General features: G+C 44.1%; 2 protein-coding genes, 1 long non-coding RNA gene and 1 other non-coding gene across 7 annotated transcripts; 1 reads left to right on the top strand and 3 right to left on the bottom strand.

The window, feature by feature from the left end:
- Positions 1-14,536: 14,536 nt before the first annotated feature.
- On the bottom strand, positions 14,537-18,636 carry LOC125537897. 3 transcript variants are annotated; one of them, XR_007296136.1, is made up of 5 exons: positions 18,163-18,630; positions 16,693-16,794; positions 16,193-16,338; positions 15,717-15,809; positions 14,537-14,853 (listed from the first exon to the last, which is right to left on the bottom strand). It is a non-coding gene; the product is annotated as an uncharacterized LOC125537897 (long non-coding RNA). The 3 variants fall into 3 exon arrangements; XR_007296134.1 differs by having other exon boundaries at positions 16,193-16,275; positions 18,163-18,623; XR_007296135.1 differs by having other exon boundaries at positions 16,693-18,636.
- Positions 18,637-21,879: 3,243 nt separating this feature from the next.
- LOC125537896 (MADS-box transcription factor 51-like) lies at positions 21,880-47,945 on the top strand. 2 transcript variants are annotated; one of them, XR_007296133.1, is made up of 8 exons: positions 21,880-22,360; positions 43,170-43,248; positions 43,692-43,756; positions 43,841-43,940; positions 45,263-45,298; positions 46,078-46,134; positions 46,210-46,475; positions 47,033-47,945. XR_007296133.1 is itself a non-coding variant. In XM_048701223.1 (7 exons), the coding sequence occupies exons 1-7, from the start codon at positions 22,167-22,169 to the stop codon at positions 46,351-46,353; spliced, it is 675 nt and encodes a 224-aa protein (XP_048557180.1). In that variant the 5' UTR covers positions 21,880-22,166; the 3' UTR covers positions 46,354-46,696. The 2 variants fall into 2 exon arrangements, 1 of the variants encoding a protein (XP_048557180.1); XM_048701223.1 differs by lacking the exon at positions 47,033-47,945 and having other exon boundaries at positions 46,210-46,696.
- Positions 47,946-63,405: 15,460 nt separating this feature from the next.
- On the bottom strand, positions 63,406-63,479 carry TRNAV-CAC. Its single transcript has one exon. It is a non-coding gene; the product is annotated as a tRNA-Val (tRNA).
- A 97-nt stretch (positions 63,480-63,576) lies between these two features.
- LOC125537895 lies at positions 63,577-64,193 on the bottom strand. Its single transcript, XM_048701222.1, has one exon. The coding sequence runs from the start codon at positions 64,031-64,033 to the stop codon at positions 63,824-63,826; it is 210 nt and encodes a 69-aa protein (XP_048557179.1). The 5' UTR covers positions 64,034-64,193; the 3' UTR covers positions 63,577-63,823.
- Positions 64,194-72,089: the final 7,896 nt, after the last annotated feature.

The following is a 72,089-nucleotide window of genomic DNA, read 5'->3' as shown; positions in this document are numbered from 1 at the left end:
TCTGGGCCATGGCCTCTTATAATGCATTTCTTATTAGTTTTTGTCCTTCTAGAAAAATATTGTTTGGTCCATGGCCTTTTCACCCTAGACCATGTTTGTACCACGTTTATTTCTGGGTCACGGCCTATTCAGGCCCGGTACTATCATGGCAATTGAGTAATTTTCACAATCTGGCATTAAAGCAACATGTACACAGGGAATACAAAATTTCATTACACAGGAATTGTTCAACACGTAGGAGCACATCTGGTACTGTCCTAACAATGTCTACATAATTTGCCTTATCTCACTACTACATAACATTGTTCAACACGTAGGAGCACATCTGGTACTGTCCTAACAATGTCTTCATTGCTCCCTCTGATGGGCAAGTTCTCTAGGTGCGACAACTTGCCTTCCTACAAGAACAGAACATTACATGAATAGATCAATCGAGGAGGAAACAGTAAAATAGGCTGAAAGCATCACACATACAAATAATAACAGCATACATTAATGTATAAAATAATAAAAACATCTATAACCAGGGCTATTTCTAGCCAACCTGTGTGCATGAATCATAATAGATCAAGCAAAAGACGTATAACCATCAGCAAACAGCAAATATTAGTGAAAGGGGACAATTTCTAGTACTCGTCATTTTTGCAAAGTGAGCAAGAACAATGATATTTTCCTACACATACTTTTTGATTTTTCCTTAGTCCTATAGTGATCTGCTCACTCCAATTCTATCTACTCAACCCATTCACATGCAACATGGATAATCAGGAAGCATCTACTCAAATAAGGAATTAGAATGCAAGATGGATAACTATGCCCTATGAAACAGTTCACGTATCAAGAACCATCAAAGTAAATAAGGAACTGGTATAGAACACCAACTCAATCACCTTCACAGCAATGAAATCATGGATAATTCTTCTATTTAATTGAAGTTCTCTAAGCTTCTTCCCCCATTGAAAGCAGTCTACAAAATAATTGAGAATAAGGTCAGCGCCAAAATTCAAACCATATAATTTCTTGCTAATCTCATATACTGTTATTCAAAAGAAAGATGTATTTTGCTGTAAGATTTTAGCGCTAGTACACAAGACATAAAAAAGATACCAAAAATCCTTAGTGATCTGAAGCAGCAAACAAAATTTAAACACAGACAATGCATGCCATAGTAATAGCAGCACAAACAGAGAAATGCAAAAGGCACCTCATACTAGTATGGTGATCTTCGTCGCAAATTTTAAGCTCTATTTCATGTAGATAATTTATTTGGTTTCAGTAAACAACAACAACAACAACAACAACATGCAGTATATATGAAGGGATTACAACGGGTTCCTACAGCACACTAGATAGGCCAACATTTTAGACTACTAGTACCTAGAAATCATATGCAACTCTGTTTTTTCTCTAGCCCAGCCACAAGATCATAAGAGAAATCGTAAGTATCTGGTGCATTTGATATAATAAAGCAGCTCCCGAACAAACAGAAGTTCTGCTTCTTCACATCCCAATTGAGGAGATCTGTGGGATAACCTACCCTGAGGAGCTCACCGCGGGATCTTCTCCATGGATATCCCCCTTCTTTCACAACACCAGATTGGCCTCTTCACGAACCTGCACAAATAAATGCACACACAAATGAGATTGTGGGAGAAGAGAGGAGGAAGAGGAGGAGGAGGGATGTGTATGCAAGTGTATAAGCATCAAGCATGAGATACTTTTCAAATTACTATGAACATTCTTAGTTTCTTTGATTGAAGTAGGTGACTGGGGCTAGGTGTGCTCACTATTAGGCAGTAAAAACTCGGTATATACAAGCATTGCGTGCTTAGTTATCGGCGACGAATATCTAGACACCAAAATATCGGTGCCTCTGCCGCAAGTGACCATCATCGTGAACTAGACATACGAATACTAAATATCAGCCAATGCACATACTTTTATTACCAGGAAGAGAGATAGCTCAAAACAGAACATATATAATTTGCAAGAAGGAAATCACCCATAATTAACAGGGAGAGATATAACCAAAACAAGTTCATTTGTCTTCCAAGTATAAAACATCACGTGCACAAACTCACATCAGTTAACATCATTACAGAATTTCAGATAACATGTTTACTGCAGAAATCAAGCATAGGCAGTAGTGCTGCTAGTGTTTCTTTATGTGGTTGTGATGGACATGCAACTACATTTCTGGTAATTGATGAAATGCAGTAGCAGGCAGGTAGCGTTTTAGTAACCCAAGTAATATAATGTAACAGCAGAGCGAGGCAAATCAAGTTGGCTGTGTGTGTGCCTGAGCTAGCTTAGTACATACAGTCCATGGTTGGGCTCCAAATCAAACAGAGCATGCTAGTGTCAACAAAATCAAGCCAGGAGAATAGAAACAGACCATACCATGATGAAGTTTAAAATAGAATAAGCGATGCATATACATTTTCTAGTGGAAAATCACAGAAACAGTTGATGAAAATCTACATCCGAAGTTCTAACAATGCCATGTCTACAACAAAACAAGACTAGGACGATTGCTGTAATTCTAATGCAGCAATAAAACAAACCTAACTACATCGTTCAACAGCTTTGAATTATAAATGAGGATATTGTATCAAGATCAGTAGTGATGAGCATGTTGGTGTCCAACACAGCAACTTGTGATAACAACCAAAATGGTAGAAATAAATCACACATCATGCTTCAAACGGCAGCTCCAAAATGCAAATTAAGCATACAGTGTATTATGTTCCACATATCTCAATACAATCATGAAAAATATCATCTATGCCCTTTGAGGTAATTCTGTTCTTGCACCTTTTTTGTGACTGTCAATCCTCTTTGAGTGTGGTTGGCATTTCAAGTTGAGACAAGAAAAAAAATGAGGTGCAAAAAATTAGGAGATCAAGATCTTTTTCACTACTCTATGAATATGTACCATCGATGAAAAGACTGCCTTATCACACAGATAAAAACACTGATCCTAAAAAAACACTGGCCCTAGGCTGCAACATCTGACATTTTAGTTCAGGAATAACTTCCATTGTTGGTGATGAGAACAACTACGGTTCCAGTTCATATATAGCAAACATGCAGCAGAACGGCCCACTGGTAAATTCTATCGGACTTGAACACATTAATTACTTGCCACCTCTTCTGCCAATTTTGTTTGTACGAAAGCATAATGTTAATTCATAACTTAATTAAAGATGCAACACTACCAGCAGGATGCATGACCTTCATGTGTGGGTTAATGCCGCATAACAAACAATGATTTTACTTCAGGAACAATGATTCTAGCGAATGATGCAGGAGATAAAAGGGTTCCATCCGTCACAATTAACACAAACAACTACTACTTCACCATAAGCTAGCGAATTCCAGGACGGACTCGCGGAGAAAGCAGTACTAGGAACATGTGGAAGGCGAGAGGAGGTGAGGTGGGGTGGGGTACCGCGGCGGTGAAGAAGGTCTTGTCGCCGACCTTGGAGAGCACGGTCATGGCCAGCGACTTGGTGAGCCCCTGCAGCAGGAAGGAACCAAGCGAAAAAACAAGGTCAATTCAGCAACCTTCACCTGCGCCGCGCAACGAGAAAGAGAGGAGAGAGGGGGAGGGAGGGGAGCTGACCCCGAGCAAAGACAGCGACATGGCGGCCGGCGGCGGAGGGAGGTGCCGATTCTGATCTAGGGGGTGAGGAGAGGATGTGCGGGGGCCTTGCCGAAGAACTCGGAGACGGCGGGGACCTTGAAGACGAACCCCGCGGCGGGATCCCAGACCTGCTGGGCGGGGACGGCCTTGGCGCCGGCGCCGGGGCGGGAGCGGCGGGTGGAGCAGCGCCGGAGTTGGTGCGGGCGCGGGGTAGCAGGTCGCGGGTGCGGCCCGGCGGAGGGAGACCCTCCTGGCCGCAGCGGCGCGGCCCTCGGCGCCGCGGAGGCGGACGCCAAGAAGGGCAACCCCGCCGAGGAGGAAATGGCGAGGGCGGGTGAGGCGGAGGCCTTGAGCGCGAACGTCGACGGCGGAGGAAGGGGACGGTGGCCGAGGGGGGCTTGGATTGGATCTGGAGAGAATGGGTGCGGCGGCTGGCGGGGAGGAAGGGGAGGGGATCGAGAGGAGCTCCACCGGATCTGGAAGGGAAGAGGAGGAGCATAAAGCGAGGGAAAGAAAGGAGGCGGGGGGTGGATGGAAAATGACCAAAGGACAGAGCTAGGGTTTCGGGGACACATCCATGTTTGGTGCGGGCCGTTGGATCCAGGGGATCCGACGGTGATTTGTCCATGATCCGCGTGAGAGGCCCCTGGACCAATCAGAATGCAGTATACAAGTATGATATTTTGACCATTTAAATTGGTCATAATCGACTAAAAGTAATGTGCTAAATCATGTTAGCTATTTTATTATGACCTAAAAATTTGAAAAAAAACCTCTTATTTTGTCGGCAAATTTGACTATTGTTTTCAGGAATAATCATAAATTGAAATAAGATAAATATTTTTTAAAGAGTTATGAGAAATGAGTTCTTTTAAATCATTTTTTCATTTTTTTTTGAGTGTTTGAAATGAGCTTTTTTGTGAAGGACCTACCAAATATTTGTTGCAAAATTGTACCAAATCAATTTTCTAAAATACTAGGACATATTTAATGCACAATTGACCAAATGGTTGGGTGTGAGAAGCTTTGATCCACCTCTCGTGAAAAAGACAAATTTCCGTTGATTCAGTAGGAAGCGGGTCAAATTTGAACTGTAGCTACCTTGTAGTTTGCTCTTTATTTTTTCCAAAAATCATTTCTAGGTACATAAGTATCTATTTAATCAGAGAAACACCAATAAAATTCCAAGATTCAACCACTAGATAGGAACGGTCATTCCCGCCGTTTTGACCACATTTTGAAACGGGCATAGAAAATTCAAAAAAAACAAAAAATTGGGAAACCTTCGCATTGTGTCACCATATGTGGCCAAGTTCTCAGGAAAAATAACAAACTTGTAATACGGCAATTATTATAAAAAAAGTGTTCTCAGAAACGAGCTATCACGTGTGGAGATCAATGGCTTTCAAGCCAAATGATCAATCTTATGGCCACATTCATGGCATAGTTTGTTCAAATGATCTCATATTATACACAAGGGTGCATATTGGAATGGCAAACAATGTTGCCCAAGGAAGTTTTCATTTTCTTTGGACAAAAAAACCATTTTCCATTTTTCGAGTGCCCAAAAGGAGGTTTTTTGTGAAGGACCTTCCAAATAATTGTTGTAAAATTGGACCAAATCATTTTTCTAAAATACTAGGGAATATTTAATGCACAATTGACCAAATGTTTGGGTGTAAAAAGTTTTGATCCACCTCTCATGAAAAAGACAAATTTTCGTCGATTCAGTTGGAAGCGGGTCAAATTTAAACTGTAGTTGCCTCATAGCTTGCTCTTTATTTTTTCAAAAAATCATTTCTAGGTACATAAGTATCTATTTAATCAGAGAAACACCAATAAAATCCAAGATTCAACCAGTACCTACGAGCGGTCATTCCCGCCATTTTGACCGCATTTTGAAACGGGCATAAAAAATTCAAAAAAATCGAAAAATTGGGAAACCTTCGCATTGTGTCATCATATGTGGCTAAGTTCCTAGGAAAAATAACAAACTTGTAATACGGCAATTATTATAAAAAAGTGTTCTCAGAAACAAGCTATCACGTGTGGATATCAATGGCTTTCAAGCCAAATGATCAATATTATGGCCACATTCATGGCATAGTTTGTTCAAATGATCTCATATTGTGCACAAGGGTGCATATTGGAATGGAAAACAATCTTGCCTAAGGAAGTTTTCATTTTCTTTGGACAAAAAAACCATTTTCCATTTTTCGAGTGCCCGAAATGAGGTTTTATTGTGAAGGAACTACCAAATAATTGTTGCAAAATTGGACCAAATCAATTTTATAAAATACTAGGACATAACTTAATGCACAATTAACAAAATGGTTGGGTGTAAAAATTTTTGATCCACCTCTCATGAAAAAGACAAATTTCCGCCGATTCAGGTGGAAGCGGGTCAAATTTGAACAACAGCTGCCTCATAGTTTAATATTTATTTTTTCCAAAAATCATTTCTAGTTACATAAGGACCTATTTAATCATAAATACATGGTTTGGTGGCGATACGTCGAGGTTTGGGCGGTCGCCGAGGGCCCCAACTCTAGAGCGCGTAAACTCGCATGCCCACCGCGTGGCCATGGCGTTGCCATGTGTTATGGGAGGCCTAGGCATGTCTAGTGGGTTGGGCACTCCCCAGGTAGGTGCTAGGAAGAAAATTACAACATAATATTCTCATGAGGAGACCGATCGATGCTCAAACATGAATTAGTAGCCAAGTGTTTGATTAGCGGTATGGGAAATGTACATGGCTAATGGGCGTGAGTTTTGGCTGAGGATGATCAGTTACTAAGAAGACCGTCTTCACAAATTTTCAGCTCAAAAGGAGGAGCCTATGTGGTACTTGCTTTGCAAAGTACCACACTGGACATAAATACGAATGTTGAAGCTGGGCTCAAAATAATGAATGGATTGAGCTGGCATTTGGTGGCGGATGGTTATTTGGGCATAGGAAAGCACCGTAGAAAATGGATACTATTTGGACATGCCAAAGTTGTACTTCCTTCACAAAGTGTTGTTTTGAACAGAATAGGAAAATGAATATTGTTAAATTATTTTTGAACTAGGCAAGGAAGGTTTTTTACATATTTGACGAAGATATGACCCAAAGAATTTATGAGATGTTTTTGGGAATTTTGGGAATGACAGAAATATAGGTTGCTTCACAACCTAGGTCAAAAATTGCCACATGGACATGACACATGGGCAAAACTGATGAGATGGCACCTAGTCATCGCAACCCACCACAATTTACAAGGCTATGACCATCTATATTGGTCGTTAACAACTAGATATAAGGCAGCGGACTAGCGCTGTTTGCTTTATGACCATTTAGTGTAAGGAAATTACGACCTTTCTGACCAAAATGGTCGCAATGGTTTAGGGTTTGGAGCCCCCCGAACAGCTTTTGACCAATTGGTATCAAATGGTCATAGATCTATGACCAATTCTTCCAGGGTCACTGACAGAAGGTCACTTGTTGACATATTTCTTGTAGTGTAATGAGTCTTCAGGCTTGTGAGTCGTCAGACCAGTGAGTCGCCAATCCCCCGGCGGTTTACCAATGAAACACCAAGTCCGGTCGGGTCAAACATCCGGCCGGGTTACACTGCAGGGTATATCCCCGACACTTTTCCCCCAGATTGATGTCACGCTCGCTCCTCATCTCACTAAATTGAAGCACCTCGAGCTCATGGACGTTCTCATCTCGAAGGAGGATTTGGTCATAAGCTAGCGAATTCCATGACGGACTCGCGGAGAAAGTAGTACTCGGAACACGTGGAAGGCGAGAGGAGGTGAGGTGGGGTGGGGTACCGCGGCAGTGAAGAAGGTCTTGTCGTCGACCTTGGAGAGCACGGTCATGGCCAGCGACTTGGTGAGCCCCTGCAGCAGGAAGGAACCAAGCGAAAAAACAAGGTCATTCAGCAACCTCCACCTGCGCCGCGCAACGAGAAAGAGAGGAGAGAGGGGGAGGGAGGGGAGCTGACCCCGAGCAGAGACGGCGACATGGCGGCCGGCGGCGGAGGAAGGCGCCGATTCCGATCTAGGGGGTGAGGAGAGGATGTGCGGGGGCCTTGACGAAGAACTCGGAGACGGCGAGGACCTTGACGACGAACCCCGCGGTGGGATCCCAGACCTGGTGGGCGGGGACGGCCTTGACGCCGGCATCGGGGCGGGAGCGGCAGGTGGAGCAGCGCCAGAGTTGGTGCGGGCGCGGGGTAGCAGGTCGCGGGTGCGGCCCGGCGGAGGGAGACACTCCTGGCCGCGGCGGCGCGGCCCTCGGCGCCACGGAGGCGGACGCCAAGAAGGGCAACCCCGCCGAGGAGGAAATGGCGAGGGCGGGTGAGGCGGAGGCCTTGAGCGCGAACGTCGACGGCGGAGGAAGGGGACGGTGGACGAGGGGGCTTGGATTGGATTTGGAGAGAATGGGTGCAGCGGCTGGCGGGGAGGAAGGGGAGGGGATCGAGAGGAGCTCCGCCGGATCTGGAAGGGAGGAGGAGGAGCAGAGAGCGAGGGAAAGAAAGGAGGCGGGGGGGTGGATGGAAAATGACCAAAGGACAGAGCTAGGGTTTCGGGGACACATCCATGTTTGGTGCGGGCCGTTGGATCCAGGGGATCCGACGGTGATTTGTCCATGATCCGCGTGAGAGGCCCCTGGACCAATCAGAATGCAGTATACAAGTATGATATTTTGACCATTTAAATTGGTCATAATCGACTAAAAGTAATGTGCTAAATCATGTTAGCTATTTTATTATGACCTGAAAATTTGAAAAAAAAAACTTCTTATTGTTTCGGCAAATTTGACTATTGTTTTCAGGAATAATCATAAATTGAAATAAGATAAATATTTTTTTAAAGAGTTATGAGAAATGAGTTCTTTTAAATCATTTTTTCATTTTTTTTGAGTGTTCGAAATGAGCTTTTTTGTGAAGGACCTACCAAATATTTGTTGCAAAATTGTACCAAATCAATTTTCTAAAATACTAGGACATATTTAATGCACAATTGACCAAATGGTTGGGTGTGAGAAGCTTTGATCCACCTGTCGTGAAAAAGACAAATTTCCGTCGATTCAGTAGGAAGCGGGTCAAATTTGAACTGTAGCTGCCTTGTAGTTTGCTCTTTATTTTTTCCAAAAATCATTTCTAGGTACATAAGTAGCTATTTAATCAGAGAAACACCAATAAAATTCCAAGATTCAACCACTAGATAGGAACGGTCATTCCCGCCGTTTTGACCGCATTTTGAAACGGGCATAAAAAATTCAAAAAAAACAAAAAATTGGGAAACCTTCGCATTGTGTCATCATATGTGGCCAAGTTCTCAGGAAAAATAACAAACTTGTAATACGGCAATTATTATAAAAAAAAAGTGTTCTCAGAAACGAGCTATCACGTGTGGAGATCAATGGCTTTCAAGCCAAATGATCAATCTTATGGCCACATTCATGGCATAGTTTGTTCAAATGATCTCATATTATACACAAGGGTGCATATTGGAATGGCAAACAATGTTGCCCAAGGAAGTTTTCATTTTCTTTGGACAAAAAAACCATTTTCCATTTTTCGAGTGCCCAAAAGGAGGTTTTTTGTGAAGGACCTTCCAAATAATTGTTGTAAAATTGGACCAAATCATTTTTCTAAAATACTAGGGAATATTTAATGCACAATTGACCAAATGTTTGGGTGTAAAAAGTTTTGATCCACCTCTCATGAAAAAGACAAATTTTCGTCGATTCAGTTGGAAGCGGGTCAAATTTAAACTGTAGTTGCCTCATAGCTTGCTCTTTATTTTTTCAAAAAATCATTTCTAGGTACATAAGTATCTATTTAATCAGAGAAACACCAATAAAATCCAAGATTCAACCAGTACCTACGAGCGGTCATTCCCGCCATTTTGACCGCATTTTGAAACGGGCATAAAAAATTCAAAAAAATCGAAAAATTGGGAAACCTTCGCATTGTGTCATCATATGTGGCCAAGTTACCAGGAAAAATAACAAACTTGTAATACGGCAATTATTATAAAAAAGTGTTCTCAGAAACAAGCTATCACGTGTGGATATCAATGGCTTTCAAGCCAAATGATCAATCTTATGGCCACATTCATGGCATAGTTTGTTCAAATGATCTCATATTGTGCACAAGGGTGCATATTGGAATGTAAAACAATCTTGCCTAAGGAAGTTTTCATTTTCTTTGGACAAAAAAACCATTTTCCATTTTTCGAGTGCCCGAAATGAGGTTTTATTGTGAAGGAACTACCAAATAATTGTTGCAAAATTGGACCAAATCAATTTTATAAAATACTAGGACATATTTAATGCACAATTGACAAAATGTTTGGTTGTAAAATTTTTTGATCCACCTCTCATGAAAAAGACAAATTTCCGCTGATTCAGCTAGAAGCGGGTCAAATTTGAACAGCAGCTGCCTCATAGTTTGCTATTTATTTTTTCCAAAAATCATTTCTAGTTACATAAGGACCTATTTAATCATAAATACATGGTTTGGTGGCGATACATCGAGGTTTGGGCAGTGGCCGAGGGCCCCAACTCTAGAGCGCGTAAACTCGCATGCCCGCCGCGTGGTCACCGCGTGACCGTGACGTTGCCATGTGTTCTGGGAGGCCTAGGCATGTCTAGTGGGTTGGGCACTCCCCAGGTAGGTGCTAGGAAGAAAATTACAACATAATATTCTCATGAGGAGACCGATCGATGCTCAAACATGAATTAGCAGCCAAGTGTTTGATTAGTGGTACGGGAAATGTACATGGCTAACGGGCGTGAGTTCTGGCTGAGGATGATCAGTTACTAAGAAGACCGTCTTCATAAATTTTCAGCTCAAAAGGAGGAGCCTATGTGGTACTTGCTTTGCAAAGTACCACACTGGACATAAATACGAATGTTGAAGCTGGGCTCAAAATAATGAATGGATTGAGCTGGCATTTGGTGGCGGGTGGTTATTTGGGCATAGGAAAGCATCGTAGAAAATGGATACTATTTGGACATGCCAAAGTTGTACTTCCTCCACAAAGTGTTGTTTTGAACAGAATAGGAAAATGAATATTGTTAAATTATTTTTGAACTAGGCAAGGAAGGTTTTTTACATATTTGATGAAGATATGACCCAAAGAATTTATGAGATTTTTTGAGAATTTTGGGAATGACAGAAATATAGGTTGCTTCACAACCTGGGGCAAAAATTGCCACATGGACATGACACATGGGCAAAACTGATGAGATGGCGCCTAGTCATCGCAACCCACCACAATTTACAACGCTATGACCATCTATATTGGTCGTTAACAACTAGATATAAGGCAGCGGACTAGCGCTGTTTGCTTTATGACCATTTAGTGTAAGGAAATTACGACCTTCCTGACCAAAATGGTCGCAATGGTTTAGGGTTTGGAGCCCCCCGAACAGCTTTTGACCAATTGGTCTCAAATGGTCATAGATCTATGACCAATTCTTCTAGGGTCACTGACAGAAGGTCACTAGTTGACATATTTCTTGTAGTGTAATGAGTCTTCAGGCTTGTGAGTCATCAGACCAGTGAGTCGCCAATCCCCCGGCGGTTTACCAATGAAACACCAAGTCCGGCCGGGTCAAACATCCGGCCGAGTTACACTGCGGGGTATATCCCCGACACTTTTCCCCCAGATTGATGTCGCGCTTGCTCCTCATCTCCCTAAACTGAAGTACCTCGAGCTCATGGACGTTCTCATCTCGAAGGAGGATTTGGAGAACCAGCTTTGGGGTTGTCCACGCTCGAGTACCTTCGTCTTCTGGTGATGGATGGGTTCAGTAGCCTCCACATCGCCTCGACGAATGTCCGTACGATTTATGTTCATTACTAGTGCCGGAATAGGCTGTCAGTTGAGGTGTTTCACGATATGATCATTGAGAATGCGCCTTTCCTTGAGAGATTGTTTGTACTTGATAAAGAAGGTACAACAACAATGAGGGGCATTGACGCACCGAAATTGACAGTGTTGGGCTATTCATGTGCTGAATTCTCCGAACTTGTTATTGGATCATTACCCGTTCAGGTACAACAATCTTCTTCTCCTTCTTCTTATTGGACATCGTGTTTTATCTAATTTTTGTTGATCTATGTTCGGCTATCATCCAGAAAATGATTTCCACAAGCTTGCCCCCATCTCTACATAGTGAAGTCAATTTGTTGTTACTTCTACCATGATTACAATGACAAATGTAGTATGGTTTATAAAGGAAATTTGGAGGATTTCAACATATATATTTTTTGAGATGTTAATCATGAACGATTGAAGATGGCATGTCATTCTATTCGTGTATTTTAGAAATCATGCAAATCAAAGAGGCCCGAAGTGTTCAAAACTATAGCTAGGCACTAATATGTCGTCTTCGTTTGCAGATACAAAGAGGCCCAAAAGTGGAAATTTTGGCGCAATATAAAAATCCCATTGAATGCCTTGATCTTCATCTCATAGAAATTACTTTGAACGAGTACCGAGGCACCACACCAAAGATTAAATTCGCCAGGTTCTTTATTCAGAAAGCAAGTGTGCTCAAGGTAATGAGGTTTGCCCTATATTTAGTGTGCATAGGTGAATGGTTTGCTAATCAGCGCATGCATCTACAGCTGAATGGAAAAGGTTCTCCAGAAACTGAATTTCAGTTTGTAACTTCAATTGACAGATTATTCGGAAGTTACTGTATCAAGCTGATATATGACTTGTGGCTGATCCTTTCACAGAAATAATGCATGACTTAGATTCTGAAGAAGATGAATCTGATTTGTAATAATAGTTTGAACCTTGTAATATTTGAATTTGGGCCTTGTAATGCTGAAATTTGAACCTTGCAATATTTCTGGTATTTGTGATACAATGTTTGAAATGGCATTGTGTTCTTTGTTCTTTGAAATGCCATGTTGTTATACATGTGGAGTACTATCCGACTACAGATGCATGCGGACGGTGTCCGCATGACATGGGATTGAGATGATCCAAAAGGCAAAGTTATTCGTTGGTACGAAATGCACTTTCTTGTTGACCACCTATTGGCTTAAAGACATTTTAGATTAACTCGTACATAATGTAATATATTTCTATGTGATCATATTTTCCCGTTCATGCTCTCATAGTCCGCTACAATGAGAGCACACACGGAAAAATAACCAATGGATTTCGATAAGAGCATCCAAACCCTAAACCGTGAAATAAGAATGTTGTTATGTGTGTAGTCACTTATGTAATTGGGTGTTTAATTTGGTTATGCTATCTTGTTGTTATAAGTATAAATGTTGTTTTTCTGTAGGCAGAGCATAGATGTTGTGCAGACTATGCAAATCACATTGCATACGGATTAAACTGTGGAACCCGTTGGTGATGATTTCTTCAATCGCTGACAATTTTTTACCAGCAACCTTTTGTCCACAACACACACAGCTTATTAGGAAGAATTGTTTGTGTTATTATCGGTTTTCCCACACAATTCTTGTTACTCACCTATTTGTCGGGTATCACACATATCTTGTTAAGCCGAATCATTTCTGTTCTTCTGGATCATCGCAAACAGTTCATTTGAGTGACCTGTATCCTTCTATCGCACACACCTTGATCTACCTTATCGTTTCTATTGTTTTTTATCATTGCAAATAGTTCCTATGTATCAAATGTATGCCACATATCACACACACACAACTCTTTTCTGGATCGTATTTGACGGCTCCGCCATCGCACAGAGTTCGTCTCATTGATGACGGTTTTATTACCATGCCTTTTGTGATTCACGCATCACACACAGTTTTGTCGATTGGTCTTCGATCCATGTGTCGCATTTGGAGTATCCCGCAGTAGTGTTTGATATGTCTCCAACGTATCTACAATTTTTAATTGTTCCATGCTATTATAGTATCAATCTTGGATATTTTATATGATTTTTGTGCTATTTTATATCATTTTTGGGACTAACCTATTCACCCATTGCCTAGTGTCAGTTGTTGTTTTCTGCTTGTTTTTGGTTTTCTAGAAAATCAGTACAAAACAGAGTCCAAACGCGACAAAACTTTTTGACGATATTTTTCTGGACAAAACAGACCCTAGATGCTTCAAGAGGAGAACAGACTACAAGCGAGGAGACGGCAAGGCAATATGGCGCGCCATGTTGCCTTGCGGACCCCTTGTCGCTTCGTCTGAGCTAATTACACATATATAAATTCTCTAATATTGGAAAATCGATAGAGAGCCACCCAAAACACTTTTTCTGCCGCCGCAAGTTTCTGTTCTTCCACTACACCACGGTCAAGTTTTGGCGACACATCAATCTGTTGGCATATGGTACCTTTGCCGACACATAACTTATAGCTAACACATATGCTGACAGAAGATAAAAGAGTCGGAGGACTTGCTGTGGGCAAAGGTATTGTCGACAGAAGTTCACTTGCTGACACTTTTTTAGTTGGTATACACCCTACCTACGCCGACGCATGGTGTGTCTCTATACACCCTACATACGCCGACACATGGTCTGTCTATGTACACCCTACCTATACCGACAGATGGTAAGTCAACATACACCCTACCTATGCCAACACTTGGTTTGTCTAGCAAGGTCTTTAGCTTTGCCGACACATGGTTTGTCGAGCTATGGGTGTACTTCTGCCAACACTTTCTCTGCATGGCTAGAGGTGTACCTTTGTCGACAGTTTCTCTGTTGGAATGTTTTCCCGACAGATAAATTGTTGATAAGATGTTGTACAGCCAAAATAACAATTGGATACTACTCTGGCTTAAATATTATGCAATGCTCAAATGTTATACACAAACGGGATCAAGATGAACACATATTGCACAAGCATTGATAATATGTTCACAAACATACATATATATATATTGATCAGAAGTTCAAAAACAAGACAGTCCTTACATAGCAAAGTTTGGCCATTTTGACCACCATCGAGAAAACACAAGCCACATAAAGGGACCACTATTTGCTGTTCTAAAAGAGTTCTAACATTAAATGAACCAAAACACTTATATCACACCCATGAGCACAAGATATATACTCCAAAACACTTGAAGCACCAAATGGTCCAAAACAGACATAAGATTCATGACCACAAGTTGGCTGGTCCAAAATACTGCAAACAGCCAAATGCTGCAGAACACTCTGAAGTCATCACATCCATGTGTAGTAGGTGGCTGAGTACCTGAAAATATTCGACACGATCTTGATGATAAGAGACCAATTAAAATATACTCAGTTATATCTAACATAAGTGCAAATTTTTGTATTGACACCTAATTAAGACATCCATGTATCAAATGTTTTATTCCAAAGTGGATTCATAAAAGTTATTAATAATATGGAGGAAATTGTCATAGGTATCCTGAGGCTTTGGGCCAAATTCTCATATGTTTAAACTGAATGGTACTGGGTGAAAATAAATGGTCAAATTCTCATATGTTCACCCCAACGTTTTTGTGCACTTCAAAGTTCGAGAATAAATGTCAAAAACAATTGTGGTTGTATGTTATCTGATGAACTAGAATTAAAATGTACAGCTTCAGACCCAAAAAACTGCAGTATGTGAAGTTCTGTATATGCCATGTGATCTTTAGATTGTGACCATCAAAGTGTTAACACCAAACTGATATATTTATGCTAACTACTAACCAATGTATATGAGCATCAGATTACATCATGTGATTTCATATTTTTAATTTTAAAACTGCAGTATGTGGAGTTCAATTTTATATACAAGACATGAAAAGTTATATAGTGATGCTATAATTTCACAAAGAGGTTCTACAATTTCAGATACACTGAAGTGTTACGTGTGACACATTTTCCTCGCTTGCCATTTGGTTTACTCTAACGTGTGATCGCTAGTCCATGTACTGGCGCTCTTAGTTCAATATCATCTGATCAATACACTAGCTAAATGACAGAAAAATCAGTCTTGGGGCATTTTTATTTTCATCAAAAATGAACAGGGTTCCACAAGAGAACTATGGAAAAAGCTTCATCGGTTGTACATATTATGTGTAAATCAAATGATAACATACTCACATCGCCTATTTCTTATGCAAACTATTTCAGTTCATAGGCTGCTTCTTCCACTGCATGTTGCTCTGAAAAATGTGAAGACATGTATCAACCACCCTGTGAAAACGAAAACTACATTTAATAATATAGATAACTTGGCTGACCATAAATTAGATTAGAAAGTAGGACAAGGGACTGGAAGTTATGTCCTTGGTAAGTATAATGGATGAACTTTTTCAAATGCACAAATGATGTTCAGGTAATATTAGGCCATCACCAGAATAAACACGAACATATCATAAAAGCACCATGTATGGACGCTATTAAGATTTAAGTACTGCCTTACTCTTGAACTAGATCATTATTATCATGATTGAAGTTCTTATCTTCCAATTGCTTACAGTCAGAATGGGGTTGACAGGCTACAATTAGTTATAAATCTGCTCACACCGCAAACTAGCTATATTTTCCATTTTAAACAGACATGTCAGCATTAATACCTTGGCCTACTAGTGATCGATGCTACATCATCCCCCCCCTCCAATAAGCAGGACATCAGGAAAGAACCTTGTTGTTTTGGTACCTGCCACCACCACCACCAGCATACCCAATAGGTCCATAGTTCACAAACATTATTATATGGCACCTGTGGAATCATAGACCCAACAGAAGCAGCAAGAGGGTAACTAAGGAAACTAAGGCCTGGATATTTTGAAGTGAATGAAATGAGTAAGAGAAAATAATGCTGCCATATCTGAAGGGTGAATCCATCTATAAATATCATGAATGCCAAGGGAATGTCTAGCTGCACATGTCAATATATCCCAACATTCTCAGTTGTCGCATTCTAAATGGTGTTGTGACTTGTTTTTAGAAAAGCATGCTAAATGATATATTCTTCAAAGCAAGAAAGGTATTATGAGAAGGCACCCAATTTAAGCAAGCATCAAGCAGAGTGGTAAAATTAGAACTAAAAAGTGATGAAAATTCTAGGATTTACCTGCATAAGGAAACGGGGAGCTCAAATTAGGTGGGTATTGAACATCCACAGACAACTTGCTTAATATCAAATATATGGCTCGCATCGGACTGTTTAATGGTCCTATGATGGGAACAAAAATGGAGATTCTACTTAACACCAATATTTATTACCACGAATAGTCAGACAGTAGTATCTGACACATAAATATATCTATCTCCTATCTCATCTGGAGATACGTGCATTACATACTACTTTTCTGTCCCAAGAAAAAATGAAAAACATGAACGAAGACATGCATCTGAACACATTTTATATGTTTGGAAAGAAGCATCTGAACACATATATGAATATATGAATGAATGATTCATCACATTATCTTACTGCACAAATTGAAGGAATAGGCCATGCAGCAGGTGCATTTTTGACCTAAATGTTTGACCACGGGTGCAAGCTAGTGTAAATTTTCTCCATAAACACAAGTGCTTGAACCAAACTGTACAAGAGAAGATCAACAATTTTATCCATAATTACTCAGCGAATGGCGGGTTTAAATGACAGGGAGGGAACACAGCAAACAAACTTGTATCAATGAATGACTTTCGTCTTCCAGATTTTGAGGCGACGTATTAAAATGTATTACCATCTCAAGGAAAAAAATAACGGAAAAGAACATGTTATTTGCCTAGACAATGTTGACATTATAGGCAGCCGTTAAAAATTTATCCCCTACTGCATACTTGATAATCCAACAATATTTATAAAACGTTGATTCTGCAGTGTTAAGCTTACAATTATCTCATTCTGCATTTGCAATTTGGTAACAGTTGCAAATTTCTCCAATGAGAATATTTCACTTCAGTCATTTGACTGTGCAACTGACTTTTTTATAGTGACTTGTATATCTACCAAACCTCCTACAAACTAGGTTGGAATCTAATTTTGTCCGGAAAAAATTGAAACCGACCTGACCATCTATAGCATCAACGAGAGCTTATAGCCTACATGCTAGCTACAAAAAGAAGTGGTACTCCAGAATTACTATTTATTATAGAAATATCATCAGTATAGCTGGTTACACATATATCTGATTAACATATGATGCTGATGCAGACCTAGAATTCAGACACTTGCAAGCCTAGAATTCAAGAACTAAAGTACCATGTCCCGCTAGCCGTCGATCGGGCAAAACAATTAGAAAATAAAACAAGGTATGATTGCTTTGCTTCTCAGTGGTATACAGATCGAAGTAGTAACCTTTGTAATACTACACGCTCTTCTTAAACAAAAAGGGGCTGATTAAGTGAGAAGGGATCAGGTTATGCTTCAGATCAACAACATGTCCAAACTACTCCACAGCAACTACCAACAATACAACTCCAAAGTTGCAGCAAACTTGTAGTTCGATCTACTAGAGACACAGGGTGCTAGTCACGGTTGGAAGAACAAGAACAAAGAAAACAAATTGGGGATCCCACCATCGGTGCTTACCTAGCAACGCCCACTCCCACCAGCCCGAGGTGATTCGGTAGTTATGGCGATGCTGGCGCTTGCGGATGGCAGTCTCCGATGGTGGTTGGCGGTGGCGCTAGAATCCCTAAGCGGCATTCACTTCATCTTGGGGGTGGGGGAGGGGGCTGGTCGGTGAACGCGGCAGCGGACGGAGCTCTCGGCGGCTGTGACTGCAAGGAAGGAAGGAGGGGATGGGGTCGAGGGCTCGGGGACGTGGAATGGGGTTGGGGACGGTGGACGGACGGATCTCGGGGTCGGTCTATCGGCGGCTGCGACCCCGGCGATGGTAGGGAACATGTGTCGGTGGGGTGGGGGAAGCGTGAGGACGAGGGCAGCGAGGACGAGGGTGACGCTGGAGCACGAGGGCAGCGATGGCACGGCGGCGGGGGCATAGGTGGTGGAGCGACAGCAGGGAGGTGGGGATGGACGGCGGCGGCAGGGGAGTGGGGATGGAACGGGGATGTATTTGGGTTGGGTACTTGATTTCTAGGGTTGACTCAAATTGGGCCGCCGCGCAGCCCAATAATTTGCCCGACCGCGCGCCAAGTCCTGTTTTCAGAACACTCGCGCGCCTAAGTCAGCCTCAATTGTTCCGTGGCTTCACTGCTTGACAGGTGTACACATACGCCCACACTTAATATGAGAACATACACCCTATCTACGCCGACACTTAATTTGTGTCCATACGCCTACCTATGCTGACTGCAAATCTGCTAGGCCTAGACATCTGCTGACACATGATAAGTCGCTATGTGGTTACCGACAGATACGTGGTCGCTAAGTCATTGCTGACACATAATTGGTCAACCATTGTGCACACTTGCCGACACATGATTTGAGGGCCAAGCTTCGGAGCTATGCCGACTGATCTCTTGCAGAGATTAGTGGGCCTTTCCCCACAGAAGTGTGTCACTTAAACCCTACTGTGGTGTAGTGTTCCGTGATCCCATCTGGATGCCTTTTCCGGTACTCTGCCGGAGGGGGAATCAATCACGGAGGGCTTCTACATCATCCTTGCCGCCTTCCAATGAAGCGTGAGTAGTTCACCACAGACCTACGGGTCCATAGCTAGTAGTTAGATGGCTTCTTCTCTCTCTTTGATCTTCAATACAGTGTTCTCCTCGATGTTCACAAAGTTCTATCCCATGTAATCTTCTTTTGCGGTGTGTTTGTTGGGATCCAATGAATTGTGGGTTTATGATCTAAATATTTATGATAAGTAATGGAGTCTTTTCTGAACTTTATTATGCATGATTTTATAGTTTTGTATTTCGCTCCAATCTATCCATTTGGTTTGGCCAACTAGATTGATTTATCTTCAGTGGGAGAGGTGTTTTGTAATGGGTTCAATCTTGCGGTGCTCTATATCCCAGTGACATAAGGGGACAAGACACATATTTGTATTGTTGCCTTTAAGGATAAAATGACGGGGTTTATTCATATTGATTAGGTTTACTTCGTCTACATCATGTCATTGTGCTTAAGGTGTTACTCTATTTTTCATGAACTTAATACCATAGATGCATGCTGGATAGTGGTCGATTGATGGACCAATAGTAGTAGATGCATGCAGGAGTCGGTCTACTTGTGATGGACGTGATGCCTATATACATGATCATTACCTTGAATATCATCATAACTATGTGCTTTTGTAGAAATTTCCCAACCGTAATTTGTTCGCCCACCACATGCTATGTGCTCGAAAGAGAAACCTCTAGTGAAACTATGCCCCCCCCCGGGGTCTACTTTTATCATATATAAAATCCAAAATACCTTGCTGCAATTTTATTTACTTTTATTTTGTTTTGCAATTTACTTTTTTATCTACTACTATCAGAATTAATCCTTGCAAGTAAGGAGTTCAAGGGGATTGACAACCCTCTTACCCGCGTTGGGTGCAAGTATATGCTTATGTGTGTATAGGTGTTGTTCATGAGGCTTTGTGTGATTCTCCTACTGGATTGATACATTGGTTCTCATTAAGGGAAATACTTATCTCTATTGTGCTGCATCTCCTCTCCTCTTCGGGAAAAATCCCAACGCAGCTCACAAGTAGTCGTGTTCTGCACCGTTAACACTTGGAGAGATGCTACCAGTGAACCTATGAATCTCGGTTATATTTTCCTCATAAGAACAACCTCAAAATTTTCTTCTACCTGCATTTTTATTTTCTTAATTAATTATTCCCAAAGTTCAAAAATACTTTCAACCACAAGGTACACTCATGACTTGTTGCAACTAGCACTTGATATAGGTGAACACATTTTTAAAATTTATTCTTGACTTTTCGGTGCTATTCTTTTTAGTGGTATGACATATTCAGCAACTATGAGATATTAGGTGATACCCCGCGCGTTGCTGCAGGAATTGGTTGCAATATATTTTAATGAGATTTGATTGTGTGAAATATAAATATTTAGATTAATAACACTAAATTAAAATTAAAATACATACAACTTATTATATTTGATTATGTATAGTTCTAAAATGTTTATTGATTATAAGTAGAATAATAAAATAAAATATATTTTCCCATGCATGGCATGTGGTGGTGGGTCTTTTCTCATGCATTTTTCTCATGTTGAAGTGGGCTTTATTCCATCCATAATTGATGAAGTAGCATAGTTGCATGTTAAGATACATACGTTACGAAATCACACTCTTATGTATATATAGGATTCGGGTCAACTTCGTTAATCTCTATATCAGCCGACTAAGTGCTCATAGGTAACGTATATCGTGCATGTATTTATGGAGAGGAGTGTGTCCATGTATAGTGTGTTTCTAATATATTTTTTAAGACGAACCAACCTGAATTTGGATGGTTAAAAAAATAGTGGTATTTTCATCCTCTGACTTGACTTAACACCGATGGGCGCATTTTTCTGGATTTATTTCAAGCCTTCCGGCGATGTTCGTTTAGTGAGAGGAGATGTCCCGTTGACTATGAAAGCGTCTGTGATGACTTCATGAGTCTTAATACGATGTGGCGGCTCAATCTCTCGAAGGTGCTCATAAGGATAGAGTGTGCGTGTGGGCAAGTGTATATGCATATATATGATTGTGTGTGTATGGGTAAATATTATGTGATGACATATATGTAGACATCCCCTAAAAAAATCAGATCCAAATTTGAAATATACACCGAGAAACAAAAAAGACAAATCTTTCATGAATAGTGTCAAAAGAAGACAAAAGTAAAAATGACACTATCCATGTGTGAATTTGTCATTTTTGTTTCTCCATGTGTATTTCAAATTTAGATCTGAATTTTTAGGGGTAGTTGTAATGTGAACGTCCATGATTTTTTTTCAGAATTTTTTAAAACGTTTAAATTTGAAAATTTTAAATTGGTATCAAGGGGAGCATGTGAGGGCTGGTATCATCCCGTGTGTGCGATATGTAATGTGTTAAAAATAATTTTTAATAAAAGGGAAACTGCACTGCTCCGGAACGTTCTCGCTGCCTCGCGCGTGCACACCACGGATAAGCCAAATGCAGTGCATCGGGGGTCTCTTCCTTAGCTGGGCTGACCGACCGTACAAGTCCAATGTTACAGCACTCGTGTCAGTCGCAACACACTCTACGCAGCGTGCGTGCGAGCGCTTTGATCTCTGTCTGCGCGGTGGGGTCGAGGGGCTCGGCCTGGAAACCACTCGTGGTCCGACAACGCGATTGTACCTGACGTTGGCATTCGCGTCGCGTGCCCTATATCCCGTGGGCCCAGATCTCGCCGCCGACCCAATCCGGAGCCAAATTTGGATCCTTGATTTAAGCGCGTTCGACTAACCCAACAGACAGAGGCAGAGAGCAACCAAATTTCGGCCCGATCGATCCCAGCCTAGATTCCCTAGCCCGGCCGGTGGGGAGCGAATCCGGCAAAGCGACGGCGAGGGGAGCAGGGGTGGAGGAGCCATGAAGCGCTGCTGCCTGCGGCTACATAAGCCGCGCAGCTCCGTTTCGTTCTGTCGGGGAGAAGGAGGATGGCGCGGCAGCGGGGGCGCGTGGTGCTGCGGCGGATCGAGGATCGGAGGCGGCGGGGGATCTGCTTTAGGAAGCGGCGGGCGGGGCTGGTTAAGAAGGCGGAGGAGCTCGCCATGCTCTGCGACGCCGACGTCGGCCTCCTCGTCATCAGCCCCTTCGACGGCACCTTCCAACGCTTCGCCGCGCCCGCGACGTATGTGCCTGTTCCTCCGATCCCTGTCTTTTCTTCCGGCTATTTGCTCTCTCGATTACAATCCAATTAGGCCAATGTTTCGAATGGTATTTTTCCCGTGTGAATACGCGACTCCACGGCGCATCTCATGCCCCGCTCGTTAGCTATATTTTTCTTGCGCACGTAGTAGGCGAGATCACGATGCACAGTACTGCTCTACTGCACAGTACACTACACTACGGCGAATTTATTTACTTAACTGTCTGAGATTCGGGTCATCTCTACTTTATTTTTCTGCCGGCGTTCCAACTGTAACTAGTACTACACTACAGTAGCACAGTGCACACTACAGTATTTTATGCTTCCGTGAACTACAGCTGATATGAATGGAACTAGAATTACGTAAGAGCTGCTGGTGGGTTTAGTACCTAGGATCGCAGTCTTTAAGAGTTTATGGCAGCGGTCTGCTTCTTTTTCTTCTTGTACTAGAGATAACCGACTGTAGCCGGAAGTAGTATATATGGTGCCAGGATCAGGCGTCGGTCCTTTCGTTTTGTTGCTTCTGAAAGGCATTCAAAACCTGTTAAAGTTAGCTTATTTCTTGTTGACTGCTAACCAAATTATTTGAAATCCCTGGTTAATTTCTAAGCAGAAAATGTGTACCAATTTACAAAACTATGTTTTGCCATCAAAATAGTTCTTGTTTCTAAGTAGAGGTAGGATGTAAGAAAACCGAGATTATAATTATGAAACCTATAGTTGGAATACGTATATGATCAATGTGCAATATAATAGTGGCTAGGTGCCTAAATCCTTGTTGCTTAAATATTATTATCACAACAATATGAAGACTCTATTAGCAATAATCTTGTCATCGTCATATCCATAATGCTTAACCACAGGCAACATAAGTGCATGCATCATGCATGTCAACAGGGAGGAGATAATGCATGCATAAGCTTTGTATCTTGCATGGCATCCAAAACAAAATATCTATGCACCTATATGTCGCTAGTAAGAGCTTTGATAGGTGCATTACGTTTCTAGTTCATGAAGAATCCATGCTAGACTAGTTGTGTGCACTTGGTAATAGCAAGCAAAGCAAATCTAAAATTAACTTAGTTGTTATAGTACATGTGTCGGGCTAGATAATTTCACTATGTCAGTAACTTAAGAAGGCCGGTTTATAAAGTTCTATAAAAGGACATATCTATCAATAAAATGCTAAGCTTGTGACAAGATGTAGTCCTCAAGTATAAACGAGTACAAATATAACATGTGTATGACTGTATGTGTCCATGTGAGGATAGAGACATTAGAGTTGAGTGATTCAATTATAACATTTTGGTATTATGAGTTAAGTGGTGTATCATGTAACTCCAACAGACTATACTAAATTAATATGGGACACTATTTATTTGTAGTTATTTCAACCAAGATTGTGGTTTACAAAAACAAACTCTAATGGTAAACTGATAGTGATTGAACCAATTCTCACTCATTTGCATTTCTCTCTACTTGTGTACTCCATCAAGGGGCAAATATGTATGACGTTGCATTGCGAAATTAATTTGATATAAATGCCCGCAAACTATCTAAGTTATCATATTGACGAAACCGCAATTTATAACCAAGTCAACACTAATATGTGTGATAATTAGTTAAAAAAAAATCTTCTTCTGAGAGATATGATATTAAGTTTCTTATATTCATCATCTAGGCTCTCTCGCGCGCCTAACTACCTCACAATGGGAATATCATAGATAATATCATGCAGACACATGTAATGCCAACTAAGCATATTGGTGACATGACATAGTATTAATTGAGGAAGAGAAGATGCTAGTATCAGTGCCATGCAAAACAATGCATGATACTATACTATGTACTATGAGCGCGCCTTAGGTTGGTCTATATCTGCACCTACTAATATGTTTTCATACATTAAGCATATCACACACACACACAGACACACACACACACACACACAGAGGGAGAGGGAGAGGGATTAAGAGTGTTAAACTATGGAGAAATTTGGGTGTATATATAATGATATATTGGCAGTTATTATAGTCGGAGTAAGATCTGCAAGCCGACAAATAATGCTAGATCATAAAGGATTATCTAGTGAAGTGAATATCCCTATGATTTCATGTGCATTTAATGGAGAATTTGCTTTTTAGAGTTCATCTTGAGATTTGTACTTTGTTATCACATATGTAATGTATGTCTTGAGCTTGGCAATATATGTTTGCATGTTGCACCATAAATTATTTTTCAAACTTGGATACAACATGAGCTATACCTGACCAGTAGAGCTTGTGTAGATAATATAGTAAGTGAAAAGCTAGGTGTCGGTTAGGCTAATGGAAATAATAATCAGCCACCTCCCACTCCGTCTAGTTTGAATCAAGTAATTACCTTATAGTAATTGATTTCTACAATAAAATATTTCCTCATGCAACAATTTTGTTGTGCACAGGCAATATTGTTGCAAAATTTCTCTCCACAATCTAAAGAAAGTTCATTAATATCACAACATTTCAAACAATGCATTCAATGTAAGAGTTACATACAAAAAACACCATTGGAAACTTCGCAACATATGCGACATAAAGGATAATGCATACAAAAAGGGAAATACATTTGCAAGAACTAGACCCTTTACAAAGCACAAGCATAACCATTGCAACATGTCATCCGCATATACACAACAAAGAATTTGTGCCATGTGTTTGCTGATGAAAAATCCAGCAAACTAATGCCTTGTCATCTCCTGGTTCAAGTGAGTCTGAACCCATCCATGCCTTGACCATTTTCCTTGAGTCAGAAAGCATTTTCCGTCATAGCTTGATCATTTTTAGAGATAAGTATTATGGGGGATAGAAACTCATGAATTGTGTGGGGCTTTAGCCAATATATAACATTGATTTTTGTATATTGATACATATATTGCACTAATATATGTCTAACACCTCCCCTCCCCACCCCATACTCATGGTGGATCAATAACAGTAGGTTTGGAGAGCTCAAGTCGGTGCCTTCATGAAGAAGTATGTCAACTAAGGTTTGGAAGGCTTATATTGTAAAGAAGGCCTAATCCTTTGCCTTTTACCTGGGCTCAATCTTGTGGTTGAACTCTTTTTCTCATATTTATGTTCATAATACATTGCCTTTGTAAATGGTCGTAGTCTTAGTGAGCAACTCTTGGGGTCAATGTTGTTTTTATGTTCTATTTTCTTGGCCCCTTCTTATCCTAAGAGAAGTATATACATGATCTTCTTGATCATACTTCTCTCACTAACCTCCTCACCATTCATACACCAATTATTAGACTCTTAAGGACCCTACTCACTTTTTCCATCTTGTTCAGTTTTGTTTACCTCAAGGTCACTTGCTTTTGATCCCCCATTACCATGGTATAAGATCTAACTCACTTTATGGAATCAAACTCGTGAGGCCAAGGCAAGGGAAAGTTTGATGGTAGAGTGGTTCGGTGAGAAATCTCAATGCGACATAGATATCATAGTGTAAGGTGCATGGCGATCCAGATCACAATGATACCTGGTGTAAGGATACAATTGTACACTACCTTGGTTGTTTCTAATACTAGCTTCCGTATTAGATTCAGCGGGGAGTGAGGGAGCTACAAATAGCATGTAAATATCGATAATCATTTGACACCATGAGCCCATAACCTAGCTTTTGTATAACATATGCCACATTAGCAAAATACCTAAGAAATCATGCTAAGAAACATGTATTGGGAGAGTCCTGAGAAAAGCAGGACATTAAAACTTGTGGGCCTATGCATGTTTTAACATGTACACAAAATTTTGTCTTGACTCACATGGTACTAATTGATTTACAAAAAAGTTATACCTATAAACTCACATCAAAGCAAGTGCTTTACTTGTGGTACTCTTTTCTCTCCTAGTACTCTTGATAATTGGACACATAATCTCCATAACCTTTTAGGGTTCACATCAAGAAACTCCATGGAAGTTCACATGGACATACCTATTTGAACTCCCGGGGAAGATGAAACGCCTAACTATGAGGCACCCTTTTTACATTTGGTCACTCTATATGCCTGAAGAATGGTTAGGAATGTGTTTTAATACTCTATTTTATCTTCAGAGGTTATAGGTGTTGCGAAAATAGTGACATGTATTCCTGTCAGGCCATAGGCCAGTTTATATACACATATAGGCACGATAAAATATGCGGAAACTGCTTTATACCGTGGAAATATTACACAGATATTATGTACAACTCTAGCACTCAGCAGACTCGTGGTGGATCAACACACTGAGTTTTAAGAGATAAAAGTTGTGATGTGCTCTAGTTTGAGCTTTCATGAAGTAATCTATTAATTGTAGCCGGAAGGCACATATTGTGGAGCAATCACCTAATCATGCACATGGGACCACATGAAAGAAGAATCGACACCAATATCTTTGGTGAGTTGATGCTTCATATGATCACACACTATATTGATAACACGTATATTGTTGGATGAAAAAGGATTTGATGTAGTCATAGAATCACCCAAATCCTCAAGGATCCACAATAGAAAAGTTATCCTTGTTGCAAAAGAGTCATAGCCTACAACTCAGGCTCTGCACATGAATGGGAAACTACAATATGTATCTTCGTTTTCTAGGCAGTGAGAGAACCCACACCAAGAGGTAAGCGGAAAACATGTGGCAATCTTAGGGCTCGCTAGCCGATTGCCATTCGAATAGGCCTGGAGCTATAATGAAATGGAACCTAGAAAGAGAAGACGGTGTGAAGAGGTCCCATGGAGATATCATAGTACTTAAAGTAGGTGACTATAGTGAACTAAAGTGGGAGCAAAGATGAACTAACCCACAACGTGAACAAGATAAAAGATATCTGGATGAGACACAAGTAGATATAGGCAAGACTCCTAGCAAGATGGCGACAACACTAGTGCGCTCATCGATAAGAGAAGATCTCGAATGCACTTTGGGATATAAAGAAGCCATCTGAGCTAGAAGAAACCTCAATCCGAAGTAGCAAAGTGGACCAACATCATACATAAGAAACTACTCGTTAAGACGAGCATCCATAAAGGCAATGTAAATAGTGTCATCACTAGTGATGTTCTTGTCATGAACATGTAAAAGAAGAGCCTGACTACATGACGAAAGTTGGACAAAGGGCATGTGATCTTGATCATACTTGTCGAGAAACCAACATCAGTGACCAATGAGGTGAAGTGCTCAAACTAGATACATGGGGCTTTTATTAAGGCCATATGAAGAGCAACGAAGACAACACCCCAAGCAATCCAGAATAGAATACCTAGGTTGTGGTTGCATATATACAGACCTCCTCATGCAGCTTGCCATAAAGAAAGGAATTTTGTATGACAATTTGAGAGAGAGATGAGTGGCGAATAAAAGCCACAACAAGAAGGGTGCGGACATTGGTTATGGGGGGCACAACATCAAATATCTTAGCATAGCCATGGCCGTGCTTCTACTAAAAGACAAGGGCCACAAGACGAGCCTTGGAACATCAAAGCGAGTCTTAACCTTGCAGACCCACTTACAAGTGAGGGGACAAACATCAGGAGGAAGCCATTCTCCATGAACACAACATTTTTAGGAAAAAGGCGACCAACCAACTTTAAATTAATGAAGCTCTTACTGTCAAACAGAAAAACATAACACGACACATGCCACAAAAAAACAATAATAAGATACAAGAGTTCGCAAGAGCAACAATAAAGCCCAAGAGTCGGAGCCCTGAGATGCGATCGAAGGACCCAAGCAAAGAAAGAGGCTATGTGAGGAGACTAGCCATTAATGGAGGCCATGATATCTCCATCAACTCACATCCGACCACATCGCCGAAAGGAGCCCCTCGCTACCTTGCCCTGGCTTGAAGGTTGCGGAACGGTCAAACGATGGGGATGCTCACCCTATAGCTAGTATGGGCAATGACGACAGGAACCATCTCACTAAGCCTAGCTCCCCATGATAGCACCAACACTGAGACCATGAAACCGTCTGCATGAAGAGAAGAAGTTGTTGTCTGTGAACCACACGCCCAAAAACCACCAGGAATGGACCTTGCTCATGAGAGGGAGTTTCCAAGAAGGGAACGACACCACAACGTCACCACCATCTGGTCTGGAAAGCCGGACAAAGGGTTTTCTCCCAGATCCCAAGGCAAAGGAGGACACCCCACAATGACACCTCCAAGGAAGGGAATGTCACTCAAGAGTGTTGTCGTCACCGACACCAGCACCATCGGACAGAGCTTTCACTCAAGAAATGACCCCCTCCCCCCTACCACTCACCACAATGCCTCCCACAAAGCCATCGATATGAAGGTGAGGTGGCCAAGGAGCGATGTATACAACACCTAGAACATAGCGGTATCAATCCATGGAAGTACCAGTATCCTGCAAAAGTTGAAGACTGTGCAACACAAATAAAATTTCATTTGTGTCCCCAATAGTGCTAACAAGGGTGTCGACCTTGCTAATCTTGCTATCAAGATTGTAAAAGGATAAAGTGATAGATAATATTTTTTGTATTTTCGGAATAAAACAAAAATAAAAGTCCGTATAAAAGTATAAAAGTGCGTATAAAAGTTGTTCAAAGGTGATTCTTATGCTAAAAACTAGACCAAGGTTCATAAGTTCACCAAGTGTAACTTTCCAATAGATAAAAGTGTGGTAAGTGACATAAACAAGTGCAAATGTACACAATGAAATATTTCATGCTCATGTCAAACATATGAATGTGTTGATTCTACACAAATAGTACGTTCATAATACTGTTAGACTGAGATACTCATCTTATAGCTAAATAGCCCGTCCATAGATCATACCATCTGGGCATTAAGTGTGAACACATGTAATTGCTTTGAGCAAGATGACATACTGTTATTTATGAGATTCCAATGGACCCTCTAATAAACCCTAACCCTTAGTGGCAAGAATTCTATACACGCCTTATCCACCTTTTGTCACTATGGTAGATTATTTGCAATATTGAACCCAACTAGTGCACACCTCTCCCACTACTGATTACCAATATAAACTAGCCAAGAGTAAACAAGTAATCGAAGAGAAATATACATCAGTAGATCAAACAAGATGGCATTAATAAATCTAAACATGAAAGAATAATTCATCACATGATCTGCATCACCGCTATGAGTACATCAGATTAATAATCATGTAGATTAGCTCATATGGCTATTGTATTGATCATCTAAACACATCAAGGGGAGAGATTAAAACTTGGCTACTGTCATGAACCCGTAGTCCAAGGATCGAGGTTGATGATGATGGGGATGACTTCCCCCTCCGGTAGAGTACATGATCATGGCTGAAAACAAAGTTCGTCTCAAAAAAGCGATGTAGCGATGGTGAAAAATGATAGATAATTAAGGTAGAATTTTTAGAATGTATATAGACCATCGGGCACCGAAGCCACCTAGGGGGTGCCCCAGGGGCCGTAGGCGCCCCTATAAGGTGGGTGCCTCCTTGGGGCGCCTAGGCCTTGTGGGCCCCACTAGAGGTTGGGTCTTGGCCCCTGGTCCTCTTCCCACACGAAACTTCTCAACCTCTTTTATTATATTTTTTTCTTGGATTTTTTGTAGTAATTTTCTAAAATTCCAAAAACAGGAATTGGCACTAGGCATTGGATTAATACTAGCACAAATGCCCGTGCGTTGCAACGGGAAAAATCAGTTTATATTCAAGTTTATTTATAATAATATGTGCAAAAATACATTCGTTGTTCATGCAAATTTTAGTCACATTTTTTTAAGATCCAAAATTATCGAAATAGGACATGCTAATCTTATAGAATATTTCTTTACCTACATCAACATACTTTCCTCCATGAAACAAAATAAAATTACGAACTTCTCCTTAAAAGAAATTAGGAACTCGGTAAAGTTTAGCCAATACCGGTCACAAAATTCGGAGAGAGATAGCATACCTTCGCAACAACTATTATATTTTTGGGCTTGTTCGAGTGGGGATATTTGGATAGTTTCTAGATTTTAAAAATATTGTACTAAAATAGTGTTTGGGGCTCACCACGGTTCTTGTTAAAAACAAAGTCATATATGATATTTGTTTTTTTCGTTAACATTCTTAGTTCAACCAACAACTCAACATGGACATAGAAAAATCCCCAGCGCAGCAGGAAGCAGGCCTTGCATTAGAATTTCAACAACTGTGGTTTTGTCGGGCGTCAAAAGCTCACAAAAAAAAATTCAGGTTTAGCCCCCTATGCCAAAGATACTACTGTGACCTTGTGGAGTTAGTCTAATTCATTCTTTTTTTAAATGACAACTTATATTTAGCTGGGCAAGCTCATCCTCAGGCTAGGACGGCCTCAACATGTATGTGCTTGATCTTGTCTTTCAGTAGGCTGCAACACGTTAGTGTGTGGCCTTATGCTACATCATTCTTGCCTCATGCAGTCCATTAGTAGATCAAACAAGATGGCATTAATAAATCTAAACATGGAAGAATAATTCATCACATGATCTACATCACCGCTATGAGTACATCAGATTAATAATCATGTAGATTAGCTCATATGGCTATTGTATTAATCATCTAAACACATCAAGGGGAGAGATTAAAACTTGGCTACTGTCATGAACCCGTAGTCCAAGGATCGAGGTTGATGATGATGGGGATGACTTCCCCCTCCGGTAGAGTACATGATCATGGCTGAAAACAAAGTTCGTCTCAAAAAAGCGATGTAGCGATGGTGAAAAATGATAGATAATTAAGGTAGAATTTTTAGGATGTATATAGACCATCGGGCACCGGAGCCACCTAGGGGGTGCCCCAGGGGCCGTAGGCGCCCCTATAAGGTGGGTGCCTCCTTGGGGCGCCTAGGCCTTGTGGGCCCCACTAGAGGTTGGGTCTTGGCCCCTGGTCCTCTTCCCACACGAAACTTCTCAACCTCTTTTATTATATTTTTTCTTGGATTTTTTGTAGTAATTTTCTAAAATTCCAAAACCAGGAATTGGCACTGGGCATTGGATTAATATGTTAGTCCAATAAAAAGTAGTAAATAGTATGCTCAAAGTATATGGAATTGATATCAATGCAGTATGAATCATATAAAAATTATAGATACGTTTGAGCATATCACACCGCTGCAATGAAGGTACGTCGACGCGTCCCAAGGCTTAGCACACACAAACTGGATCGTGTTGCCTCCAACAAAGACAAGTGGCCACCCAAGCAGTGGGCATGACCGACAGGGATGGGGCTTGCCATAGGCCATAGCCCATTGATGTGGCACAGGACTACGCAACCATGGTTGGGAAGAGCACGTGTGAGTGAGAAAGCGGGGGAAGGAGAAGGAGGTGGCAGGGGCACCTCACACCATTGTTGCCTGATCAAGGAGCATCATTGGCAACAGCGAGGGAAAGCAAGGTGAAGGAGGGGTTGCTTGAGGTGGAGTGGGAATTGTCTTGTGAGTCGCAGGAGTGACCCATGAGACGCCTAGGGTTTCAGGGGGTGAGTAGTCAACTTGAGAAGAGCAGCGCTAGCAAAACCATAGCAGTCAGTAGCCGAAAGTGGATGGATGTGAAAGCCATAAGTAGGAAGCCAGGAATCACCATCCAAAGAAGGGACGGAAGGGGACATGCCAAGAGAAGATGGTGCATCATGAGATGTTGGCCCGTCAAAAGAAGGCACGACAGAAGAATCCAAAACACATGGATGACAACTGCAGCAGAAAGGTAAGGAGGAAGAGCAGGACGAGGAACCACACAAGGGTGCCCAAGTGACAAATGAGGTGGACGGTTGCGTGCGGTCCACAATGGGAGCATGTGCGAACCTAGTGGGATGGGTGGAAAGGGACAATACAATAGTCATAGGTGTGTTAGGTTAAGTTGATAAATAAATAGCCTCATTAGAGGTGGTCGAAGAAGAAGATGCACGTAGATAGAAAGGGTGAGACTCAACAAAAGTGACATCATGAGATATGGAAATCTACAGGAACCTAACATTGATTGCCTCTGTTCCCCAATGTATCCTAAGAAGACACACTCAATAGAATGAGCAGATAGTTTGATGCATTCACAAGGTGTTAGAAGAACATGGCAAACACAACCAAACAGACGAAGCACATAGTAGCCAGGAGAAAGATCGCAAAGGCGCTCACAAGGTTTCCTCGACAGTGGATCACCCGCAAACACTAATTATTCACGTTCCAATTGAAGGAAATATGCCCTAGAGGCAATAATAAAGTTATTATTTATTTCCTTATATCATGATAAATGTTTATTATTCATGCTAGAATTGTATTAACCGGAAACATAATACATGTGTGAATACATAGACAAACAGAGTGTCACTAGTATGCCTCTACTGGACTAGCTCGTTAATCAAAGATGGTTATGTTTCCTAACCATGAACAAAGAGTTGTTATTTGATTAACGGGATCACATCATTAGGTGAATGATCTGATTGACATGACCCATTCTGTTAGCTTAGCACCCGATCGTTTAGTATGTTGCTATTGCTTTCTTCATGACTTATACATGTTCCTATGACTATGAGATTATGCAACTCCCGTTTGCCGGAGGAACACTTTGTGTGCTACCAAACGTCACAACGTAACTGGGTGATTATAAAGGTGCTCTACAGGTGTCTCCAAAGGTACATGTTGGGTTGGCGTATTTCGAGATTAGGATTTGTCACTCCGATTGTCGGAGAGGTATCTCTGGGCCCTCTCGGTAATGCACATCACATAAGCCTTGCAAGCATTGCAACTAATGAGTTAGTTGTGAGATGATGTATTACGGAATGAGTAAAGAGACTTGCCGGTAACGAGATTGAACTAGGTATTGAGATACCGACGATCGAATCTCGGGCAAGTAACATACCGATGACAAAGGGAACAACGTATGTTGTTATGCGGCCTGACCGATAAAAGATCTTCGTAGAATATGTAGGAGCCAATATGAGCATCCAGGTTCCGCTATTGGTTATTGACCGGAGACGTGTCTCGGTCATGTCTACATTGTTCTCGAACCCGTAGGGTCCGCACGCTTAAGGTTTTGATGACAGTTATATTATGAGTTTATGCATTTTGATGTACCGAAGTTTGTTCGGAGTCCCGGATGTGATCACGGACATGACGAGGAGTCTCGAAATGGCCGAGACATAAAGATTAATATATTGGAAGCCTATATTTGGATATCGGAAGTGTTCCGGGTGAAATCGGGATTTTACCGGAGTGCCGGGAGGTTACCGGAACCCCCCGGGAGGTATATGGGCCTTAGTGGGCCTTAGTGGAAGAGAGGAGAGGTGGCCAGTGCTGGGCCGTGCGCCCCTCCCCCCCCCCCTAGTCCGAATAGGACAAGGAGAGGGGGCCGGCGCCCCCCTTCCTTCTCTCTCTCCTCTTTCCCCCCTCCCGAATCCTATTCCAAATAGGAAAGGGGGGAATCCTACTCTCGGAGGGAGTAGGACTCCTCCTGGCGCGCCCTATCCTGGCCGGCCGCACCCCCCCTTTGATCCTTTATATACGGAGGCAGGGAGCACCCCTAGAGACACAAGTTGATCCACGTGATCATATTCTTAGCCGTGTGCGGTGCCCCCTTCCACTATAGTCCTCGATAATATTGTAGCGGTGCTTAGGCGAAGCCCTGCGACGGTAGTACATCAAGAACGTCACCACGCCGTCGTGCTGACGGAACTCTTCCCCGACACTTTACTGGATCGGAGTCCGGAGATCGTCATCGAGCTAAACGTGTGCTAGAACTCGGAGGTGCCGTAGTTTCGGTGCTTGATCGATCGGGCCGTGAAGACGTACGACTACATCAACCACGTTGTGCTAACGCTTCCGTTGTCGATCTACAAGGGTACGTAGATCACACTCTCCCCTCTCGTTGCTATGCATCACCATGATCTTGCGTGTGCGTAGGAATTTTTTTGAAATTACTACGTTACCCAACACCAATTCTTTAGAAGAGCGCACCAATGTCTTCATGTTTCCTTTAAACCAAATATTCAGAAATTTTCACCTATGTATACTCACAAACAAATTAGTCTCTTAAACACTTTTGTCGCTAAAACTCCAAAACCTGGAAGGGTCAATAGATGCACTTACATTTACCAAGTTTACAACTCTGATAATCTAAAAATACACCTCCTGAGACAGACCCCAGAAGACCACGATGAAACTTAAGTCAATAAATGACCAATAAGATGATGCCTCTTATAAAAAGAGGTGGTAAACAAGGCAACAGGGCAAAGAAACCGGCGGCAGTGGCAATGGTAGAAACATGAACCTGTTAAGCTCCCAAAGGAACTGTGAGGCATAGCACCGGGGTCCAACCCCAACTAGAGCTCTTGTGTGACGATCCTGAACACAATAAAAACCAACATCAAGAATGATGTGAGAAAGAGTCAATAATCTAGCTAGCTGGAAGAGAGTTGCATGGCAAGCCTAGAATATGAACAATGATAAACATGAAAAGATGAAGTGTTAAGGGTGCTATGACTAACAATGGGAAGAGAAGTACCACCGGTGGCAAAAGTATAAATAGGAGAATCTAGGGATATAATAAATGATAGAACAGACGATCGGAAGTTATATGGAAAGATGCTCTAGAATAAAGAATCCATGTAGACATACCTATTTGTGTAGAAGGTGGTCCCCAAGTGCCTAAACGGTGTGTGGCGGAATTTGCTGATGAAGAACCAGAACACACTTAAGCTAGTTGTGCAATATCTTGGTTAGTCAGGGACACAACTAAAGAGGTCGAGGTAGAAGCACCAACCCATGTGGAAGAGCCAGGTGAAAGGTGTCTCTTTTGCTTGAAGCAGGTTGACCCAGTGTTACCATCCTTGCTGCAGTAGGTGCAGTGAGGACGACCACCATCAGGAGAAGGATGGTATCCACCTCCCATGGGAACTGGTAGAAGAGTTGGGGCTTCAAAGTGGATTATAAGCCAAGGCAACAATTGGTGTAGTAGGCAAAGGTGCAGCAAGCATAGAGGGAAGGTTCATGATAGTATCACCACCCAGACGAGTCTCCAGGACACATTCTCAGTGTGTGCCTCGAGAAGAGAGACACAAGGCACATGCATAAAGAGTTGGGCATGTCATGGCTCAAACTCCTTACGATGCTGCTTCAAGGACTCGTAAGCACATTGATGTCATCACGATTAGCCTAGTTAGATAGGCAGAGTCACACCTAGCGGTTCGAATAGGATCCAGTTGAGGTTTGATGGTAGTACTCTGAGCATAGAACTCCCTGAGAGTGGATCACACTACTGAAGTCATGCTCTCGACTTAGCACATACAAGTACGAAGCATCATTGGATGGGCAGATAATGATGACGAAGGTGAGTCCACATCTGGAAGTTTGTGGAGAAACACGCAACCTCGAAAGAAAAATGAGACAAGATACTGGCACAGAGGATAGCCATAGAACTTGCATGATCATCAAGCCACTTGAGTATAAGCAATCAACTCATCATAATAAGAGTATATATCCACCAGGGACCTTCTAACCGTAGGCTCCAATAACAACATCATCAACAATCTTGGCAGCTTCAACCACAACATGATTAGCAGACAGGATAGGAGTTGGCAGTACCATTGGTGAGGGCTCCACAAGGGCAACATGGCACACCGAGCACGAGACCTCGCCAGAGAAATTCCTAGAGACGAAGACCACACATGTAGGCGACAAAGTTGTTGGTACTAATGTCGTAAAAAATATTGGGCAACGATGGATGGGAACAAAACATAATGATGAAGACATTGTGCCGATTTTGCTTTTTTACAAGATGGAATCAGACTCGATCAATCTACCAAGTGGAATCGGCAATGGACTGAACGCTATAGATTGATCAAAATAGGGTCAATCATCAGCAACGTGCACGCATAGAAGAGGTGCATGAGTTAAGTGCAAGCGATGTGGTTGGCCACGTGTGATACGATAGGTGCCATCACAACATAATTCGACCCGATCCAAGGGGTGGCGCCCCATGCTCTAGCTTAGCCCGATCGAGGTGTTGGCGCATGAGATGTGCCCCAGGCCGGCCTGATCAAGGTGCTGACACAGAAGCTCGATATGGATCGGAGCGCCTAGAATAGATGGGATTGCAGGGGCTTCTGTCAATGTTGGTATGAAAAGGCGGCAACGGTATCTAAAGACGGGATTGTCAAAGGAGTAGCATGGTGGAATAAATTAGAGGCAAGACAATGAAGAAACATCAAGATTGGTCCTTGGACAAAAATCATAGTTGATCATAGCATAACTTTGTGTGAAAATGGAAACCCATGCTCTGATACCATGTTAGAGAAATAGCAAGTTGTATTTTCATGTGGTGAAAGGTCGGTATGTATACATGCATGCATATGATAAAATATGAAAACCAAGAACTTATATAATAGGGATATTAGACTACTTCATTGAACTCCCATCCTATAAGTTCTTGTTTTTATGATAGGATAAAATATGAGAAGCCTAGGAGAAGCCTTGAACTATGTTACACTTCTTCATTGCTCTTTAATCTTACATCCTAGTTGTGCATATTTAATCAAAATTTGACCTTTTGGAGTCTTGGGAAATGGAATGCGACACTTGATCAAGCATATTATTGATCAAAATCTTTAGTGAAGTTGATTAGTTTTTTTAATATGCTCGGTATGATCTCATTTTCCTAGTGTGCACATAGAGTTGACTACTTTAACGGTCGAGCTAGTTTATCTAACACACAATAGAAAGTACACGAGATATTTTTATTGATGTCCTTTTGTTTGTAGGATCAAAATCCTTGTGATCTTACCTACAATTAGTCGCATACTTCTAAACTTGTCATAACTTCACTACCACAACATTCTCTTGTTGCTTCCACTATCCTAAGATATTCTTGATTCTTCACTCTATTGTCACACCACCTCCAAATACTTGTCATTCACCGATTCTAGTTTCTCCTGGGACCCCCGCTAATACACCGACTCCAAAGGCTCCTTCATATATCCCACCAAGATCTACCCAGTTTCACTACATACACTACTAACGTTCTCTATTGGTTGATACTTGTTTTATCGAGTCGTCTTCTACTATTTACACACTTAAAATCGTGATCATTGGACTTCTAAATCTCCTCGGTGTTATGGTTGGTCATTTAATCTATTGCTATGAGTGAAATACCAAGTATATGTACTAGAGGGATTGAAATTTCTTACAGAAATTTGGCCTAGGGGAGTGAGAATTGAAGCGGATAGGAAACCCACGTTCCCGGAGGTTGGCACATTCACTCTGAGGTACTTGGTTCATCCATAAACACCTTAGAAACTATGACCACTTTGAAGGTGTCGAGCATGAATGCTCGGGGGTCTTGGACAATTGCACATATTGTCCATTGTTGAGATACAGCCATTGAAAATTATGAACCAACTCCACTCAACCTACTTGAGGTCCATCAGAAAATGGACTTAACAGAAATGGCTAAGTCTCCAGTTCAGATGTTCCAGACCAACTCCACTCAGAAGTTCCTAACCTATAAAGAAACTACTCTTGCTGAGAAACGCTAATAGACTCGGAAGTACCGAACATGCTCCACTCGGAGGTTCTGAATCTAACAAAGAACCCTCTAATTTCATCACTAAATCCATTGGTTCCAGGAACCAACTCGACAATTTTAGATCCACAACTAAGAGAATTTTAACCAACTCTCACGTCACACAAACAGTTTGGAGGTGTTGGTCGACTGGTCCGATAGTTCTGGGCATGTTGAAACTTGTGAAATGAGATATTTTTAGTGGAAATATTTGATTATTTCGGCAATGTGATTTTTTTGCGAAAAGATCGGATCTATTATAAAGATTCACTGGAAGTACAAAACACCTCAAACATAATAAAGATTACATTGAGGTCCATGGACCACCGAACGACCATTGCCGCTGCCAGAGCTAGTCGTCGATGCGCCGCTGTGGTCGCTCCCATACCGGAGTCGGCCTGACCTTGTCGTTGACAGCTAGGAAGTCTTCGTGCACGTGCCCCTAAGGACTAGCGTCTCGGATCCATAGTCGTCGTCGTTGAATCCTTGAATCGATCTGAAGAATTTGACACCAAATATCGCTGTTGCGTACACACGGAGAGAAACCCTAACCTCGCCGCCCTGAGAAGCTGGCAGGAAACTACGTCGGAGCTCCGTCTAATCCATCGCAGCAGACAAACTTGACGAGGGTCAGAGCCCGTAAGACTGACTCAAAGAAGAAGCGTCTCGTCCATCCAAACGAGGCCCCTGCGAGAACTAAAACCTTATCTATCTACTAGCCGGAGATGAGCCACCAGAAATCCCCTCGCCGCCACCGGCCGCCAGAACGGCAAGCGGAGGGGAGGCAAATCCATGGGCTCGCCGGCGAAGATCGAGGGAAGGAAGGTTTCCCTACGCCTTCCGAGAGGGGAAAGAAAAAATCAAGGATACTGCTTGGCGCCGATGTATTTTGGCAATGTGTTGAGCCATCGTTCAAGGGCAAGCACCCCTCTTGATAGTATGGGTGTTTCTAGGGCTCAATGTGGATTTCCTCCATTACAAATCTTAGAAAATTATCCTTAAACTTGGTGTGTCCTTTCAAACTTTTTTTGGGGTCAACAATGAGCTTTCCAGCTAACTAAAACTTAATATGGTAGCAAGGCCAACAATATTGGGTTGAAGTCTCGACTTTCACAATTTATGTTAAAATTTGATTGCCCTCTTTCTGTCCATGTCTAGACCTTATCGAGCCATCGTGGGAGGAATGGTTCACTTTGCGCTATAAGGTAGCGATGAGTGGTAGTAGTGGTAGTATAGTCTGTGATAAGTTACTGGATTTTGATATGAATCATTCTTGCTACATTCGCGAGTTATATATGGCACCCCAGGTTCAGTTCTACATTGCCTAGATATGCATCGTGGATAAAGTTTGGTGCGCTTGAGGGTTATTTGACATTTAGTAAGTTTGAGGGTTCGTGTGAGTAGCCTACATTACATGTCTTGAAGGAGGCGGCACTTTTTCTCTACCAGCGAGGAGAGACCAAGACCAAATATTATAGTCCTATAGATAATTTAGGTCTTGATTGGTCACATTATTCAACAAAGGGCAATTCAGTCATTTACTTCCTATGCCTATTACCATATTTCTTGGTATTCCTTGATATTGGGCTTACACTACAACAGATAATTTAGGGGCATGCGTCGCATCCTATCGCTAGCAGCATATTCCTTGTTATTCAGTCATACGCCCCTAGAGATATTGTACTGCCATGGGCCTCGACATGCGTCAAGCTAGCCTTCGTGTTGCTTTTGTCCCAGCATTTCCAAGACTTATCACTAGGCCCCTGAGGCTTAGGGCTTCAATCAATCGAGAACCTTGAGACCCAAGCACGGTTATTCCTTGTTGTGTTTTGTGCTAAGTCATTGGGGTTCATCAGACCCATCATGCCTTTGCTTCGCGCCTCATTGTTCTTGGCTTCTTGCTCTGCCTCATGCCACACGAGGGATTCATCTGTGTGTTCGGGGTGTTTTTGAGTTGTTGATGTGCTTTGACTTGTCCTTAGATCGATCGATTCAGGTGGGCAATCATCTCCAACTAGCTAGTGACCGGGGTTTCAACCATTTTACATGGGCGACTACGCTAATGCATATTGCTAGGTAGAACTGGGTTATTTGTATAATATATGGTGTTATTTGTTCATCACGCATGTACATGTTTTGGCTCATTGCAACGTTGAAAGTTCATTTGTAAGGCAAGTATAAATACAATCACTTGTCTTTTGCTGCAATAAAATAGGACTATGATGTACAAAATTGAGTTGACGGATCTTTCATGATAGATACACCCCTAAATCTATCCAATTACAAGATGCTACTCACCTCTATTTCAACTAATCCGTGGTTCAGAACACCAGTGTCCTCTACTAAAGAATTTGTGGATTGACCAACCTTCTCCATTATTTTGGACTTAGGTTTCTACTGGTTGGTGCATCAAACTTTATATAATATCAAAGCTAAGAGCTCTTGGATTCAAGAGTTGACCCACAATGTAAATAAAAAGTTTCTTGCTCTCCTTTTATCCACATTGAGACACTATTGAGCCATACTTAAGCGGGATGTTGAAGTATTTGTGGATTACCCAACCTTCTCCAGCAGTTCAAACCTCCGGTTCTATTGATTGGTGAATGAAGCTTAATAGGGTATTAGAGCCAAGAGATCTTTGGTTCAAGTATTGGATTCCATAATTAAAATAAAAGATTATTGCTCTCTCTTGTCCATTTAGGCTCGATCCAGATGTGAGAGGAGGTGTTGAAGTAAATGCAAATGCCCAACCTTCTGCATTAGTTCATGTTCTACTAGTTGATGCATAAATCTTAATATGGTATCAGAACCAAAAGGTCCTGGCTCCAAGACTTTGCTTTCACAATTTAAATAAAATAATTAATTGTTCTTGTTCTATCTACCTTTAGACCTTATGAAGTCAGGGGGTGTTGAAGTACATGTGGATTGTCGAACCTTTTTCATGAGTTTAGAGTTATTATGGTATCAAAGCCAAAAAGTCTTGAGTTTAAGACGTAACAAGTGCAATTTCAATAAGAAAATTACTTGTCCATTTTCTGTCACCTGGGCATTTCTCGGGTCAGGCCTTCAACTAAAAGATGCACCTTTTGTATTTATGATATTATTTTAATTATTTGGGGCTGCATAAATACAATAATATACCTATATTTCTATAAAACCCTATTTCTAAGGTTTGTCAAGCCTTTTTCATTCTTTTGATTTGGGCCAATCTTGAACATGAGCCCGGCTTGACCATGGGGCTTCGGGTTTGGGCCGTCGGGCCGGGCTACCCATGCCTAGGTTGATTTATGTCCATGTATATGTGGATTTCCAAATCTTCTCCACCTCTTCCAATTTTTGGTCCTGATGGTTGGTGCATAAAATTTAATGTGGTATCAAAACTAAGAGATCATGGGCTCTCCTTTCACAGCTTGTTTGCCTCTTCATGCCCATGTTTAGGCCTTATCGAGCCAGACATGAGAATGTTTTTAAAGTGAATTGCCTAACATTCTCCATCTATTGGTTCTACTGGTTGTATCATAGTAAGGACTCCAATGTTTCACCTATCTGGCCACATCCTACTGAAGAGTGGCTATCAATATCCCCTGTCCACAATTTTAGAGTGGCTATCAGTATCGCTCTATCCACAGTTTTAGGTAAAGTAGGTGACATCCCCTCTGATTTCTCATTACAAGTCTTTTCATGAACTGTTTGGACAATGTTTCTCATAATGCAAGCTATGGCTTGGGATATTTTACAAGAGTTCCTTAAAATCGTGCTTGATACTCGTTTGTTGCACAAATAACAACGAAGACATGAATTGGTGATGGTCTATGGCACTGAACTTTGCCTACACTGTAGTCATGAACGTGGGGCCAAATACACATCATGGCTAAGTTTCTATGCCCGGAATCAAAGCGCGACATTGCCTTCTATGTGCATCACCGACACTGCGATCCACATTAAGTCTTGGATATATAACTTGAACAATTGAAACATTCGTCTTGCCAAATGAGCGGATCATGCCGCTGAACTACGAAAAGGATGTCTTCAGCAGTGAACGTTGATCCTTCATGCCATTGGCGTCGGGATCTACCGCCACCGCACGCTTGAGAAGACTTGTACAACCCTTTACCAAGCAAAAGACCCGTAAGAGGATTAACATCATCCTTTTCATGGGTCATCAGCCGAATAGCCACCATGCACTCAATCGCTTGACTGAGCGCCATCATCTGCTGAGCCGACGCGCCGTGCCACCACTCCATGGCACTCCATGCCGTAAATCATTGGTGATCCATTGCTACTCGGCGAACTAGATTGAATCACGCTGTCATCTATTGATGCGTGATATCGGGAATCGCCAGGGTGGCTAGAGCCACTACAAATTGGCCCAAGGACTCACTAAGAGAACGAACATGTGTGTTGTGAGGGTTAGGAGGCACCATCACAATCGCTTGGGGAATCTGACTAACCTCGTCCAGATTTACATGTGTTCAGGGAGGAATCAACTAATCAAAACACCGGATTATCTACCTTCTACTAGAATTTTATGGCCAAGGGTCACATTTCCATGATCGATCTTGGTCGATCTGGATGTCTGATACCATGTGTAACATCCCTTAGTCCTATAATTGAAAGACCGAATTCCCTACCTTCTACCGATATTTTACGTCCACGGGTCAAACAATTCCACAATCGATCTGGATCTCTGATACCAAGTGTAACGTTCCTACAATTGAAAGACCGAATTCGCTACCTTCTACCGATATTTTACGGCCAAGGGTCAAACAATTCCACGATCAATCTGGACCTTTGATACCAAGTGTAATGTCCCTTAGTCCCAAGGGATTTGGGCGCGAGATTGATACTGATACAGGATATGCAGCAATTGGGATCGAAGAAAAGCAAGATAGGTAGAGAGTTCACGTATTGTATGTATGGTCTCATACCCCTTTTCCCTCCTGACGCTTAAAAGTAATATCTCCGGCATAAAGCATACAAGCACGCAACTGTCGATGGTCTAGGAAACATGACGAATCGACAAAATGCACAGGCATACCATCAGTAGCTTGTTTCCAGAAAACTCAGTGGAGATTATTTTTGCCCAAGTAGTTCTCTGAACTATTGTAGCATACTTGTTACTTTTTGCATCATTATGTCTGATGCTCATTTCTCTTGAATATCAAATTGATATACTGTGTCCCGCAAAAGAATTATGCATTCACAAACCTTTGTTGCACTGCAGTATGGAGAATATCATCAAACGTTATCAGAATTTCCCAGAAGCACAAAAAAGAGCACAAGAAAGGAGCATTTTTAAAGAGGTGACAAAGAACAGAATCAACATCATTAAAACACTATCAAGAGTGTCTATCTTTACTTGTTATCGGATATCAAAAATCAGTTTTGATGCTCTTCTGCAGATACCTTTCTATGAGCAGATCCATGTACTCTTCCAACAGCAGTAACTATTTTTTATTTCTGATAATAAAGAGCATAAATCATGCTATGGAAATGTTACAAAATATGAGTTCACAAAACTGGAAAATATAAAAATGAATTGTTGTGATTTGAAGTGATGTGATGTTAAATACTCCCTCCGTTCCGAATTACTTGTCGCAGATATGGATGTATCTAGATGTATTTTAGTTCTAGATACATCCATTTCTGCGACAAGTAATTTGGAACGGAGGGAGTAAATGAGACATTATGCCCATTTGCTTTGAGAATATTCTCGGTACTGCTAATGACCATTTCATTTTCCCAGAGAACAAGCAAGGATTTTCAAGTTCCCATAGTAACAACAGATAGAAGGCCAAACATTCATGACATGTAACATCTCGAAATTGCTTCTGCAAGTAGCAATTGCAACTACAAATAGTTCCAAACTGTTATTAATATATATATTATCAGCAGGTCAATTGATGAATCAAGCATATCCCAGTTGACCATCGAGCAGCTTAGCCAAATTGAAAGGACATTAGAGTATGCACTAAGGAGTGCAAAGACCAGGAAGGTATGTTTCAGTAAGGCGTGTTTGGTGTGTATATCATTTATTAGCTTCCTAGTACAAATATATTTTGGAAATCTTCGTCGCAGAATTTTCGTTTAGATTCCAATTCAAGACTTTTTCATGTAAAGTATCAAGGTACCTCAGGGTCTGCGGAAGTAACACAGTAAGGTTCTTTACTGGAAAAGAACTGGGATGTCTATGCAAGTTTGAAATTTTGGTTTTTTTGTTGTCACCATGTAAATTTAACCTATCTTTGATCAAAAGGAAGAAGTGAAAATGGGAATCACGCTCCACATAATAAAATGTGAAACTGAGAATCACACTCCATAGAGATGTTTATATAGTTTACATTCTTTCTTGCCTATTAATACTGTAACACTTTTTTGTGGGGCATTTCTACTGTAACACTTGTGCCAGGCTTCTCATGCTCAGACAGAAACCCAAAGCATTTATTTTAGTATCTGAGTCTACAATTTATCAGTTGCACTGATATTTATGTTCCATGAATGACTATCGAATTTGGTAACCAGTCTACCTAGCACAACACATGGTATTTGCAGATCTGACATCAGAGAGGGAATCGGCCCATTAGTACAACATAAAAATCACTTGTTGGTATGAAAGTTTAACAATACTCACGCCCTAATCTTGCTTTACTACAAATATTAGACAGTCTAGAAGATTAAAACAACTGATTTTTCACAAGAGGGCATGCTCTTCAGAGCACCTAATAAGGTATTGGTCAAACAGTTCGAGCGATCTCTCAACGTTTTGGGGAAAATCCTTGATATAAATAAGGAATGATAGTTTTTTTTTCCAATTTACCCGTCGTATGGTGAAATGGAAGGAGTAGTGCCAAACTAAGTTTCTACTGTTGGTTGATGGTATAAGTTTTGGTGGAACGTCTTGCCCTTTGAGGCCGACGGATACATGTTATATATTGGGGCGCACCTCCCATCGACAGCGCATACAAAGAGGAGTTCGATTCAGAGAGGAATCGTTACAACGTACTAGAAAAAGAATAGAGGTCCGGTGCTAACAAGACTTCCTAGAGAGTCCTAGAACTATACATGTTAACAGATGGCACAGATGTGTATCTGTGATGTATATTAGGATGAAGATTGGTTCCACCATCTGAATTCCTAATCATGGCAGGTAGATGACTAGTGCTTTGCCTTACGGTGCCAATGTATAACTCAACTTGTTGCATCACTAGTAATTTTGATTTATATGGTTTATATCTTTTGGCGTTTAAAGATATTTCAGTCTGATATGCCCCTGGATTCATTTTTAAATTCAACATACTTTCACCTGCGTGGAATCAGTTGGAAGCGTATAGGATCGCCACACTACAGGAGAAGGTGAGTCTCAATATACCAATATGATTTTTTTTAAAATTTTAGTACTTACGAGGTTTACCACATCCAGCACATGTCTCCATCCAGCTCTATGAAAGAATCATCCAGAGGCAAGCCTTTTGCCTCCTTTTAAAAAAAATCATCCAATTCACACTGTATAAACCAACAGCCACATTGGCTAGTATCTACTCCCTCCGATCCATATTAATTGTCACTGCTTTAGTACAACTAATATGGATCGGAGGGAGTACCAGATTTTCATTTTTATTTTTGTGGGGAAGGGAGTACCAGATTTTCATTTTTATTTTTGCGGGGAAGGGAGTACCAGATTTCAGCTGTGCGTAATGGATAAAACTGAATCAGGGAGATGCATTTATCCAGTGTATGCGACATCAAGATATTTCTGCATGCGCGCCTTATATTCATGCGAGATGTGTTCAGGGCCTGCTGTTCTATTACCGAAAAAGGCTTTCGCCCCGCTTTATAAATAAAGCAAACCGCCACAAGCAACGAGTACCACACACGAGTCCGCCACACACACACACACAACCAAGAAGCAAGAAGTACAAGGTTTTGCCGAGGGCACAGCTCAACAAGCCCAAAGAAAAACGAAAAAAGACCGGAGGCACCGGATCTGCTGTTCTATTGGTCTGCCAAAGCCACACACACACACAAAGATGGAACAACTAACTCTGTACCTTCCTGCAAAAAAGAAACACTGACTCTGTAAAGTCCATCTTGCTGTCAGGCTCGCTCATGACGTTCCTGATGCATGCTTGCAGGGGAAAGCAACGGTTGAGGAGAGGGATTTGATGGAGATGGTCTCGAGGCAGGAGCAGGCAAGTGGATTGATCCATTGCAATTAATCATAACACTCAGTTTCACCGCCGAGTTGATCCCTTGCATGTAAACAGAAGCAGGAGGGAGGAAGGTATGTAACTAGAAGCCAGCAAAGCAGCAGGGAGGTGGATTTGACGCTCAGCCTCGGCATCGGCATTGGCTGCAACGTTGGTTGCCCGCGCAGGCACCAAACGCCAATTGACCTCAACATGCCGTGACAGGGACATTTTCGGCCGGCTCATGAGTTTCATAGTTGGAATGACGTTGCATGTGAACCACCAACAGATTCTCCAGAATTTGCCGCAAACATGTTGAGTTGGCTATCATAATTGCTACACAGGTGCACAGTTTTTCACCCCATTGCGTTTAGGGCTTGATTAAGAATTTGGTGTTCTTCCTGGGTTCGGTTGTACTAGCATAAGCTAACTTCACAAAAAGTGTGCATTTGTGCCTAGCTCCACCAAATTCAAGTTATCATCCATGAGTATCATGATATGTATCTTCACTGAAACGAATCCATGATTTGTGTTCTACTAATGCAGTAATGTACCCTTTGTTATAGTGCACAACTCTGGTAAACTCAAGTTATTATGCGTCAAGAAGATACTCCCTCCTTTCCTAAATATAAGTCTTTTTAGAAATTCCTATGCGGACTACATAGGATGTATATAGACGCGTTTTAGTGTAGATTCACTCATTTTGCTCCATATGTAGTCTACATTGGAATCTCTAAAAAGACTTATATTTAGAATCGGAGGGAGTATTTCACTATCCCTGCAAAAAAAAACACTAGATTTTTTATGACGGGGTTACTGAGTGAGGGAGAAATTGAGGATTATAGATGGTAAACATGTTTTTTTAGTGTCAACATCTCCTCTATTTATTCATACAATGCAGGGATCTGCCGAAATAATCACAAGGGCTGGCTGAGTTTGTGGGACACTGTAGCTCCGGGAAAAGTTAAAACACACACATTGAGATGGATCCGAAATGGGCTGGCGGTCGGCTCAGAAGTTCACAGGCGAAGAATTAAGGCTGGAGTCTTCTGTGTTGCTTGTGGTCGAGAAGAAACAAAATATCATCGGTTTTGGGACTGTCATCATTCAGCAAAATTCTGGAAGGTAATGCGCTCGGAATTGGGAGTTCTCCACCGGTTTCAGTTAGCTCCCAGGGTGATCTTTCTAGATGGCTGCTGTCGTGGTTGGCGAATGCCTCTGACGGCGAACGAGCTACCATGGTTCAGGGCCTCTATGGGGCTATGGTCGGTAAGATACAGCGCACGGGATGGAAGGAGGATCGAAGAGGCGTCAGATACTGCTCGATCAGTGGTGAAGGTGATGGAGGAATGACAGTCGGTTCCTGGCCGCAAGAGCAAGATTGTGAAGCCTGTACCAATGCAGAAATGGGAGCAACGACCAAGATGGGAAAGAAGGGTGGCATGGGAGTGGTGTTCAGAAATCACGAGGGTGCCTTCCTGGGAGGGGCATGCCTCTTCTTTCCTCAGTCTATGGAGCCAGCAAAGATCATAGCTGACGAAGTGACTGCTACTAGACTGCATATTGAGATGGATTGCAAAGATATCGTCAGCAAGCTTCAGAACAAGGAGCGTGACGTGCCGATGCTGGGGCCAATGATCGAGGAGGTGAAACAGCTTCTGGAGACACGCCAAGAGTGCAGGGGGATTGGGTTAGGCGCACAGTTGGTTCAGCTAAGGAAGGGGTAATGAATAATTTGTGCAAGGTTTGCTTGAATGAACCACCTGAATGTATTCTGCACATTATTTCGATGGTAAACATGGTTTTTGCTTGTATGGACCAAGATTTGAAACCTACCGGTAACGCATAGCAGCAGCACGATGCAAAGAAGAAACTTGCGCATACCTTGATTCAGATCTCCTTCTCCGATCGCCGGCACTCTCCTGTGCGCGTCGGGCGGCGCCCGCGTTTGTGTCCGTCCGTCGTGGGAGCCGAGGAGGATTGGGGCCGGACGAGAGACAGGGAGAGAGAGTGTCTGTCCATTTCCCCGGCACGTGTCTCAAAGGCTTCCGCAGCAGCCGCCAGGTGCCCCATCAGCTGAACGGCCGGTGACACGCGCGACGTGCACGGCCCCCGTCAGCCGAACCACGCCCAAACGGTTTGGACGTTTGATTTAGCCGGATTTCCCTCATTTAAGGCGGCAATGTGTTCGTCCATATTCATTTCTATCCGTTGGGTCGTGGATACATCTAACATGTGCCCGCACCTTAAATCATGTTAGGGATGAACGTGATTAAAAAAACAGAAAAACTTGTATAAAATGCCTAAAAAATAAATAAACGCAAATAAAAAAACATAAAACATGAGTTTAGGTTCACGGCCACAAAACAGTCCAGCTTCACGGTTCACATTGCCATAATTAACATAAAAACAAAATAAAAACGGCCGCCGCCCGCGCGCTCCTGTCGTGCTCGTTGATGCCGTCGCCGTCGCCGACTTCAGTGGCCGGCGGTGTCGTCTCGTCGCTGGCGAGGTCGACGTAGTCCGGCGGCGTCCAGAGGTGAGCCGGCGGTGTGTGGTAGACGGGGCGGGCTCGAAGGCGGGAGGTGCCTTCACCACCTCCTTCTGTGGCGACGCGTCCCGCTCCAGTGACCGCGGTGGCATGGGGCACCAGTTCGCGACCCCCACGGCGTCGGCCATCTCCGAAGCCGAGCACGACCAACTCCAGTGCTGCCCAACCAGGGTCGGGTGGAACGCGGCCACCGGCTCCTCCTTCACCATCTCCTCTGCCCTCGCCATCTCCAGCTCGAGGATGGCGACGTCGCCGGCCGCAAAGAGGGCCATCGTCTCCTTGAGGCCCGGCCATTGGCGCTCATCGTGCGTGTTCGTGGAGTCCTCCATGACACGTTGCATGAGCCGGGCCTCCTCCTTCGCTGTCATACGAGGAGGTGGAGGTGGCGACGAAGATGGGGACGGCGACGGCGTGGGCGTGAGGCCGCACACCCGCGTACGCCCACGCACCTCCTGATGTGGCCGCCGCGGCCCCGACGTCGTGCCGGCGAAGTAGGAAGCGCGCCGCACGTCGTGCTCATCCTGGAGCCACGTGTCCTAGAGTACGGAGTCGGAGGCGTACCTATCGTGGTAGTAGAGATCGTCGGGGAGGAGGCGGCGTCGGCGCGCGATCTCATCGCGGCGCGCACGGCCGCTCAACAGGACCAGCGGGATCGGGACCCGGTCGGCGGAGAGGTGCCAGTTGTTGGGAAGGTGGACGTCGCTCCACGGGACCGGCGTCCGCATCTCCCAATAACGCCAGCATACGTCCACGGCCAGGTACTGTCGGTCGCGCTCGCCGGCGGCCCTAAGGGCGACGGTGAATGGGGCAGGCGCGAGGGCCCGACGCGGCGGCGGAGCGGCCTCCTCTTTCACGGAGCCGCGACGGAGTCCCGAGGAGGAGCCGGCCTTGCGGTCGTGCTTCCCATTGCGGTCGTGGTTCCAGAACCCCATGGCTGCGAGGCGGCCGGCCGGCGAGCTCGAGAACGGGAAGAGGCTAGGGCTTGGGGTGTCGGGTTTCGAGAAGGCAGTGGGCTGGAGTGGGAAGTGTGGACGATGACCGGTCCACGGCCTCCCCATTTAAGAAGGACGGCGACCGTGCGCCTGGGCGGATGACAGGTGGGGCCGGCCATGCGTGCGCATTGATATTGGCGGGTGGGAGGTAGGTGGCCGCCTGCCACGCGGCCCCAACGCGGACGAGCATCGCGTCTGTTTGTTGTCCACCACGACCCAAACCCGACGCATATTTACGCTCGAAATGGATCGGTCCGGACACAAAACGAATCAGATGGGTCCAGGCCATCGCGTGCTGGATCGTCTGGTTTGTTCCATTTATCCCAAATGGATGGGGCCGGACAGGAAGGGGTCGCGCGGTGGAGTTGGCCTGAATCCTCCAACAAGGTCAACTAGAGCAGCCCACGAACAATTTTCTTTTAACATAGTATGTACTGATGCAAATACTTATTTATTTTTTCGCACAAATGTAGGATTATTGATAAAGTCATCACAAACATCTTCCTAGTCGACGAAAATGTTTTTTTCACTGAACACACATCGTCGAAAAGTTTCTTTTGACCTAAACCTAAAATTGAAGACGGAAAATCTGGCTTCACTAAAGTTGGCATCTGTGTTGTCATTGACTTACACATTTTAGTCTACAAATGAAGTTGTTTCGTATCGTCTCTTGGCGAACATGAATACGCAAAAAGGAAATATGTCTACTCTTTAACTTTTTGTTGAGATGTACATTAAGAATCAGTTAGATTATAAATTTGCTGCATGAAATATGTGTTACTTTCTCTGTTTCATTTAAACTAAAACCATGACGATGATTATGGAACGGAGGGAGTATTTTCTTTTAAGAAACATGGTACAAATGCAGACGGTCGTGGAAACACATGAACATTCATTTTTATGAATGCATATACGCATATCCTATTATCATGACATATTCGAAAGACTAAGCAGACAAATCTTAAGATTGACAAAGTTACCACAAAGCGACTTGTAGTGAAAGGGAACGAGGTCTCCACTGAGCGAACGTCGTCGAGAATCCTGAAATAAATTCAGGATTATGCAAACACTCATGCTAAATTTAGGACTTCAACTTGGATGAAATTTTCTATTCTAAATAATTGTAACCCACTACCTATTTTTGCTCCTCAAGCAACCATGCCACATTGTCAAGGTCATGCATGTAGTCATTGTTCGACGCGATTTTGTCGCCATTTCGGGATTGTCAATTATGAAATATGACATTAATACGTGTGCACCTACATGTGTATAGCAATGACCAAGATATTGATTTTCTCATTAAAAGGGTTCATTGAGATCGGTGGAGCATAATTTAATTATGCCTACACGTACGTGGTCTAGTGAGCTTCAGTTAACAAGCAAATGGATGTGCGTGAGAATACAAGAGCTATGCATGAACACAGCTTACGCACATGCCATGATGAGGGTATCATGCATCCATGTGGCCTAATCAGTCTGGTTAATTAATCACAGTTATATGTGCATGCATGACTCCGTATTGCACTGTGCGTATGCATGCATGGAGCATATATTAAACAAAGGCCAGATGAATCAACCGGACCATGTTTACGTCCCATGCAACGTAAGACTTGTTTGCGCATGATGTACACGCACCTGATCCAACACACCAGCCCGGTTGGGAGCTTGACCTCCACACCAGTACAAGCTAATCTCACGGAAGCGTACTTATCCGCTCATCTCTCCACAAGACCAGGAGCTCCCGCTCAGCAACGAGGAGGCCGCACCGTCCGCGCATGCAGCTGGTTTACGTAGAGCTCGCGCAAGGTCATAGTTATCCATTCCCACACCTTTGCCTATATATACTCATGCGCGTACGCAGCTTGAGGGGGAGGAACCCAGAGGAGACGCGCCCATCTGGTGGCAGCGACTACACGCGCCGACGGAGGCCGCGGCACCCCGGCGACGGACCATGCGCGCCGCCTCGGTATACTCGTAGGCCGCAGATGATGCACCGGTCTTCTTGTGTCTGCCGGCGAGCCCGACGGAGCCTTGGAATACCACACCCTACATCAACAATCAACACGGACATCCTTCTTTGTCAACGGCATGCTTATGTATTTAATCTTCTCATTGTTTCGTCTCCCATTTCATCTCTCATCCCAGGTCCAGGGGGAGGCGGACAGAGAGGCAGCGACCACACGCGCCGTCGGAGGCTGCTAGTACCGTGCCAACAGACCATGCGCTCGGTCTCGGTGCACTCCTAGGCCGCAGATGATGCGCCGGCGTCCGCGACGACGACGAACCTCCGCCGGCGAGTGCGACGAAGTCTTCATATGGGCTGCCACACGCTGCAACAACAAATACATCCGTCTTCAACAATGGCAATCATCACACTATGCCTTTTCTCTTTGCATTTCTCATTTCAGAGGGGAGGCCACCCAGCCAAGAGGATACGCGCCCGTGGTGACGGCGTCAAGGACGGGACGACGCACCGGCGCCCACGCCGAGCACGGCGAGCCACCAACACCACCTCGGCGACGACATCCGGCCCGACGCTATCTGCACCACCACGACAATGTCGGAGCTGCCGACCCGCATGCCCGGCGCCATCTTTACCATGCCGGCGTGCGGCCCGGAGCCATCTATACCACCACAACAACGACGGAGCTGCCGACCTGCAGCCCGGAGTCATCTCCACCGCGCCGGCGCGTGGTCCGGCGCTATCTACGACACCGCGACAGCGACGAAGCTGCGGGCTTACAGCCCGGCGCCACCTCCACCATGCCGGCGTGCGGCCCGGAGCCATCTATACCACCACAATGACATCGAAGCTGCTGGCTTACAGCCCGGTGCCATCTTCACCATGCCGGCGTGCGGCCCGGAGCGATCTACACCACCATGACAGCGCGCGAGGCTGCCGGAGAGTATCACGGCGGCAACTCCACCTCAGCGGCGACATCGGAGAGGTGGGCGGCATCCGGCCCAACACCATCTACACCACCACAACGGCGGCAAGGCCGCCGGCGAGTAGCATGGCGCCAACTCCACCTCGGCGGCGACATCGGAGAGGCCGGCGGTATCCGGCTCGGTGCCATCTCCATCCTATCGGCGTTTGGTCCAACACCATCTACGGCACCACCACGACATCGAAGCTGCCAACCTATAGCCTGGCGCGGTCTTCCCCATTCCAAGTTAAGGGCAGTGATACATGGCACCCAAGAACTAGGCGGTGATATTCACGTAGACAGGAAGAAGAAGCTTGGATGCCATCTCCATATGGTCGATGACACACTCGCGGCAGCGACGTAGTACGCGCCACAACAAGGCTCAAGACGGCGGCGACCTGGTACGCGCCCACGAAGACCGCGAAGACAACGACGAACATCAGCAGTGGTGTACAAGCCGGAGTGAGGAGGTCGTCGTCCAAGGCGGTACCATCATCTACCTTAGCGAGGGAAGAATAAAATCACATCATCTATCTTCTTTAAAGGGCATGCGTACACGCATCATTTTATCTTTCTCTTTTCCTATCTTTCTCATTTCAGTGCATCCGAATCACAATCGAGATGGATGGATAATCAGCGCCCTGTGTGCGAACGAAGAAGACGGAGGAGGAGCTGCTCACCGTCTTCATATTCATCAACCTCGCCAATGTTGTCATCACCAATCCCGGGCTCGACGAGGAAGGCTTCTACATCAACCTGACTTCGCCATCTTCATCAACTTCTCTCCCGGCGAGGGCACTGACTGCCTCGACACGCCACCCGGCTACGTCGACAGGGCATCGCCAACTTCAGCAGCTGTACATCTGACGAGGATGTCGTCTACATCAGCACCACCGGTCATCCATATGTCGTGGCCATCTTCTTCGACTTTGCGTCTAAGCGACGACGCCGTCTACACTGACATATTGTCATTCTTCTATACCAAGTGGAGGCCGCCCCTGTAGCTGTGACGGTCTGATGTCTATATCGACGAGCTCGCATTGTCGTCATCTTCAAGCAACGCCGCCATGTGGCGACACTTGAGTCCACTCCGACTTCTACATCAACACACTCCCCAAACCCCGTCCAAGCTCCGACGAGGCGAAGCCACTTCACCGACATGTCTTCTTCCGATGAAGCTACCCATATCTTGCCGGGCACCGACGAGGCGAAGGCAAGACATACCATGTCCGACACCGACGAGGCGGACACCACCAGGCCGGGCACCGACGAGGCGAAGGCCGCCCATCTGTCTGAGCTGACGAAGCCAGACATCTTCATCATCGGACATCAACAAGTCGGTGGGATGTGGCTAAGCATCGCCGGAGCGACGGACGTACCGCTCCACTCTTCCATTCCACCGCATCATCACCATCGTCTACACCAAGCACTTGGAGAAGACGAGACTTGAAGACGACGACCATTGCAACAACTTAACCGGAGGTGGTTCGCGGCTCCGGCTCGCGGACGTAATTAATCGGGAGCCTCCCGAGGCCCCGTGAACTAGAACCTCACAATCGCGGAAGTCATATTAGCCGAGCTAGCAGGCCATTGAGCGCTTATGTAAAGGGATCATGTAATTTGTTTCTCCGATGAGAGATTAATAAAATACAAGTTTCCTTAATTTTATTTGTGTACTTAGTACACTGGCACACCCGCAATATTTATTTCCTCTGGCGCGTAGAGAGATAATAACACGATAACCATCGTTGTTTGTTATTATTTTTCGTGTCAAACAGTCATAAGTACTCATTTCACCTCTTCATGGTACCATGCCACATCATCAATTCATGAATGTGGTCATAAGTTACAATTTATGCATTAATCTACCCATTTTTTACTAATTTTTGTGTGGGCATAAATGGTATATACATTGAATGCTTAGAGCAAATATATGTAGATCATGTACACATTTTCGTTTAAATAGGCCCCTGTTTACTTTAATTCAATAGTTTATATTTTTATAGATCATTTTGTCAAATGCTTCATATGATTTTTTTAAATATAAACCGACAGCAATTCTAAATTGTTTTCTGGAGCAGTTTTAGTTTTTAGCACCTATTATGCATCTGTTTATCATGTTTCCCGCAAAATTGCGTGAGTCATCGTCTAGTGATTGGAACACATGAAACAATACAATTTAAACTACACTCGGTTCACAAATATGGTGCTACTTTTGGGATGGTTATTCAGCGCGTCGAGCCTATAAGATAGGCCAATCATAGTAACGTTCGTCTACCGTAATACTCCCTCCATTCTAGAATATAATATGTATAAATTTACATGCAAGTTATGAAAATACTTTTCATGACTGGTCAAACGATATAAATTTGGTTTTGTAGATATTGATATATTTTTCAAGAAACTTGGTCAAACATGAACATGTTTGACTTTTAAAAAAAAACTAATACACCATATATTTTGAAACGGAGGGGGTATTATTCTATAAGTGATATGCATTCAATAAAGTTGTGTCTTTTCGCCTTGCAATGAAAAATGTGTCAAAATTGATAGATTTTGTTATTCTATTTGGCATTCAAGATTATAATCTTATCAAATTCCCAAATAAACAAAATAGAAACTTAGCTATCTGTAACATCCCGGATATGACTTTCTCAATATGTATTCCAACTCTTGCCGTTTCCGGCGTTAAGTTATTTTATTTTCTCGGGTTCGGGTCTTTGCCTCCGTGTGTTGTTATCGTTGTCATGCATCTCATATCATGTTAGCATGTGCATTGCATTTGCATACGTGTTCATCTCATGCATTCGAGCATTTTCCCCGTTATCCGTTTTGCATTCTGGCGCTTCGTTCTCCTCCGGTGGCCATTTCTACCTTTCTTTCGTGTGTGGGGATTAAACATTTCCGGATTGGACCGAGACTTGCCAAGCGGTCTTGGTTTACTACCGGTAGACTGCCTGTCAAGTTTCGTACCATTTGGACTTCATTTGATGCTCCAACAGTTAACCGAGCGACCGAAAAGGCCTCGTGTGTGTTGCAGCCCAACATCCCTCCAAGTTGGCCCAAAAACCCACCTAAACCCTCTCCATCATATAGTGCGTTCGATCATGATCGCGTGGCCGAAAACCGCACCTCATTTGGACACTCCTAGCTCCCTCTATGCCTATATATAGAACCCCCTCCGAAATTCACGGGTGAAACCCTAACTCTCTCCCTCTCCTCGCGACCGGACAAAAATTCCGCCGGCCGGACACGTCCGATCTGCCTCCCCGCCGCCACGTGGCACGCCGCCGTTCGCCGCCGCCGTCTCCTACCGCACCGGCCCGCGCGGCCCGGGGCAGGCCCCCGCGGCCCGAGCCGCCCTGCGCCCGCGCCTGGGAGCCCCGCCGCCTTCTTCCCCGCGGCCGAGCCGCCTCGCCGGTCGGTGCCGCCGCGGCACCTCGCGCGGGAATTGCCTCGTCGCCGGTGACTCACCCGCGCGCCGCCACACCCGGTCCGGCCACCGCCCGCCATCGCCTCGCCGGTGCCACCCCCGTCCTCCTCTAGCCGGATCCGCCAAGTCCGGCGACGTCCACGAGCTCCGGCCGCCACGAGCTCCTCCGGTGAACAGTAACTCCGACGAACCTCAGGATCCGCGCCGGCCAGATCCAGATCCAGATCCAAAACTCGGTTGACTTTCTCCCGAAACCCTAGTTCATATGCCCTTGTTCATCGCGTCGTAACTTTGCATCTGTAGCTCTGTTTTGGGCATATAGCATATCAAATTGTTCGCCTCAGAGAGCACATCATTTCATTCCATTGCATCATTTTTATTTGAGTTCATCTTGATGTCCGAAATGCTGTTAGAAGAGTGCTACTTGAGATAATTGTCAGATCTGCTACTCCATTTAGATATTTGTCATTTTTGCCATGATTATTGTGTGCATGATATGCCCATGAGCTCTACGTATGTTTTGTTAAGGGTTTTTCCATCTTTCCATAGGTGTAACCCATGTATTTTTGTGATGTGTGTGGTGACTAGCACGAGCTTGCAAAGTGAGGCACTTGGTAATGCTGATTTCAGGGACTTAGCATTTCCACTAAGTCCTTGAGCTGTTTATCTCATATGGCCATATGTTCATGTTGTTTCCTAGTGATCCGTGCCTCTTTTGAGGATGATCAATAAGGATGTTTTGTTAATCTTGTAGTGCTCTATCCATCCATGTCTTTGTTTGCAATTATGGAGCACCCTAGCTTGAGTCAATCGAGCTTTACTTTTACTATTTCGTGAATCTGGGAAGATTGTCTACTTGTTAGCGATTTTGCCGAGGATGTTGTAGTTGATCCGTGGATGCTATGCTATTGTTCTTGCCATGTATAGTTTGCATTTTGTGTATTCTTGATGGATGTATGCTTAACTTTTCACGACTTGCTCCGTAGTGAGTGCATCGAGCTCGTAAACATGCCTACTTGATATCTGTTTTCAGCATGCTCCAGTTTTCACTAAGTCTGAGAACTGATTATGTTTTTGCCATGTTCACATGCTTGCAAATGTATTTTCTAATCCCTTTTGGCTCAAGGTCACTAAGGGACTTTTGTTAAGATCTTTGAGTAGCTCCATGCCATGCTTTACTTTCCATGTTCAGGTCCTGTAGCATATAGTTTTCATGCTCCGAGGAGTGCTATCTGATCTGAAATTCCAGACAAGTGTTAATTTCACTAAGTCTGAAATCTGTTTACCAAATGCTTTTTTGCCATGCTTGTTTGAACCTGTTAATGGATGAATTGGCCATAGCTTAGTGCTAGACTTTTGTTAAGCATCTTGAATGCATCCCTGTCATGTATTTGGTTGTCATGTTTGGGTGCTATAGCATGTTTATCTTGTTGCATTTAGATGGCTACTTGCTGTAAATCGCAGAACGTGGCCATATTTGAATCGCTTGCCATTTCCAAACCATAACTCTGATTCCGGCGTTCTTTATATCGTTTTCAAGCGATTTCATCTCATCTTTCCAGTGGCACACTTGGATTTCTATGTTGAGGCCAGGTTCATGCATTCCTTGTCAAATCTTGCATATGCATCCCGCATCGCATCCCGCATAGCATACCATTCTTGCATCATATTGTTTGAACTTTGCACGTGGTTGATTGTGTTCCGTTTGCTTGTTTGTCTTGTTTGGATAGAGCCGGGTGACGAGTTCGCTAACGAGGAGCCCATTGAGTTTGCTTTCGAGGATCCAGTCAACTCTGACAACTTTGCAGGCAAGATGATCATACCCTCGAAATCACTATTATCTTTGCTTTGCTAGATGCTCGCTCTTTTACTATGCCAATGCTACGATGCCTACCACTTGCTTTCAAGCCTCCCAAATTTCCATGTCAAACCTCTAACCCACCATGTCCTAGCAAACCATTGATTGGCCATGTTACCACTTTGCTCAGCCCCTCTTATAGCGTTGTTAGTTGCGGGTGAAGATTGGAGACCGTTCCTTGTTGGAACATTATTTACTTGTTGAGATATCATTATATTGCCATGTTATCTTAATGCATCTATATACTTGGTAAAGGGTGGAAGGCTCGGCCTCTCGCCTAGTGTTTTGTTCCACTCTTGCCGCCCTAGTTTCCGTCATATCGGTGTTATGTTCCCGAATTTTGCGTTCCTTATGCGGTTGGGTTATAATGGAAACCCCTTGATAGTTCGCCTTGATTAAAGCTTTTCCAGCAATGCCCAACCTTGGTTTTACCATTTGCCACCTAGCCTCCTTTTTCCCTTGGGTTTCCGGAGCCCGAGGGTCATCTTATTTTAAACCCTCCTGGGCCAGTGCTCCTCTGAGTGTTGGTCCAACCCGTCAGCCGCCGGTGGTTACCAGGGGCAACTCTGGGCTGGCCTACGGGAAGTTTAGACAATCTGAGTGTGCCCTGAGAACGAGATATGTGCAGCTCCTATCGGGATTTGTCGGCACATTCGTGCGGTGTTGCTGGATTTGTTTTAACCTGTCGAAGTGTCTTGAAGAACCGAGATACCGAGTCTGATCGGAACGTCTCGGGAGGAGGTCTATTCCTTCGTTGACCGTGAGAGCTGGTCATGGGCTAAGTTGGGACTCCCCTGCAGGGATTTGAATTTTTGAAAGCCGTGCCCGCGGTTATGGGCAGATGGGAATTTGTTAATGTCCGGTTGTAGATAACTTGAACCTTAACTTAATTAAAATGAATCAACAGTGTGAGTTACCGTGATGGCCTCTTCTCGGCGGAGTCCGGAAAGTGGACACGGTGTTGGAGTAATATTTGCGCAGGTTGCTCTCTAGTTATTCGTTCGCGCTTTGCCTCCTCTTCTCGCTCTCTTTTGCGAACAGGATAGCCACCATATATGCTAGTCGCTTGCTGCAGCCCCATATATTTACCTTGCCTTACCTATAAGCTTAAATAGTCTTGATCGTGAGGGTGCGAGATTGCTGAGTCCCTGTGGCTCACATATTACTATTAAACCAGATGCAGGGCCTGATGATTCCGCTTCAGGTGACGCGCTTGAGCTCAAGTGGGAGTTCGACGAGGACTCTCAATTATACTATGTTTCCTTTCCTGATGATCAGTAGTGGTGTCCAGTTGGGGGTGATCGGGACCGTGTCGCATGTTGGGTTATCTTTTATTTTGGCGCCGTAGACGGGCCATGAATGTTTGGATGATGTAATGTTATTTATGTACCTTGATTGACGTGACGAGTGTAAGCCAACTATGTTATCTCCCCTTTATTATTTATATTACTTGAGATGTTGTGAAGATTGCCTAACTTGCGACATATGCCTTCAATGCGATTATGTCTCTAAGTCGTGCCTCGACACGTGGGAGCTATAGTCGCATCGAGGGTGTTACACTATCTTTCCTTGTAACATGGTAAAAACTTATATTAACATTATCACATAAATGGGAGTATGTCTTCTGTTTTTTATGTATGATATATTCATGTCGACCAATTAGATCAACATCAATCTTACAATCGAGTAGGGCCTTGTGAATAACAATAGAGGGGGAGATGACTCGAAGGGAGTACCATGACTAACTCGGATCTACCAAACTATGGTTTTGAGAATGACAATTCAGAATTCTTGAGTCCTTCATGAGGGTTTTGGCCATTTTATAGTCCTTCTAAATGTCATAATTGTGGTTGCATGCTTGAAGGCCAAGGACTTTCAACAAGCCCTAGTAGGTTAGCTTCACTAGATAGTATGGCGCGCTCTGTTGCGCCCGTTATAGTTGTTTCCGACAACTATTAGATTGGCTTGGACGGGTTGCATTAATGCGCGAGAATAGTCATATATTTTTACAAAAGATTAATTGTGTGTCTATCATGTGCATATTTTCTTTTCTTTTTCTCACTATTATCGTGTAGATTAGCTTCACTAGATGGTATGGCTAATGGATATGTATAAGAGGCCTACGTCAAGCGCATCAGATAAGAAAGAAAATGCCCATGACAGGACGGCCATTAACGCCTCATTTTTTTCTATTTGAAAGACAAATATTTTGATTAACAGGTTAAAGCATCTTATTAAAAAATTAAAAATTATATACGCACATATAAAAATGTTCATTGTGTATTTGCAAAATATGGTCATCATATATTTAAGAAATGTTTATCAATATTAAAAAAATGTTCATCAGCTATTTAAAAAATATTCAGCATGTATTCTAAAGTGTGTGTTGTGTATTTAAAAAGTGTTTTTTGTTTTAAAAATGTTCAACGTGTGTTTAAAAAGTGTTCACCATAATTATTCATCGTGAGTCTGAAAATGTTCATCGTGTATTAAAAAACATTCACCATGTTCTAGAAAAATTTCCACTGTATATTAAAAAAAGTTTACTTAAATAAAATTTATTACCCAAAAGGGAAACCTGGAATAAATCAAAACTTGGACAAAGAGACAAACAAGAGAAACAAAACAGGAAAAAATGCAACTGAAGGTAAAATAATGGTTGAGATGGGCTGACCCGGAACATAAGCTCTTCGTCCACCATCTGACGAATTGATGTGGACTTGAAAAAAAATCCAGTATGTATTTTCTTTCCTTATTTCTATTTTTTCTGAAAAATTGTTTGTTAGAATTTGATAGTTATATAAAGCGCTGTGAGTATTAGGCTAGTGTGAACTAGGTGGTGGTGCCTAACACATACTCTCTCGAAACAGATCCTAACTCCGCCTTATAGATAAAGCACAAACCACACCAAAATACATAGCCAAATGATACAAAATAGTGAAGTAGCCATCTTACACTGTAGAATTCAGGATATTCAGACAACCTAAACGCACAGGACTATGGTGCCTAACGGATAGGCCCTACCCGCAACCCTTACCACAGCTAGGCCAGCACCTGCAGGCCCATAATAACACAACACAAAGGCCCACCCGCCAGCCACCATGGATTTGCAGACACCCTCGGCGTTGGCCTGGCCAGCAAGGCATAAACTTGAAGAAATGCTTACATATTTCTTGTAAGTATCTTCTTAAGGTAAAGAAAAACTTTCATAACTTGGCGGTTTAGCGTTGGCTTGGCTAGCTAGCCAAAAACTCAAATAAATTCTTACATATTTCTCGTAAATACATTTTTAAGGTAAAACAAAGCTTTATACTTGACGGTTTTCGACATATCACCTGGGCACAAACATCCATCATGCTTACACTAGAATATGTATGTCCTCATTGGTTTCCTCCCATAACCCAAGGCCGTTAGGGCAAATCTTTTCCTTAGACTTCATCAGCGAGCTCATGGATTCGTCTCCCCTCAACCTTCCGCTCCCCTCCGCTTTGGTTAGCAGTTGAGGTTAGAGTTTTTTAGTCCTTGCAGGTGCGGCGCTCGAGGCAGATAACGACGCTTCTTCTTCGAGTTTGTCTTTCGGCAGTGACAAAGACAAGGGGGTGAGCAGCGCCACCCCCCCCCCCCCCCCCCCCCCCCCCCCCCCCCCCCCCCCCCCAACGATTGAGCGAGCCTGGACACCTAGTGTGCAATAAACAATGGAGATGGAGTTACCACCAATTGATTATTAAGAAATAATAACATCTAATACGTACACATATATTCCACCGCTGCTAAACAGGAGGTTGAATACATATCCTATATAATTGATACATTGGATTTTTGTTGTTTTGGTTGTGTGATTTGTGACATAAAATTCCTATTATGTCCTGTACATGTCCTAGAAATTATCATGATCGTGATGCAAATTATCTTGCACTAGTTCCTATTGGTGATGCAATTTTTCTGATGTCGAAATTATATAGTCTATCCTTGCTGCATTTCTCAATCCTTCATCTGGCCAACGAAATACCAAGGTTTCCCATAGCACTATCAATTACATTATTATCTCTTTCAGTTCTTAGCTTGTAAATTTTAGATCAGATTTTAGCTCTTTTGATTGTGTGATATGTGATGTGTATTCTAAAACTTGCGTTCAACTATTATGTAAAGAAAACCCCCGCCAAAAACCATAATGATTAATGGCGGACCACTTTGCTTTGGCATTGTATCTTAATCTACATTGAAGGCAAATTAACAGCTAAGTTATGTTCTGTTAAAATTGTTGTTATTTTTTATCTTAATGGCAATCATATAGTTGAATACAATCATACTTATATAATGTCTAATTGGCATATTATTATAAAAAAAATCCAACTTGGTTTGGCCTCCATATCCAAATCCTATCTTCGTCACTGGACCTGGCCAGGCCCCCTATATGCTCAAATCCTGGCTTCACCCCTGTCTTCCGGGCTCTGATCCTCTTCGAGTTCATCTGTCTCGTCTGTCTGGATGTAGTCGATGAAACTCCAACGTAGATCCCTGTCGTCTCGTTGAGGCGATAAGGTAAATGTTTCTCGTTATTTGACGAGATTTGATGTCAAATGCTTCAAATCTATGTAAGGGTTCAACGACGACAATTATGGCTCTAGGATGCCGGTCCTCATGGGCATGTGCATAAAGACTTTTTGATTGTAATCGACAAAGTCAAGTTGGCTTCGGTAAGGGAGTGGCGACAATGACGCTTTGGCTGCAATAGTGGTCGATCGGTGGTCGCAAAATTTCAATGTAATTTTAATTATGTTTGAGATGTTTTATAATGTGTACAACGGTCATCCAAGTTTCATATCCTTCAGAAAAATTCTGAATTTTTCTAATATAATTTTAGTGCTATTTTCCATATAGGGGGTCACCCAAGTTTCATATCCTTCAGAAAATTTTGAATTTTTCTAATATATTTTTAGTGCTATTTTCCATATAGGGGTGTGTGGCACCCGAGAACCACAAATCCTCATCCGTATGGCATGTCGCTTTAATTTTGTCTTTAACGCTACCTCGGCGGAGGCGTTTGCTTTGCTAAGGACTGGAGCTCGTCGAGAAGTTGGGTTGCACTCGTGTAACAATCACGTCCAACTCTCATGAGCTAATCAATGAATGAAATGGAGAGATTGAGATCTTTGGTAAGCTACTCCTATGAGACTCATTTAATTTTATTGGCTGAGAAATAAAATATCGAGAGGCTTTCTCTTAAAGAAAAACTAAGGCCTCATTTGTTTTACAGGATAGGTAAAGTGTAGGAACAGGAAAACTAGAGGAATAGAATGCCTTGTCCAGCGAAATTCAACGGATAGCAAAACAGAGGAATTCTCACACAACTGCTATTTGATTGTAGTATAGGAAAACCACAGGAACTTATGCCTGCGTCCTGTAAATCAAACAGACACCGCAGGAAAATTTCCAGAGGATCTAAATCCTACAGAAAATCCTATGCAAATCAAGCAAGGCCTGTTTCAAAAATTAAAATTGGAAAAAAAAATTGTCTGAGCCCAGGTTCGAACTGGGGACCTTTAGTGTGTGAGACTAACGTGATAACCAACTACACCACCCAGACGAGGTACTAACCGCTGAGGCAATTTTTTTATATATTCTTCTTTGAAGTGTAATCGGAACCTCAACCAACGCCTGAACAACTCGAAGGCAAAACAAACGACCAATCGAACCGTACTCGAATTTTCAATCGAGCCTATATATACGAGTATAATAACGCAACACGCCGTACGCAGCATCGATCTTTAACACCGGTTACAATGAAACCAAAGTTTAAAACCGTACCACCAAATCGGATTACAAGACCCCACAACCATCGCTGATAGCTCTGCAGACAGACAGATCTTAAACTAAATCCAGCGGAGGAGCTCGAACCGATCGATGCTGGCGGCGGGCGGGCGCGCCCGGCTAGCCGGTGTAGACGTGGACGCCGACGGCGATGAGGAAGATGGTGACGAGCGCGAAGTAGAGGACGGCGTGGATGAGGATGGAGAGGCCGCTGGTGTGCATGCTGCCGAACTCCGCCACCCGCCCGCGCCCCGGCAGCGTGCACAGCAGCCCCGGCGTCAGCAGCACGAACAGCACCGTCGCGACGATCACCGGGCCCCAGTCCGCCATCTCCCCTCTCCTCTCTCTGATCTGTTCTGTCTAAAAACCCCAAATCTTGAGCGAGCCTCTGGAATTTTTTCTGGGAACTCTCCGGGATGTGTGTGTGCAGTGCGGCGGAGACGGGGGAGGTCACGCATTAATGTGTGCCTCTCCAGCTTTGCTCGCAGAGTGGGGGGAGTGGGTGGCCGCCAGCTCAGCTTCCGATGCCGCTTGATATGCCCGTGACATGTGGGCCGAAGGTTGTCCTGAACGTCTTGGGGCCCACACGACATTGGCTAGGTAGAGGCGTACTCTCTTGTGCATCGGGTGGGGAAAAGGATACGTTCCGTTCTAGTCGAGGAAACCTTTGCGTGCGTTGCGTCGCGTTGCCGTGGGCGTGGATGGAAGGAACCAGAAGGAGCTCCCGTGGGTCCGGGCCGCCGAAAAACAAAAGAATGAGCGGTGGAGGACATATCCGGTGCACCGTGCACCGACGCCGACGCAGCAGGTGTAACTAACAGGTGAATGCCGATCGAAATCACTCGCTAGTCGCCACTACTTCCTCTGTTCGCATTTACCAGGCTCCCTTATATTTTGAGCGAAAGTTTAAACATAAATTTTGTATTAAAAAAAGACTACTCCCTCCGTTTCTAAATATATGTCTTTGTAGACATTTCAAATGACTACTACATACGGATGTATGTAAACATATTTTAGAGTATAGATTCACTTATTTTGCTCGTATGTAGTCACTTGTTGAAATGCAAAAAAACAAGTATTTAGGAATGGAGGGAGTAGTATAAATGTCCGTACGTCGCAACGGATGAAAAATATAGTAAAACCTGCTCTGTATGATAGTGCGTGCCATTTCCGATATACAGTTCTGATAAACATTAGTAAAAAGTTTATATTGTTATCGCTTCTCAAAGTATGAAGTGTGGATGTAAAGAAGCCACCCTAACATCCTTCATCTGATGGAAGAGTAGTGGTGCATGAAACAGTCTAGTAAACGGTTTTGTATTACAATTTTTGAAAAAACAAAAAAAATTCTTTTAAAATAATTAAACAATTTTGAAGTTCTTTATTAGAGTTGAAACATGTTTTGAAAATGAACATTTTTTGAACACATGTTTTTCTGAAAGAGAATTTTAAATTTTTTTGATCAATTTTAAATAATTTTTTAAAAAGATGGATTTTTTTGGGAATTTTGAGCTTTTTTTAAAGCATAAACATATTTAAAAGCATGAATTTTTTAAAGCAAGAACAATTTGAAACACTCCTTATCTTAAAAAACCCACACATACTCTGTCTCTGCAATTAAAAATATAATTGTTGGTGTCCATACCATGTAGTATAAAGTTGAGAAAGTGGCAGGGATGTCCTTTGATGGCGCCTCCTTGAGCTTAGTACTATCATCGGGTGAAAGAGAAATGGCGTAACTGGTTTTAGCAGGATGTACAAACGGTGAAATTGTTATATACTATTCGAGAGTTTAATAACTAATCCAAAAGTTTTTCTTAAAATTTTTCAAAAGATTTACAAATGATTTTTTTGGATGAAAGACGGTGGATTTTTTTTTAAAATGTTGGTTATTTGATTTGCAGGATTATATTCCGTTCCTTTTCTTTTGCACTATTTGAACTTGGCCATCATCACCAAAAAAGCAAGTTTTTCTATGCTGCCCATCACAAGTAAAACTCGAGTGGATTGTCTAAAAAGGGTAAATTTTAACATGCACCGTTGTCACATTCTCTCTACTCTTCATAAGAAATATTTATTATTTCACTCACTTTTACTTATTATATTTGATGATTGTATTCATAAGATATGGTAGGCTTGAACATTAAACTATTTACAATAAGGGCATCTCCAACATCGGCCCGCAAATATCTTCGGTGTATGTCCGTTTTTGTGTCCGGCCGTGGTGCGCGGTCATAATGCCGGGAGAAACATATAATGCTAAGCACAAAGTATCCAGTTGGGTGGAGAAAAAGTAGGTGGGGAAAATGCATGTGATGGGCTATTTGTTGTATGGTGTCTAGTTGGATAGGGAGATCATGCATGTGAAGAGAGAGAAAAGAGAGGAGGACCACACAGAAGGTTTTGGTTGGTCAACTGTATATCCAGACTTTGATACATATCCCCACGTTTTTCTATACTTTGCTGGAAATCAGACCTCCGGTTTCGCAGACTGAAATGAGTCCTCATTAAATTGCGAAAGTAAATAAATATGTTTAGTCGAACATATATTAGTGTTTTGCGGGTCTTTCTTGAAGATGCCATAATAACAAAACAACAACAAGTAATTATATCTCACGTTTGTCTACACTTTAAACAGACGTTCAAACCGTTTTTTGGACCGATACGGCTCTTCATTAGATTGCAAAAGTAAATAAATATATCTTATGTTTTATGGGATAGCAAGTAATTATATGGGTGCTAGCACGCATGGCAACCTCTAGCGGCTTCTGGTCGGTGCAGTCATTAAAAAAAAGCAAATCCACACCAAAGTCCCTGTAGACATCGCCATTCCTCTGCTGCTGCTCTCCTTCCTTCCTTCCTCCTTTTCTCTGCTCCCACCCATCAGCGCTGCTCTCCTTCCTCTTCTCACCCAACGTGCCCTTCTTGCTCTAGCCTATGGCGCCGCGTTCCTCTCTCTCTTCCCTTCTCCAAACATCTAAATCAAAGCACCACTGTCCCCTCCCTGCCCCCGACGTTCGTTCCATTGACCCCGCCTCTCTCTCTTCTCCTTCACCAATGTGGCTGCACCCCTCTGCAGCAGCGGGACTGTAACCACCGCTTATCTCTCTCGATCTATAACATCTCAGTGGCTTACAGATCAGAATTCATATTCAAATTTATGAGGAAGCGGAAGAACGAGAGGAACACGACGCACACCAGCCACTCGCTATCCTATCCATTGACCGAAGCCATTTCGTCCAAGCCACTATTACAACGTTACACGGGTTTACTTATACACCTGTCTAGGACCCATTCCGGCCCAAATGACCGAGCCGGATGCTTCTTGCTCCCCTTGGGCCTGGCCTGGTAGCTACTTGCCGGTTCGCCCTGTACCGAATCATGCCTTGTCGAAGTAGTAGCTGTACAGTCGCTGACAATCCCCCTGGAAGAGAAGCGGCTTTGTACGCCCTCGATGCGACTATATCTCCTACGTGTTGAAGCACGACTTAGAGGCATAATCGTATTGAAAGCAATGTCGCAAGTAAGGTAATCTTCACAACAACCCATGTAAATAAATAAAAGGGGAAAAGATACATAGTTGGCTTATACTCGCCACGTCACACAAATACATGAATAACATTATAATCATCCAATGCACTCATGGTCCGACTATGGTACCAAAATAAAGATCAACCCCCACATGCGACAAAGTCCCCGATCGCCCCAACTGGGCACCACTACTGATCATCTGGGAAAGACACGTAGTAACGACGAGAGTCTTCATCGAACTCCCACTTGAACTCAAGCGCATCGTCTGGAGCGGTATCATCGGTCCCTGCATCTGGTTTTGGAAGTAAACTATGAGTCATGGGGACTCAGCAATCTCACACCCTCACGATCAAGACTATTTAAGCTTATAGGTAAAGTAAGGTATGATGTGGAGCTGCACCAAGCGACTAGCATATATGGTGGCTAACATATGCAAAAGAGAGCGAGAAGAGGAGGCAAAGCACAGACGAACAACTACGATCAAGAAGTGATCCTAGAACAACCTACGTCAAGCATTACTCCAACACCGTGTTCACTTCCCGGACTCCGCCGAGAAGAGACCATCACGGTAACACACACGGTTGATTCATTTTAATTAAGTTAAGTTTCATGTTATCTACAACCGGACATTAACAAATTCCCATCCGCCCATAACCGCGGGCACGACTTTCGAAAGTTCAAATCCCTGCAGGGGAGTCCCAACTTAGCCCATCACAAGCTCTCATGGTCAACGAAGGATATTCCTTCTCCCAAGACAATCCGATTAGACTCGGCATCCCGGTTACAAGACATCCTTGATAATGGTAAAACAAGTCCAGGAACACCGCCCGAATGTGCCGACAAATCCCGATAGGAGATGCACATATCTCGTTCTCAGGGCACACTCAGATGAGACTAGCTACGAGTAAAACCAACCCTCAAGTTTCCTCGAGGTGGCCCCGCAGGCAGCTCAGTCGGACCAACACTCAGAGGAGCACTGGCCCAGGGGGGTTTAAATAAAGATGACCCTTGGGCTCCGGAAACCCAAGGGAAAAAGAGGCTAGGTGGCAAATGGTAAAACCAAGGTTGGGCATTGCTGGAGGAGTTTTATTCTAGGCGAACTGTCAAGGGGTTCCCATTATAACCCAACCGTGTAAGGAACGCAAAATCCGGGAACATAACACCGATATGGCGGAAACTAGGGCGGCAAGAGTGGAACAAAACACCAGGCATAAGGCCGAGCCTTCCACCCTTTACCAAGTATATAGGTGCGTTAAGATAAACAAGATAATATTGTGATATCCCAACAATAAACAATGTTCCAACAAGGAACGATCTCCGATCTTCACCTGCAACTAGCAACGCTATAAGAGGGGCTGAGCAAAGCGGTAACATAGCCAAACAACGGTTTGCTAGGACATGGTGGGTTAGAGGTTTGACATGGAAATATGGGAGGCATGATAAGCAAGTGGTAGGTATCGTAGCATAGGCATAGCAAAAGAGTGAGCATCTAGCAAGCAAAGATAGAAGTGATTTCGAGGGTATGGTCATCTTGCCTGCAAAGTTGTCAGAGTTGCCTTGATCCTCGTAGGCGAACTCAACGGGCTCCTCGTTCACGAACTCGTCTTCCGGCTCTACCCAAACAAGAACAACAAGCAAACGGAACACAATCAACCACGTGCAATGCTCAAACAATGTCGGGGGTTGGGTGCGACATATGCCAAAGGATGGCTTATCATGGTGGGGGCGAGTAGAACGTCGCCGGTGCCTGGAAACGGGATAAGGCGAAGGCATGCACGCCGGCGAATCTTACCCAGCTTCGAGGCTCTCCGTGGAGATAATACCCCTACTGATGCTCTACGGGGTCTCCGCATGATCACTATGGCAAAGTGTGTACACGGTTGCTCCTTGAGCTGTTTCCTGGAGGTAGGAGAAGGCAAGGCTAGTTCTCTCCTTCCTATATGATCTGGTCTAGTGCTAATGGATTCCACCCCTTTGCATGGGTGCCCTGAGGGTTTATATAGGCCTACCCCCAGGGGTACAATGGTAATCCGGTTGGACGCGGGCCCAGCCGTCAGTCTCTCTAGCCGCCGTCTAATCCGCCGACTCCTGGGGCCCGCCGACTAGCTCGGTACGGAGCCGACAGGCCGCGTCCGCCGCGGGCGGGTCTTGCCGGCTGTAGATTACTGTAGTCGTACCTCTAATGACGCGGGCTCGGTCATGGGGTCATGGCGACAGCTCCGCCGTCTGGCGGGCGATCACTGTGGCCACTCCCTGTCACGTCTGGTTAATGGCGCGTGGGGCCCGTGGGAGGGGCCGGCCGACTCCTGGGGGCCGACTCCCAACTGGGCCGACTGGTGGCGCTCTCGCCGTCTTCCGTACGCCCGCCGACTGGTGGGACCCGTTGTCCCTGGGCCGTACCGGCAAGCCGTCGTGGGCACAGGACTCCGCCCACTGGGGCTGACGTCAGGGCCGGCATGGCAACAGTGTCGCACCGGGCGGAGATCTCCGCGGGTACGGCGTATTGTGGCCACACCTGCCCTTGGAAAAGGGTGGGAGTGGACCTTACTGTGGCCACTCCCCGTCCCGTCCCTCTTTATGAGGGCATGGGGGTTGTTGGCGTCGCGGGCCGACTCCCCATGGCCGGCTTCTCTGGAAGTCGCCAGTTAGGAGTCGGCTCATCCTGATGTCGTCCTTGTGACTCGGCAGCAAGTGGGCAGTTGGATGCCTCGCAGCCGACTCTCAGAAGGCGGCTCTTCGTCCTGGGGTCTTGAGGGGTGCAGCCTGCCCCGATGTCTTGAAAGGTTCTGGGCCTGGGTTAGCCTACCTGTGGTCTATTACTCCGACAGTAGTCCCCAAAGCTAGTGAGGCACCGAGGGCGATATGTCGAGGAGCCTCAACAGTTTCTTATTTCCGGCGGTTGGATCTGGGCCTCGCTAGCCGTCTTCCATCAAGCCGACTAGTTGGAGCCGGACTTGCTTAAGGCCGACTTGCCCCTAAAAAAGTTTGAACATCATGGCGGAGTCCAGGCGGCGTGCCTGATAAGCCTCCGGGTTGCCGCCCGTTGTGGACCCGTCGCGAGGCGCCACGTGGCTGAGCTAGTCTGCCCACCCACACGTGCGACGGGATAGGCCTACAGGCGGGGCCTGCCACTACCGCGCCTCGGCATGTGAACGGATCTGTTGTGGCCGTGCGGACGGTTGGGGTTCCCGCGCGGTTATTGCACGCAGTAATTTCGTGTGGTAAATCGTGGGGGTCGTGGGGTCCTGGGCGTAGTTAATCCCACGACTGCCCCCTCGGCCTCTCAGCCCATGATCCTACAAGTAGGTGGGAGGAGGGGGCGGCGACGCACGCGCGCCCATCTTCCCTACTCCCTTTTGCTCCTTCTTGCTTCTTCTTCCTCTCGCCGCTGCTGCTCTGAACCACGCCGCGCCCGCAGCGATGAGCTCTTCCTCCGCCGCCGTGCCTCCTGTTGTGCGCTCCGGAGTGTGGGACGGCTCCGAGGTCGATGACGACGACGTCGAGATCCTTCGCAAGACATGACATGGAGGCTGCCCGACAGGGGCTTAGTGCGGGTCTGCCTCGCGCCGGAGGGGGAAATATCGCCGGCGCCGGAGGAGGGCGAGCGGGTCATATTCTGCTCGCACCTTATGCGCGGCCTGGAACTGCCGGCGAGCGGCTTCTTCCGCTCCTTCTTGGAGTTCCACGGGCTCCAGCCGCACCACCTTACTCCGAACACGGTGGTGCTGCTGGCTGCCTTCGCCACCCTATGCGAAGGCTTTCTCGGCGTTCTCCCCACCATCGAGCTCTGGAGTGAGTTCTTCCAGTCCAAGCTCGGCACACACGTCGCCGGCGTGCCGGCCCAGTGCGGTGCGTTTATCGCGATGCGGAGATCAGTGGCCGACAATCCGTTTCCCACCATCGCACTGATTAAGTCGGTGAAGATGTGGCAGCGGTCCTATTTTTATGTGAAGAACGTCGCCCCAGAAGGCGACTGGGTCAACCTGCCGGCTTACGAAGCCGGCGCGCCGGCTGGAAGGCTCCCCAGCTGGTCACACCGAGCCAGGACGTTGTCTCCTGCTGGTGCCACCGCCGTCGCGCAACTCCGAGTGCTGACGCAGTCGGAGGGCTTGATCCGGGGCCGACTTGCTGGCTGCCTTCGTGGTGCGCCGAGTCCTCCCACTCCAAGGCCGACCTCACCTGATCTGCCAGATGAGCGGTCATCGGGACCCGAGTCGGATATGCTCCAAGGACATGCCTCACGCGGAGGTGGCGGACACGGTGAACTACATCACGAACTGCGGTCTCTCGGTGGATTGGCGGTTCGGCAAGGAGCTGTACTCACGCGCCAACCCCCCGCCTATTATAAGTCGTCTTCCTTCTTCTTCTGTTTCTTTTTTTGCCGAGTCCGACTTGTCCAGTCTGACCGTTTTTGTTTTGAATCAGAACCCTCTTGTCCCTCCTTCGGCCGGCACCACTGGTCTGGCTCTTCAGTTTGTCCCCGATCGGGCGGAGAGCGACATTGACGATCCTGACTTGGGGGCGGCGGCCATGGAGGCCGATGCCGAGGGAGGAGGAGGAGAAGCAGGCGGCTCCAGGCCTACGACCACTTTCGCCGACTGGCCTGACGACGATGCCAAGGGAGAAGTCGCCCCGCGTCATCAGCCAAAGGTTGGCCAGCCAAGCGCGAGTTCCTCCGCCGCCTTGGACGCTCAAGGCGGCGCGAAGAAGCGCCGGGCCGGGCCGAGTACACTTGGTGGCCGGTCGAAGAAATTTAAGGCAGCAGCCACCGCGACCAAGCGGGAAGAGGCGGCCGCGAAGGCCAACCGCTTTCGCAAGGAAGTGAAGAAGCCGCTGCTGGTCTCTGCGTAAGCGC

This window comes from Triticum urartu, chromosome 2 (assembly GCF_003073215.2).
Source record: "Triticum urartu cultivar G1812 chromosome 2, Tu2.1, whole genome shotgun sequence".
Taxonomy (NCBI): Eukaryota; Viridiplantae; Streptophyta; class Magnoliopsida; order Poales; family Poaceae; genus Triticum; species Triticum urartu.
This window is presented reverse-complemented; position numbering and strand designations above follow the sequence as displayed.

Bases quoted from the DNA above. Each gene is read 5' to 3' on its own strand.
- LOC125537895 (XM_048701222.1), bottom strand. From the start codon at position 64,033: ATGGCGGACTGGGGCCCGGTGATCGTCGCGACGGTGCTGTTCGTGCTG.
- LOC125537896 (XM_048701223.1), top strand. From the start codon at position 22,167: ATGGCGCGGCAGCGGGGGCGCGTGGTGCTGCGGCGGATCGAGGATCGG. The intron at 43,249-43,691 runs GTGACAAAGAAC...TCATTTTCCCAG, and splicing joins AAAGGAGCATTTTTAAAGAG to AGAACAAGCAAGGATTTTCA. The intron at 43,757-43,840 runs GTAACATCTCGA...TATTATCAGCAG, and splicing joins AGGCCAAACATTCATGACAT to GTCAATTGATGAATCAAGCA.